This window comes from Miscanthus floridulus, unplaced genomic scaffold (assembly GCF_019320115.1).
Source record: "Miscanthus floridulus cultivar M001 unplaced genomic scaffold, ASM1932011v1 fs_228_1_2, whole genome shotgun sequence".
Taxonomy (NCBI): domain Eukaryota; kingdom Viridiplantae; phylum Streptophyta; class Magnoliopsida; order Poales; family Poaceae; genus Miscanthus; species Miscanthus floridulus.
Window position 1 is genome coordinate 27,551 of NW_027096418.1, and position 72,089 is coordinate 99,639.

Consider the following 72,089-nt stretch of genomic DNA (forward strand, 5'->3'; position numbering starts at 1 on the left):
GAGCTGTGCGAATCTTCCAGCAAGTTGATCTGTCATTATCGCCGAAATAGAAAAGTCCTGATGATGATCCGAATCTTCGAGGAGACGGCCTTGGAGCTTGCCATCGTCGCCTGCCTCGCAGATCCATGAACCGAAGATGAAGGTTGATCCCGTCGAGAAGGTCATGTTGACGAGGTCCGTCGAGCTCTCGGGTGCAAATTCGCCGAAAGCCCCTACCTGGCGCGCCAGCTATCGATGTTTGACCACAGATAGCCTGCCACGGGGGTACCCAGGGCAGTATGTTCGGGCTTCAGCGTATCCAGAACTCGACGGTCAATGCAAGAGACAGTTGATTTATCCTGGTTCGAACCCTCGATCGTTGATCAAGTAATAGCCCTACGTCCAGTCGGCGTTAGCCTTTACGTTGAATTGATTGTAAGGTGTTGTATTGTTAAAGTCGCTGTCCCTAGGAACCCTGCCCTCCTTTATATAGTCAGGAGGTCAGAATCCTAGTCGGTTTACAATGATAGTTCCTAGTAGGATTACAAAATAATACTTCTACTAAAATTATAGGGAAAGAATCCTAGTTAGACTAGATCTTCTCCTTCCCTTACGGGGTATCCCGTGGGTCCCGCACTGACAGTCCCTTTCTAGTCCCGGACGGAGCCTCCAGCCGGGAGTAGACTTTTACTCCCAGTTGGAGGGACCAACCGGGAATAAAAGTTAACCTTTAGTCCCGGTTGGTAGCTCCAACCGGGACTAAAGGTCCCCTGGAGCAAAAGCCTGCCGCAGTAGCCGTTGGGCAGGGACCTTTAGTCCCGGTTGGATCTATAAACCGGGACTAAAGGTCTCTCTAGTCCCGGGCGCGAAAAATATCGGAACTAAAGCCAAATTTCGAAGTGGATCAAAAGTCGTTTCTCTATCCAAATATAAAAGTATAATAATAGAAATCTAATAAAGAGGAAAAATAATATTTATATAGACCGGATGTGGATTATACACTGAAACACCCGTTTCCTGACTCCCTGCACACAGCAGCAAACACTTTGTTAGTTCCCATGAGGATCACTCTCGAGTATGTAAGCACCGTTAATTTAAATGGGGAAAATATAATAATATGGATAAGTAGAAATCTTAATCTAATTAGATCTCTCCAACTCCAAGCAATCGGAATATGAATCTTAATCTAAATACAAAAATATAATAATAAAAACCTAATAAAGAGGAAATAATATTATTTATATAGACCGGATGTGGATTCTACAATGAAACGCCCGTCTCCTGACTCCCTGCACGCAGCAGCAGCAAACACTTTGTTAGTTCCCATGAGGATCACTCTCGAGTATGTAAGCATCATCGTGCATATCACTCCTACATGTTTTAAGCAAAGGATTAATCTACAGTCCAACATAGCTAACATCTGGTGTACTATAAACTAACCGATCGAGAGGGAAAGCAGAGATAGATGGAGGCGTAGTACACGTGTTGGCCAGCCGGCGACGAGAGCATGCAATTTGATTAAGATAATGGTCTAATTAATATTCCAACTACTAAATTATTGATGTAATTTAATTAAGAATAAAAATTATTTTTATTATAACCTAGATCAGATAATGGTCTAATTAATTAAATCATGAATAGAAATCTTGGGCAACTTATTGTCCAATCTAACCTAGAAGCGGCAACGGGATTGCGCCTCCGGCAGATGTGGCGCCGCAGGAGACGGTGGCGGCCAGGCGACGAGGCGGCCACGATGACCTGTTGGGGTGGGGAGGCGAGCGGAGAAGGTGCAGGGGTGGGGAGGAGGTAGCGGATGCCGGTGAGGTACCTGCGACGGCGAAGCGGCCGCGGCCACTAGGGAGCGAGGCGGGTTGCGTGCAGTGATTCTACTTTTTCGCTGAACTTATCTGCTCTTTCATGGATAATTAAGTATGTTTATATATTTCTACTGATTTTGCACGACATAAGGAATTTGCTAATTTGACTGGCATTATTCTAAATTGCACTTTTATAAACGGTTAATGTTCTAATATAATTATTGCTTCATTATCGATGGATGAAATGCAAAATATACATATTAGTAACTAAGCAGAGATATACAAGTTTTGATTTCCTCCTGTTGCAACGCACGGGCATATTTACTAGTCTCTCTCTCTCTCTCTCTCTCTCTATATATATATATATATATATATATATATATATATATATATATATAATAAAGAGGTAAATTTTCCGGGGTTTTTGCATTTCATCCATCGATAATGAAGCAATATATATATATATATATATAATAAAGAGGTAAATTTTCCGGGGTTTTTTTGGTCTGGAACTTTTTTGGTCTGGGTACTTATAAGGATGGGGAGATCAGACGCAAGAGAAACAGAAAGAAAAGAATCATCTCCCAAATCGGACTTTTCCAAATCGAACTCTATCAAACCAAAGGAAAAAACATCTCACCAAATCGAAACCACTGGAAAACTAGACCGAATCGAATACAACATACCGAGACATAAATCAAGGAGTGCTACGTGCACGAGCCAACGACGGCGGCCACCGAGGCACGGATTTGGCGTGGCGCGCTTGAAAAATGCACCGTTAGGCCGCCGTGCGCGAAACGATGCTGGGACGCCCTGCTCCGAATAGCTGATAGCCGCGCCCGAGTCGCCACCAGCCACCCTACGCGAGCCGCTGCTCGGACGCCCTGCACCGGCATAGCTGGCCTCCACGTGCGAGTTGCCATCGGCCGCCCTACGCAAGCCATACCACTGCGCGCTGCCGCGCAAGAGCCGCTGCTGGGCCGCCCTCCTCCGGCACAGCTGGCCACCGCCGACCATCCTGCACGCGCCGCCGCCCACCCTGCGTGGGCCGCACCGGGAAGACGCGCACGAACCACCGCCGCCGTGGATTTTGGTCAAGAAGCAAAAAGTGACGCTGCTGGGATGACGGGCGCGGGCGCAGCTTCCGATCGCAGAGAAGGAGCCGTCGGGGGTCACGCGCCGCTGCATCCGCCGCTGCCGGTCACGCAGAAGGATCCGTCGGGGCCTCGGGGGTCGCGCGCGCAGCCGCGTCCGCCGCTGCCGGTCGCGGAGAAGGAGCCGTCGGGGTCAAGCGCGGCCGCGGCCGCCGCTGCCAGGGCATGCGCGGAGGAGCCCGGGAGGGCAAGCAAGGGCGGCTTGGAGGTGCGGCGACGGCCTGCGGCCGCGACGACGGCGCTTCCACGCCATGTGCGAGACCGGGAGGTGCGAGGGCGCGTGTGCGGTTCTGCGTGCGTTGGTGACAAGGTAGAGAGAAAAAGAATAATATAATATAATAAAGAGGAAAAAACGAGGAAAGAGGAAAAAAAGAAAGAAAAAAGGTAATTTCATTCTTTTTAACTAGGAGGATAATCTGTCTTACCAAACGTTTTAAAAATGTTGTGGTTAGATATAATGTATAACTGATATTTATGAGTTTTAAAAATTTTTTGTTACAATTTCATCTTATTTATGCCTCATCCGTTTCCAATCAAAATATTGTAATAATATACAACAATGTTTATGGGTTCAAAAAATATCGTAATAATGTATAACAATGTTTGTACGTGTTAGAGCAAAACACGATCGATTTGAAGACGAATTGAAACACGTGTCACTTTAGTCAAAAGTCGTATAAGTGACAATTCAATAAACTGAGTGCCCCGTTGCAATGCACGAGCATTTTGCTAGTAATAATAAAGAGTCAAAATTTCAACCTCTTTTTTTGTCCGTCCATGTTTTGGTCCGTCTTCCCCTAACTAACTCTGTGAATGTGAAAGTTGTCTCTCTTCATATTTGTTTATGGCTCTCACGTTTTATATAGCATCTTGAAATAACCTGAATATAACTAGGAATTCTAATCCAAATACAAGATGTTCCAATCGGACTCCTTTTGTGTTTGTTTTGGAAACTAAGACCTCCCCACACATCGTTGTATAGGAACCCAACTCCCATTGTGTCAAAACCTCCCGCTTGTGTTTCTTCTCCTTGCCGATATAAAAAAAACTATATATATATAAACCCATAAAAGATACTAGCTTATAAGTATAGAAAACGGAGAGCCAAAGTTATTACTCGTGCGACTTCGTTCCATAGGCCCTAGAGAATTTTGTGTACCATCACTAGAGGCTTCGAGGAATCGAATCTGCCCACCGTTACACACGCCATCACCAGAGGCTCATCATGGAGTCTGAGTAGAGTACTGCTAGTCTGATGATAAAGGAAAGGAAAATTAAATGGGCCAATTTGTTTATTCATTGATGGCGTGGACTATTTGTTGCAAGGTGTGTTCGATTAGGAGATGCATGCAAAAAAATAGTCAGTAGGTCAAGGATTGTTCTTTCCTTTGGAAGGATCGTTTATTTGATCAGATTCTAGGCAGACAGTGTTTGGCAAAAGATAAGAAGAGAGAAGAATAATTTTGTGTATATGAGGAGAACTATCAACGTGTGCATAGTTGTGTACAAGAACAGCAGAACGGATTACCGTAAGGAGGCGTCGCGTGTATTAGGAGTCGAAGTCACTTTGCTGGTGTTAACGATGCAACTCAGATTAGTTTATTTGCTTTTGGCACGTCAAAAAAAAAAACACGTGTGCATGAGCATGACATAAGGGCAAGCAAAAGAGGCAAAACCAGCCACACGTAGTTTAATCAAAGTAGGTGACTTTGGTTCAAACTCGGAGATCGACAGGTGCAGTGTGAAAGCAAAGAAACTCTATTTGGTGTTCTGTTTTTCTATGCACATATTTTGGGGAGTCCAACGTCTTTATCTATACCTAATATTAAAGAATTATTTTTTTCCAATTTTTTTGTATGGCCTCTCCTAACTAATTTCGCCCAGTTATATGATTTTTGGACTAAAGATGCACGTGAGGTACGACCGTATGGGCTGGCTGAATTCACTCCGGTTCCTTAGGTTGTTTTTTTATTATTTATTGTAGTTAATTTAAATTATTGGGCTGCATAGAAGAAAGATTTTTAAAACTTAGTTATGTTTTTAATTTTGTAACTTTTAGAGTATTATATTTAAAATATTTGTAAACAAGTATGTTACCTAACAATGATGCATAATTTCCTAAAAATTAAAATTTATGCAAATACACTTGAGTATGAGTATGGTCTAATTTTTTCTGTTGCAATGTACGGGCATGTTTGCTAGTGACTACTAGTTCATCGAAATATCGTTTCCATTCCAGGATTATTATTGTACTAAAAATTACTCAAACAATTGGAGGGGTATGCAATCATGTTACAATAAATGAGTTGTGATACTGTATGCATAAAAAAACCGTAGCAATAGTTTTGAACTTGTCAGCAGGCTTGCTTGATCGACGATCTGCAGGAACATGGACTGGTTGCTGTTGAAAACGGCTCTTGCTTCAAACTACCGGTGGCCTTTGGATCTGAATTGGTGGGTGGATGGAGAGAGCAAAGTCACCCAATCTGGGTCTGTTTTATCAGTTCCTCATAGCAAATTTTAAGAACAAATAGAATGTAGATATGACGGTGATGCACTAAATCTGCTAAAATAGTGCCACAAAGTGCTAAAATGGTCTAAGAGGCTTTCCCTAAACAACTTATATACGATTGCTCTAATATGTAAAGTACTGGTAGGCAGTAATACTAGGCAGTACTAGATACGAAAATCCGTATACAATAGTAAGTGAACTCTTAGGGTTTGTTTCGTAGGGCTCCTCCACAAGGGTTTCTCCGAAGAAGGTGAAGCCGTTTTGGTCTCTAAACTAGCTTCAGCTCTCTTTTTTCACCGAAACAACTTCTCCTACTAAACAGTTCGATAGGACGCCTCCATTGGAGCTGGAGAAGAGCCATACCAAACAGGGCTTATAAATGTATATATAAAATCCTCATCACCTGGTTCTCCAAGACTGCGTGATCAATTCATTGATCAGGGAAGGTAGATGGACAAGGAGGGCGCTAAATAATTGCAAAAAAAAAAAAAAACTACATGCACAAAAAAATTGGGATGTGCACGGAATCAATAAAATTGAATCGTGACCTCTAATTCTATAAGTAGGAGTATGTCAGTAACAAAAAAAAAATATGTTTAATTAGCTGCGGATTTGTATATAAACTGGTTTCTGTCACCCGAAAGAGTATATATAGCAAAATGTTATAAGCATATAGCAAAAGGGTTTTCCTTTTTTTTAGAAGACGAATAGCAAAATTGTTTGATTTGGGCTTTGTTTGGCGGTAAGAGCAGCAGCGGGCTGACAATGGGCCTCAGGCCCACAAACATTTTCACACCGCCTCAGTTATGTTACATCGCGTTCCCCTCAAAAAAAAAAAGTTATGTTACATCGCGTCGCAAAATAAGAGATCGATCAAAACGAACAGAATTAGTTTCAAAAAAAGAAGAAGAACAGAATCCCCTAAAAAAAATCAAAACGAACAGAAGCTAAGCTATGATTACATCATCGCTTGAATGCTTTTTTATTGACAAGTAGTACTATGCTTGCATCACCAGGAATACATTTCGAATCCCTTGAGATCTCGAGTGTGCAACACGCAGTAAATATCCCTTTTCCGTTCTCATCAAATGGATAGACGCAGTGCAGAGCATTCAGTCGAATTCATTCAGTCAGTCGCTTGAGAATCCCAAGAAAGAGAGCACTCGATGCAAATGAAGGGACGGATGAAAAATGCTTCTCCTTCTACTATCTATCTATCTGTTTCTTGTGTAACGGCGCGCACACACACACATAAATAGAGCTGCGTAGACGTCGTCTTTTTATGGGACCCTTACACGAACTACAACACTGTTCTGTGCCAGCCATCAGTAAAGTCTTTCCGTGATGGATCATCTGCCCAAGTTTGTGGCCGATTTGATATGTTTCTTCCGTAGGTACGCCTGCATTCATCAAATTTTTATTCTTCCTCCAAAATTCCCAACTCAGAGGCATTTCACAAAGTTGGCATGCTTTTCTTACATTATCCTGTTATTATACTGGTCGATCATAGGAAGATTTGTCATATGTATTTCTGATAAAAATAAATCACAAATCCCAAGTCCAAACTAGACTAAGCTTCCCTAGCGTAAATCCGGACCGTTCGTTTCTTCGTTCATCGACGACGGACGGCTCGATGACGCAGTTGCCCAGAGAACCCGTGGATTGGTCGCCTCTTCTCCGAAGTCAAAAGGACAAGAGGGGAAAAAACGAAGAAATTTCCTCCTGCAAAACCCTCGTCCACTATCCCCTCCCCCAATCTCTCCTCGGCGGCTAACCCGGATTGGCATCTCAGGCTCGTGATCCGGGCGCTGGCGGCGATGGACGGCGGCGGCGCGGGCGGCGCGGAGGGGGAGCTCACGGCGCAGGAAACGGCGCTCTACGACCGCCAGATCCGCGTCTGGGGCGTCGATGCCCAGAAGAGGTGCGCAGCCGCCAAAGGCCTACCTCGCCTGCCTTTGCCCTTTCTTGTTTGTTCCCCCACTCCTGCTTCTTTTGTTTCGGTTTACTAATTTTTGCTCTATTTTTCTTCATCTTTATTTGGAGCACGGCGTCGGTTATTGTCGCTAAAAAAGTTGCCATCTTTTGGGTGGTTTATTATATTTTATTTATTTCGGATGTGTAGTGTAGTGCACCATTTTTTTTATTGTTATAAATTATAGATAGATTATAGATCCAAAGCTTGCATTTTGGTGTGAAAAAAGCCCTGATTGCTGCTGCTGTTTCACAAGTTTGCTGGACCTCCCCCCAATTTATTCCCCAAGTCGTTTTCGTCATGCATCTTATCTTTCCGAGCTAACTGTTACATCTGCGTTTCCTGTAACAGACTAAGTAAGGCGCACGTGCTTGTGTGCGGCATGAACGGAACCACCATCGAGGTACCTTTCTGCTACTCTAGCGAGTAACGATTAGTGTTTAATTTTTTTTTCTGCTACTCCAGTGAGTAGCAATTACAGTTTAGTGTAGTAATAATTTTTTCGTATTATTTATAGTGCAACCCAAGTTTAGGTACTCCTTTGAACTAGATAGTTATAATTTTTTCTTGGAATTTATTACTAGTATTATGTAACAATGTTTGTGCTGTTTGTCAGAATTACATTTCTCACGTGAATTCTGATCTTATCTGGAAAAAGATACTGATAGTTATTCCATCTATTAGGCACTACCTGTTAGCTTTCGTTTGTCTCACCTGTTGATTTTATTTCTCTTTGTTTATTCTTCTAGCTTGTGTAGAATTTCAGTTACAAAATCTCTGTTCTACACATATATATATTTTTTGAGTTGAGACTTATACTTTATTGCCTCCTTTTATATTTCTTTTAGAATTAATATCTTAAGTACTTATTGAGAACTAAGTTCTGGAAGCTACTTAGGGTCTGTTTGGATCAGCTAGAGATTGTTTGCTTATGGATACTGCTTTTATCAATCTCTAGCCCAGATTTTCAGTCCCACAAGCACCCTCCCCTAGCTTTTAGCAGCTTGTGCATTGCGAAAATACAGCACTGCCCTCCCACATTGAACTCCTCTCATGTGCGGTTGCAGCTGACCGCGACGCACTGCAGCGAGCCCGGAGCTGACATCCTTTCACCTAACCTCCATCATGACGGTCCTTAGTGGCACGGCGCTCGCCGCCTTGCGCTAGCTCTGCTGCGAGCCCTCTTGCCGCCCCAATACCCATCCCTTTCCACTGGGGAAGAAGCAGCCATGTGTCCAGGTCAACCCTATCAAGAAGGTTTCCTGCTTCCGCAGTGGGGGCGATCACCACCACAACCCCAAGAAGCCCGGCACCCCAGCCCTTTCCACTGCAAGCTTAATCTTGGGTCTTCCTTGGCACCGAGGCTGGGTAGTACACTGGCAAACAGGGTGGAGCAGGAGCTGTTGGAGTTGTCATCCATGGTGTTTGCACTTGTGTGGGTGGAGAGTTGTGAGGGGTGCAGATTTGGGGAAAGGAGGAAAGGGTCAGAATGAAAGAGACAGAGGGGTGTGAGGGAGATGGTGTTAAAGACTTTTGACATCCAAAACCAGCAATCCAGCCCCTCACAGTGCAGGTATCCAAACAGCACCCCAGCTTTTGACAATCTCTATCTAATCCAAATGGGGCCTTAAACTGTCAAGTTGTGGATATATTTCAACAGTTTGTGCTGTTATTTTATTTGTGCTTTAAACATGGAGTTGCTCCCTGTTATTCTGATATTATTTATGGCTAAAAGATGACACTAAGTTTTAGCCATCGCAACAAGATCATTGTGTTCACAGAGAATGTGTTAAATATAAATGACAATATAACAGCAGCGTATGAAACAATATTGATTTAGTGTGAGTTTGGACTGTGTTGAGCACTTAAACTTTTTGTATGGTATTTAATGAAAGCATCATATCATGCACTGACAGTGGTGGTTTCTTTCCTACGGTGTAGTTCTGCAAGAATATTGTTCTAGCTGGAGTTGGAAGTTTATCCTTGATGGATGATCATGTAGTCACAGAAGATGATCTGAATGCAAATTTCCTAATTCCTCCTGATGAGAGCATATATGGTGGTAGATCTCGAGCCGATGTTTGCTGCGAGTCTTTGATAGATTTCAATCCTATGGTTCGAGTTTCTGTTGAAAAGGGTAAGGTTGAGTCTAAACTTCTTGCTAGTTTCAATCTCAGCTAAGAAGGATCTCTTCTTTCCATTCTTGAATTGTTGTGATCCTACTTTCTTATACTAAGGGGAGATGCTATTTCAATATGTATTTTGAGCTGATGGTGGTGGTTAAGAAATTCTTCTAAGAAAAAAAAAAATCTTTAGTGACTATATGATGTTTTCTTAGTACTAAGTTGCGTAGTTGTTTCAGAATTCTACAAGCTTAATTCTCCTTGAGATTTTCTGATAGGTACAATAGTACAAGCTGTTACCATATTATTATATTGCTAAGATTCTTAACAGATTTGATGCTTGGAAGTATCTTGTTTCCTTCAGGTGATCCATCACTAATTGATGGAGAATTCCTTGACAAGTTTGACATTGTTGTACTTAGCCGTGCATCTCTAAAAACAAAGGTGCATATTCTTCTCTGGAAATAGTAATTCTACTTTTTATTGTGTCGTGTGACTCTACAGGAAGTTTGTCATGCTCATGATGTTTTTGTATTTTTTTTCTTTTTCAGTTGTTTATTAATGAAAACTGCCGAAAGAGAAGCAAACACATTGCATTTTATACTATAGATTGCAAGGATTCATGTGGTGAGATATTTGTTGATTTACAGAAGCATAGCTATGTTCAGGTATGTTGCACACTGGAACATGTTTAATACTGGTTCTACAAATCTGTCAAATAGCAGTTGGAAGTGGTATTTTCAATGTTCACAACTAGGAGGTATACCTTTATGACCTAAGCATCCCTGTGCAGCCGCTTGCAATTGAGCTATGTTCTGCCCATAATATTTGTTCATTTTGTTCAAAACTATAAATGTGCATAAATGCAGTTAAACTCATCATTGTTTCCCTTCCATGTGTTTCCACAGAAAAAAAAAAGTGTCGTAAAAATGTGAGGGACACCATTACTGTTTTCCTTGATTGCCTTGTTGCATGGGAAATACTCGAAATCATGGGAAATCATGGTGATTTTGTGGTACAACTTTTAGTTATGTGCCTTCTCATGGGTTGTCATATTCCAAGTCCTACTGCTGTTTCATTTCCCTGTCCACAGGGAAGAGATACAGAAAAACCTGGCATGTTGTTCTTAAACCATGGAACAGTCTCACATCAAAAAACAAAAATAACAACAAGAACAAAGCCTTTTAGTCCCTAGCAAGTTGGGGAAGGCAACTGTCTCACATCAAACCTTTGATGCAATTCTCTTTAGATTCAGTCACATGGTGAAAGAGTTTCTTATCCTTTGTAGTCATGTTTGTTTGAGAACCTTATATGTTCTGTTACAATTTCTTATGTTTTGTGATTATAAATTTTCTTCTGAAAGTACCATCCTGAAGCTGTCTTCATTTTTTGTTTTCAGAAAAAGCCTGGAGGAGCAACTGAACAACAGGAGTTGACATATCCTAGTCTTCAGGTAGATGACTTAGGTTTACAGTGACTTTTAAAGCTTGATAGAATTATTTTGACTTAAACATACCTTCTTCATGTTTTGCATTGCTGAATATAGTGTTTTTGGCTGCAACATTTGCTGTAAAATAGATGTGATGCAACTGATACAGGTTATGCTATAGAATGAAGCAATCTGAATTACATCTCTATATTTGAATGTGAATGGTGTGCCATTATTTTCTGTAATAATACAATTAGATTTACTTTATTTAGTTGCGGTGATGAAAAATAAAAGTGAGTGCTGTTCATCGATTTTCAGTTCACTTTTAATACTCCATCCATCCCAAAATAAGTGTCATTCTCGTATCTCGAGGAGTCAACACTTTCAACTTTGACCAAATATATAAAAGAAAATATTTATATTTATAGTACATAATTAGTATCATTATATAGATCGTTGAATCTCTCATAATAAACTTATCTCGAGATACAAATGTTGCTAATATTTTCTACAAACCTTAGTTAGACTTAAGTTTGACCGGCATGAATACCACAGCGACACTTATTTTGGGACGGAGGGAGTAACTTTTTTGGGTAATAGGTGCCTTGAAGTTAGCTCTAGTCTTTGTATTATGCATTGCATCTACCTAAATGTCGGCTTGTCTATGACAAATCCATTAACTGGCAGTGCCTAATGTCATATTTGTTTAAACTTCATAGCTCAATGTATAGTGCTGTCGGAAGAGTCATGTCTGATCTGTTTCCAGAAATCTGCATCTTACCATTTTGGATGCTTTAATTGGGAAATGCATTACAATTTTGTTCAATTAAACACAATAAGTGCATTTATTTGTCCTTACAGGAAGCTATCTCTGTACCTTGGAATAATCTACCGAAGAAGACATCAAAATTATACTTTGCCATGAGAGGTGAGGTTTACAAAATTTAAGACAGCGCCGCAAAAAAGAAAATCCCTGTTTTAGTTTATACTACCCAAATTATGGAACTTGGAAAGTGCTGAGTTCAACAATTATGTCTTTGATTCATAAACCCTGGTGAAACAACACTTTATCATTCTGCAGTACTGGAGGATTATGAATTATCTGAAGGGCGCAGCCCTGGCGAAACAACACTTTCTGATATACATGCAGTTTTGGCTCGGAGGAAGGATATGTGTGATAAAATGGTATTGAAGTTTTTTTTGTCTTAATTTAGCTCAGATTCCTTCTGATTTTTACAGCTTATTGTTAACTGCAGTCTTTGAATGAGTCTCGTATTCCTACGACTCTCGTGGAACGACTGCTAGCAGCTGGAAAGAAGGAACATCCTCCAGTATGTGCTATCCTAGGTGGTATTCTTGGTCAGGTAGGTTCTATACTTCAATCTATGAACTGCTTCTTCTGAGCTAGTATTTGTTTGCATTTGCATTACATACCGCCTTTTCTTATGAACCATGGCTCTCACATATATATATCTTCTGTTTGTTGTTTGGTTGGCTTGTGAGCGACTGAACACTGGATAACAACTAAAATATGGAACTGCCTCAGTTAGAAAAGTACAGTGATCTTGAGTGACTATGCTTTCCTCAGTCAATGACATAGAGAACTTGAAGCATCTTCTGTTGATCTGTGTAGGTACTTTTCTGGCTCCTGGTATGTGTATGGGCAGAGGTCTATTTATGATCTTTAATCAGCAAATCCGACCATAGAGTTAAACGATTCTGAACAAGCTTAATTACACTGGAACATAACAAGATTAGTTCAAGTGCCACAAAATCTAACATGTTTAGCGTAACTATTGATGAAAGGCACTTGTAGGGCCGATTAAACATATTGAAAATCATCTTGAACAAGTACATGATTCATAGTCTTGGATAACTATGATTCATAGTCTTGGATAACTTTTGGTTGTTCCAAAGCCCAATTAACTAGGACAACTCATGGGACTTTGGAAACCTGTCTGAATTTTCATTCTGAGATATTGAAAGCTTTAGTGTTGAATGATTAGCTTTCCAAAACAGGACTTGATTTCTTCAATTGAATGTTTAATTGCAAACCATCCTCTTTTTGTGTTAGCATTGTGCTTACAGCTTCACCTTGTACCTAACAGGAGGTGATTAAATCAATATCCTGCAAGGGTGATCCAGTCAAGAATTTCTTCTATTTTGATGTGGCTGATGGCAAAGGTGTCATCGAGGATATCCCACCACCTTCTGCAAACTGAAGCGCTCAGCTGTCTTACTACCAACTCGACTTGGTTCACATCCTTGTACCCACTCGGCATTGAACATGTAGCAACCTTTAGATTTATAGCCATGTGAAAAAGGCAAGTTGACCTAACCCTGATGTTTAGGAATTGTATCAAGCATCAACCGTGACTGTATGCACCAACAATTTCAAGCTGAAGTCTGGATGATTTCTCCATGCTTTTGGGGGTGAAGGATTTCCTTTGTTGTCCCTTTATCCTTTTGTCAAATTTGGTAGAAGTGGTTGGGGGATAATGAAGTGAGAAGGTTATGTTCTAGCTGTGAAGCGACGATTCCATCTATACCATCATGCCTGTGTACTCATGTGGCATGTTTCATACTTGATTACAATGCCTGTTGCTTGAATGGCTCTGCATATGCGTGGCGTTGTTGCTTACTGCCAGATTGTTTGGTTGCATTTGATAACATAGTTTCACTGGGGCTAGATGACGAACAACTACCGTGCTTGGTTCTAGCAAGTGCCTATTTTAGCTGGGATCAGAATCATACAAACTTGAAGAGGTTGGATGCAATTTTGGGTGGAAGTAGTTGAATTATGAAAAGTTGTTGCACCTAGCTGGGAAGGTTGGTATTCTCGAGATGCAACCGAATTTCTTATGCTTTTATTCTAACCATGAGGCTGTGATGTTTCTTTCTTGACCGAATTTACCGAAATAGATTTGGACAGAACTTGCCCTATCTGTTCTGGTTCTGAAGTAGGCATCCCAACCACCTTTCTCGAGGTCATTTCTGACCAAAGACTGTTCCAGTCCGGTTCGGATAACAGTTTCTTGGCTGTGGATGCATCATTCCTGTCGCTCAGTTTGTGGTCTATCTGTGCCATGGGATCTGATCCATCTGTAATATGGTTCCTGGGAAAAGGATAGCAACTGGAAGATCCAGATCTTGTGTGTAGTCGTATTCAATTACTAAAGGTTAACTGAATTGGACATGAAAGACAGGTGCTTGTCATATGATCTGTCATCCCCAGCACATTGGACATGAAAGAAAGGTACTTTCCATTAGTCTATCTCAAGAGGGGCCACATTCACCTTCTTATCTTCTTTAACAGAAAATTCGCACTCAAAAGAAACAAAAAACATTTCGGCTTTACACATGTTGAAAATCATGTGTAATTTAACCCGTGTCAGGGGACTCTGAATTCAACCGGTGCTACGCCTATTTATTTATTCTAGTTCACATTCCCAAGCAAAATTGCAGTGACATGTGAAGATTCATATCCCAAAAATTAAAGGAACTTGAAAACTCCTGCTACTCTACTTTGTGGATGGAAAGAAAGATCATATCATTGTTCTATCACACAGCCTGTACTTACATGGAGTAGTTGTACAAGGTAGGAGTATATATCAACTTTATTTCATCCTCGGACATTCTTCCACTCTGTCAAGAAATCGATAGCCAGCCTTATACCTAATTAACAAAGTTATGCTAAAGAGCTAGTTTTGGGAGGGGACCAAGCACCCAAACATCCATGTCATCAAAAGTATCCCAATGATGAGAGCCCTGTACAATAATCCATGCCTAGAATACAATAGGTACATCACCAACCACCCCTCTATGAGCTCCTCAATCATAAGCTCACATTTTCTTAAATGTTCTCTCTCTCCCCTTTATTTTGTGGGTCCTACTGTATGAATGGGCCATTAAGTAGATCCCAAGCATAATGAAATGATTCTTCCTTTGGTAGCTTGGATCAGATACATGCATTTTATAAATCATAAAGGGAATGAACATTGTGTGCTACCAGTACCATCTATCTATCTATATATATTTGAATTGATCACCAATGATTTGTTCTAGGAAAGAAGTGTGGGCAGGACCTAGGCTTAGCTAGCTGATCCACCAAAATGTGCAGCCAGCAGCAAGTTAATGATTTGTTGTACCATAACCTAGCATGTCACACAAGAGTAGAACAATGATATCGATAGAAAGATTGATAGGTTGGTGCAAGGAAGGAATGGGATCAAGCTGGCATAGATCCATTCTAGCCAGCTGCCCATGGATTGTTGCTGTGACAACTGACAAGTGTGCCAAATGCAGTGCATCAAGAAGGTTGGCAGTTTGAGAGGGGAGGAAAAGTTTGTAAAGAAGAGGAAGGCGCCATAGAGGAAAAGGTGTGTGAAAAGATGTGCTATTCATCAACGAAGCGCGTGAGGACGATCAGGATCAGGCAAGGACCATCACCGGCAACAGAAAAGAACTCAGTGAAGGTCATATAATACTTGTGCAGGTAGAGTGAGAATCCCAGCGAGAAATCAGGCATGATCTTTTCCATTACAAACACAACCACTAACGGAGGCAAATTTGATGCAATATAGAGCCCCCGGACCAGGTTTTTCAGCAGTTATTAGTCCCCTAATTGAGTCACTGACAGGTGGTTCTTACCAACTCCACATCGAGTGCATTCTAGGATGAAGACATGAAGTTGAGTCTGTATGCGGCTCACGGTCTAGTTGACTGGCTGTGTGCCTGTGTATGCAGAAATAAAGTCAGTAAACACTGCACAAGTGTTGGTCGTTTCAAAGCTGAACAGCTACCTGATCTGATCATGATCTGATCTGGTCTGGTTTGCCAGTCTGAACTTTCGGCTACGAGGCAGTTTACACTGTGACGCAGCAAAGCAGTCTGAGATAGCCTTGCTAAATTTTGGTTTAAATTGACTGAAAAATACTGTTCTGGCTGAATTGTTTTAGAGAAAAACACTGTTCCGATTGAAAAAGAAGCCGAACATAAGTCGAACAGGGCCTGTACGTTTTTTCCAACATGCATGTCAGGTATAAATAGGCTGTGTTTAGTTCGTGAAATTTGGGAATTTAGCTACTGTGGCACTTTCGTTTTTATTTGGCAATTAGTGTTCAATCATGGACAAATTAGGCTCAAAACGTTCGTCTCGCGATTTTCAACCAAACTGTGCAATTAGTTTTTTTCGTCTACATTTAATGCTCCATACACGTATCGCAAGATTCGATGTGATAGCTACTGTAGCACTTTTTGGAAAACTTTTTGGAAACTGAACACAGCCATAAGAGCAAGGCTAATAATACGACCGGCTTACTGGCTGTAAGGTTCTTTGCAGCCTTCTCTCAGCCCACTCATATAGTAGTTAGCTCTTTACAGTTAATACATGGTCCACTTGTCTCTCTCACAGACTTTCTTGGTTCTTGTGCCTAAGCCGGCTGTAAGCTTACAACCCGCTTCTTCTCTCTCTCCTCCCCTTTCTCCTCCATTTCAGCATTTAGTCGGCTTACAGCCTGCTATTATACTTGCTCTAATTGAGGAAACGTGTGTTTCTGTGTGTCTTATCTTTTCTCTCTTTCTTCGTGTCAGAGGAGCACATGACATACCTTTGACAAATGCCTGAGCTACCGCAGTTCTGTTCTTGCTTGTGAGTTTGTGTTGGTCTTTAGGGCTGTGTTCGAGCCGGCTTATGGTATAGTATTTTTCTCTTTCAACAAATTAACCGTATAAATCAGCACAAGCGACTTATAAACCAAACAAAACCTTAAGTTTTCGAATCAAGGCCGTTTCATCAATTATTCATGCACAAATACGACCCACAGAAAACCACAAAGCAAGTAGTAACGTTATGGCTTTATGAGCCAGGATTATCGTTTCTTTTAGGACGACAAGAGTTTGGTCAGGATTTATATTAGACAAAGAAAGATAAGTGTCTCGTCAATCCAGTCTATAAATCTACTAAGAGTCCGTTTTAAAAAATAATCTACTTAAGAGTCTATTTGGTTTAGGTGTACGTTGTGAAAATGCTACCATGAGCTATGGAATAGTTGTTGTGGGTTAGGTTAAGACAACTATAAAATCTACCATCTCTCTTTATCTCCCTCGAAATAGATATAAACCCTCTCTTTATTTCTACCCATTTGGAAAAAGCATAAAGTTGAAAGCCAAAAATTGTACTACATGAAACAAGCAACTTCTGAAAAAGCAACTCTAGTTCTACCTATTTTATTGGTTTTCTGCAGTAGAAGCACTTTAATTTATAGAAGCTAAACCAAACATAGCTTAAAAAAAAGAAAAACAACTGCAACAGCTAAATTAGATAATAACCGCAGAATGAAGGTCCAAGAAAGGCGACCAGAGTGAGGGGAGTTGAATGGGAACCTAATTTAATTTTCTTCAAATTTGCCACTGTCCCAACACCGCCCTCAAAACTCCAAAACTCCAAGTGGAGTGCACAGGATACAACAAGTGAATAGATACCCTCTGGAAAACCAGAGAAACACAGGTGGAACACTCACTCGAACGAATCAGCGGGAAACTCAATGAAGCGCAGTAGAACACGCGAAGCAGCACAACCACTGCAGCCAAACTGGCCTGGCCGGTTCTAGCTGCTGGTCGGCTGGCAACCTGGCTTGGCCGGCTGGTGACCCGTCTTGCCGGCTGGTGCAACGGCTTAGCCGGCTGCACAGGCCCTCTAGGCGACCCGAAGGAGGAAACGGCTAGACCGGGTATAGGAACCGATTAGGCCGGTTTGCACGGCCCAACACCCCTTAATTTTTTCCCCAAAAGGCAAAAGAAGATCAAACGATCTCGGATGGATCCCAAATTTTGCAGGTAGCTTTCTTGGAGTGTTGAGAGGATATCTTCAGAATATCAACATAAAACTACCCAAAACGAAGCAGATCTGAGAATCCATCAAAGAAGTTGGGGTTCTCTCAAAAATCCTCCAAGTGATGGACCTATGTGCTCACAGGAATTCTTCCGAAACTGTTTGACACGAATGTTTCCAAAGGGTCTTAGCACGAATCCATCCACTCAAAACAACCTTAAACATGCAAGAACAAGAAATTCAACAAAACTCAAAATAGAGGGGGCACTCACGAAGGAAAACCAAACCAAGACAGGAACACGAACTTGGGATTTAGATTTCAGAGAAGTGATTGCTTTATTTCACAAGATATATTCTTACAAGGTATGGCATTTTGAATGGAACGCATATAAAGGTTTCAATCTCCCGAACTGTGGATCTCTCTCTGAGTAGATGAAAAGCACTAGCCACACTTAGACAAAAAAACTAAACTAATGCAATAACTTGGAGCAGCCCTCCTCTTATTTATAGAGCTATTACACATGTCCAAGCCCGCCCTTAGATATTTTGGCTAAACCACTTAATCTAAGGGCAAAATTGGATACTGTGACCAATTGAGATATCTTAGTGTAGCCGGTTCTGCTGCCATGATGGTTCGTAACGCTAGCTTTTCTTGATGTTTGCTTCTGGAATCTGGAAACCCGGCAAAGATTACTGCTACTGTCCCCTTAGATTTTTAGAATCCCTTGTCTTCATGATTGTCTTCTTCTTTTTTCTGATTGCCTTCTTTGATATTCTCCTTACTATCTTTTCTTGTGTATCGATCTTTGAAGGTGTAGCAATCTCCGATGGTGTGATTTCCTTTGGGGTGCAAGACGCAACTCATGTTTTCAATGTCATCATACCTCCTAGGCTTAGAAAACTTCCTTGATTTGTCAGTGACTGCTACGGTGTTGTCTGGTCTACGTTTTCTTTCCTGATGTCTGTTATTTCGAAGATTTTGCTTATCTTGGTTGTTTCTATCCAGGAATCTTTCTCGTGTCTTTTCCTCTGTGGTAATCATCTTTTCCACTGTTCGTCTGAATTCTTCATTGTTTCTTGGGTTTTCTTTACAGAAGTCTTGAAATTGCCACCTAGCCATGATTCCATGAGAGAAAGCTTCGATTACTTCTTGTTGGGTGATGTAATGTACTTGAGCTCGTAGTTCGCCAAATCGTCGATAGTAATTTCTGAGACTTTCACCTCCTTTCTGCTTGAGTCCTTTTAGCTCTGCATGGGTGATTGGGTGTGTAATGATACCCATGAAATTTTCGCAGAAAGCTCTTTATAAGTCCTCCCAATTTATGATTGATCCTGGATTTAATTTGTCAAACCACTAAAGGGGCATGGTTTCTAGGGCCATGGGAAAGAACAAGGTCTTGATGTCATTGTCTCCTCCGACCAATTCAATTGATTGCAAGTAAATCCTGAGCCACTGCCTTGGTTCGGTCTTGCCATCATACTTGGAGTGGTTGGACGGCTTGAACTTGTGAGGCAGTCGTATTGAAGCAAGTTTGTTTGCAAAACAGGGGAATCTATCGTGCGTTCTGGCTTTTGTGTATTCTGATTCAGCGCCCCCTTCTTGCCAACTGTTGTCTTGGTGAGAGTAGTTTTGCGTGGCTGTCTGAGTAGGTGATTTGCTTCTGGCCTTTCTTGGTTGTTCGACTCGGTCGTTTTGACTATGATTTCTTCTACTTTCTCTGTTGTGACTTCCACTTGGACCAAGTCTCTCAAAAGCGGACTTCCTTTGATTTTGATCTTCCTGCTCATAAGATGCTGACTTGTTAGGTAGTCTTGAGCGGGCCCTTCCGTCATGTGTCCTCAGGACTGTTGATCGGAGGAAGTCCCGGAGCTGTTCTTGTTTTTCATTGGGATGTGAAGTCGCCCTGAGTTCTTCTAGTGCTTCTCGGATCTTATCGTAGGGTGTATTCACCGCTCGTCCTTCTTCGACCTCTCGCTCTGATTTTCTTCTATTGTACTCGGCTAGGTTTGACTCATATTTGATCTAAGCTTCCTTGCGCTGCTTAGCACGGTGTTGACGTCCTTGTTTCAATTTGTTCTTTCTCTCTCTGGCTTGCCTCTGACTCTCGGTCTCACCATCGTGCCCCTAGGTAAATGGTGATATGTTGGATTCGGATTCATCTGAAGACCTGACATCGGGCGCTTCTGGGGGGACCAATGGTGACCGAGGACGGCGAATCATGAATACTTCTCAAGCGTGAGTTGTTCTGTCATCAGTGTTGGTTTCCGTACTGTCAGAGTTGTTGATAACTTCAGTAGAGGCTTCAAGGTCACAGATCGAGTCTCCTTCTTGGTAGGGTAGAGCTATTGTCGTTGTTGTGTCAACTAGGCGGGTACTGCTATCCTCAGGAACAGAACCTAGCCAGTGGATGATGCAGTCTTGAGATGTTACGGTTAGTACGAGACCTTTCTGAGCTCCTGTCAGTGGTATTCCAAGCATTGAATTAAGAGATTGAAAGCATCTAGGCCCCTAGTTGGATTTCAGTGATTAATGTCAATACAAGATTACTATGACTAACGTGTGTTTTGCAGAGGCAATTAAGTTAGGTCATGGTAATGGAGATCAATTGGGCAATCGAGGTTGTCATGCCCCTACGATGGAAATCGTTTCGGTTTTCAAAGGATGGACGACAAGGTTAAGGATAACTAGTTCTAAGTGTCGATTGGAGTTGGAGAGACACTTAGAGTAGTTTAGGACTTTGTTTTTCCTTTGGTCGTACTATGAAGGGGGGTATGAACGAGTAGCTTGACCTAGTTGAGTCTAGTGAGTTAGGTGTGGTGCACACTTGTTAAAACTAGCTCTAGGTAGCTCCTATGAATGCCTAAGATCCTTTGGAGCAAACTTCATTCACATATGTTCGAAAGTTGAAAGTGAATGGAGGGTCAAACACTGACCGGACGCTGGCTCCGGTGCGACCGGACGCTGGCCGCAGGGTCCGGTCAGTTCGTTTGACTGAGGTGGTTAAGTCTGTTGTGACCGGACGCTGGAGAGTCGTGTGACCGGACGCTGAGAGCTAGCGTCCGGTCGACTCCAGTAAGGGTCCAGACTTGGAAAAGTGTGACCGGACGCGTCCGGTCAGTGCGACCGGACCCTGAGGGTTCAGCGTCCGGTCGAGTCCAGTAAGGTTCCAGTAAGGGTTTTATGCGACCGGACGCGTCCGGTCAGTGCTGACCGGACCCTGCCAGCGTCCGGTCGACTCTTTAAATACTGGTTCACGGGTAGAACTGACCGGAGCGTCCGGTCATCACGACCGGAGCGTCCGGTCACCCCGCAGAAGCTCATAACGGATAGTTTTTCAGGCTGCCTTATAAATAGAAGCTCCACTCGTGAGTGGAGTTACTTTTGCTCATTCCAACAGCTGAGAAACACGTTTGTGAGTGCCAAGAAGAGCAAGGTCCTAGTGAGGTGTTTGTGATTTGAGAATCCAAGAGAGTAGCCTCACTAGCAAATCAAGAGTAGCAAAGTGTGCATCCATCGTCTCATTAGGCTTCGCGTGGTCAAGTGAGAGTTCGTGCTTGTTACTCTTGGTGATCGCCATCACCTAGACGGCTTGGTGGTGATTGGGAGTTTGGTGTTCACCCGGCGGAGCTTGTGGGTGACCCAACTCAAAGTTGTGAGCGGCTTTGGGTGATTCGCCGCGACGGAGTGTCGAAGAATCAACCCGTAAAGAGCACTTGATCCTTGCGCGGATCAAGGGGGAGCTACACCCTTGCGCGGGTGCTCCAACGAGGACTAGTGGAGAGTGGCGACTCTTCGATACCTCGGCAAAACATCGCCGCGTTCCTTTCTCTCCCTATTTACTTTGAGCACTTAATTTGAGTATTTACTTTGAGCAATTCAATACTTGTTTTACATCCATAGAATTGCTTGCTAGAGTAAGGTTGAAATATAGGTTGTGAGTTCGTTGTGCATTAGTTTGATAGAAACACTTTTCTAGGCACAAGGGGTTAATTGGGCTATCCGTAGGATTTGTTATTGCAAGAGAATTTCGAATTAGCCCAATTCACCCCCCCTCTTGGGCATCTTGATCCTTTCAATTGGTATCAGGAGCCTCGTGCTCACGTTTTTAAGCTTAATCGCTTAGAGCAAGATGTCTCACGGGGATGGTCCTCCTCCTATCTTTGAGGGAGATGATTTTCCATATTGGAAAATCCGCATGGAGGCATACTTAGAAGCTCTAGATGTTGGAATTCTTAGAGCCGCCTCCCAAGGGTTCCCCGCACCTAGGAATGCCGCCCAACTTCAAGGCGATGAAGTAAATTATGAAAAATGGAATGCAAAGGCTCGCAACACCATTTTTAGAGGCCTTTGCAAAGAGGTGTTCAATCGTGTAAGGAACCACAAAGACGCCCATGCACTATGGTCGGACGTTTGTGCGCTCCATGAGGGAACCAAGAGTGAGCGTGAGGAACGCTATCATCTTGTGATCAAAAAGCTAAATTCTTTTGAGATGTTTCCCAAAGAAAGTGCTAATGAGATGTATTCTCGACTAAATGTTCTTGTAGAGGAAGTCAATGGGCTTGGACTTACTCAAATGTCACCATCCGACGTTGTGAGAAGAATCTTGAGTGTCCTCCCCATTGACAAATATGGGCACATTATGACCGTGCTACATCAAGGTGATCTTTCCGCCGCTACACCGACACAAATCTTGGGAAAGATCAATGCTCATGAGATGTACATGCACATCACACCACAAGACGGCTCATCCTCTACAAAGAAGAAAGAGAAGGACTTAGCATTCAAAGCTAGCCAAGACAAGGGCAAAGCAAAACTTGAGTATGAGAGCTCAAGTGATGAAGATGATGAAGAAAGTCTTGCCCTCATGGTGAAGAAGACCACCAAGATGCTAAAAAGGCTAAATAAGAGTGGCATCAAGTTTGATGGCAAGAAGAAGAAGTTCTTCACAAGCTCAAGAAGAAAGCCAATCTCCGAGATGGATTGCTACAATTGTGGCGAACTTGGCCATCTAGCTCATCAATGCACAAAGCCCAAGAAAGACAAGTTCAAGAACAAGGGCAAGAAAGATGATTCAAGTGATGAAGATGAAAAGAAGAAGAACAAGCCATACAAGAAGAGAGATGGCAAAAAGAGGGACTTCTACAAGAAGAAGAAGAGTGGCAAGGCTTACATTGTCGGTGATTGGCTCACGGACATTGATTCATCAAGTGGATCATCCGATGATGAGAGTGACGATGAAAAGGTGGCCGCCATTGCTATTGATCTTGCATCTTCACCACCACCATCGCCATCATCCTCTACACACCTATGCCTTATGGCCAAAGGTGAACGCAAGGTAACTAAGAGTGATGATAGTAGTGATGATGAACATGCTAGTGATGATGATAGTGATAGCGATGATGATGACTCACCTACATATGATGATCTTGTCAAAATATTAAGAAAATATACAAAGATCATTAGAAAGAGTAGAGCTACAAATGAAAAACTTGATGCTAAAAATGATTCACTCTTAGCTAAGTGTGATACATTAGAAAAGACTAATGATGAGCTCAAAGAAACAAATGATTCCATATCATCCAAACTTAAGGAGCTCAAATCTTCTAAGAAAGAGCTTAAAGATAAAAATGATAAACTTGAGTGGGTGCACAATGAGCTTATCACTAGTCACAATAAGCTAAAAGATGAATATACAACTCTAAAGATCAATTATGATACTCTTATTATTGCACAAGAATTCTTACCAAATGAGCCACATGATGCTACTAACCATGTTGTTAAGATTGATATAGCTACCTCATGTGATGATTTAATTGATGAAAGCATTGAGCATGGATCTAGTAGCAAGGGCAAGCAAGTGGCTGAGTGCAATGACTATGATGAGTTTGTCAAGCTCAAGAGTGAAAATGAGAAGCTCATGAAAGATCTTGAAGAGATGAAAAGTCACAACACCATTGTGCTAGAAACTCTTGATCATGACAAAGAGGTGATCCTTGAGAATGAGAAGCTAAAAGAAGAAATCAAGAAACTCAAGGAGGAGAAGAACAATGATATTCTCAAGGAAGAGAATAAGAAGCTCAAGATGGAGAAAGAGCATCTCAAGGTGGGATTGAGCAAGTTTGCTAGAGGCAAGCATCTCCAAAGTGAGCTACTCATGAATACCGTCATGAAGATGGATAGAAGTGGCATTGGATATATGGCAAGTGTAGAGAAGAAGAAGGCTCAAGCTCAACACCAACAATCAAAGCCAAAGCCAAAGCCAAAGAAATGTTTTGAGTGTGGACAAGAAGGCCACTTTGCTCATGAGTGTCAAACTCCACCACCACAACCCTTGCCCAAGCATGCTAGACCCTTTGCCTTCAATGCTCACTACATGCTTAGAAAAGATTCGAGTGGAAAGATGAAAGTCATGTTCTTAGGTCCCCCCAACAAGAGTAGGCCTAAGAAAATTTGGGTGGCTAAGTCACTTGTTGAGAAGGTGAAGGGCCCTCAACAAGCTTGGATCCCTAAAGCTTGAATCTCTTGTGTGTAGGTGAACTACAAGACCGGTGGAAGTCATTGGGTTATTGATAGTGGTTGCACTCAACATATGACCGGTGATCCTCGTATGTTCACCTCACTAGATGAAAAGGTAGATGGACAAGAGAAAATAACATTTGGAGATAATTCAAAGGGCAAGGTTAAAGGATTGGGCAAAGTGGCAATATCAAATGATCATTCCATTTCCAATGTACTCTATGTTGCTTCATTGAGCTTCAACTTGCTATCCGTTGGGCAATTGTGTGATCTTGGATTTCAATGCTTATTCACCGAAAAGGAGGTTGTTGTATCCAAAGTAGATGACAATCAAGTGATATTCAATGGATTTAGATACAACAACTTATATCTAGTTGACTTCACCTCCGAAGATGCAAACTTGAAAACTTGCCTATTCACCAAAACAACACTTGGGTGGCTATGGCATAGAAGACTTGCTCATGTTGGGATGAGCTCACTCAAGAAGCTTATGAAGAATGATTTGGTAAGAGGATTGAAGGATGTGAAGTTTGAGAAGGACAAGCTTTGTAGTGCATGTCAAGCCGGCAAGCAAGTTGCAAACACTCATCCAACCAAAGCTTTCATGTCAACCACAAGAGTGCTAGAACTCCTACACATGGATTTATTTGGACCAACAACATACAAGAGTTTGGGAGGAAATCTCTATTGTCTTGTGATTGTGGATGACTATTCAAGATATACATGGGTGTTCTTCCTTCATGACAAATCCGAAGTTGCATCTTGTTTCAAGAAGTTTGCCAAGAGAGCTCAAAATGAATTTGAAGTGAAGCTCAAGAAGATAAGAAGTGACAATGGCAAAGAGTTTGACAACACAAACATAGAAGCTTATTGTGATGAAGTTGGAATCAAACATGAAGTCTCCGCAACCTATACTCCTCAACAAAATGGTGTAGTTGAGAGGAAGAACCGGACTTTGATCACTCTTGCAAGAACAATGCTAGATGAGTACAACACTCCCGAAGCTCTATGGGCGGAAGCAATCAACACCGCATGTTATGCATCCAACCGCCTATTTCTTCAAAAGTTCCTTGTCAAGACACCATATGAGTTGCTCAATGGGAAGAAGCCGGACGTCTCCTTCTTTAGGGTGTTTGGTTGCAAGTGCTACATCTACAAGAAGCGGCAACACCTAGGGAAGTTTCAAAGGCGTTGTGATATAGGTTTTCTTGTTGGTTACTCATTGAAGTCCAAAGCATATAGAGTATTTAATCATGCCACCGGCTTGGTTGAAGAAACATATGATGTGGAATTTGATGAATCTAACGGCTCCCAAGGAGCACATGAGAATCTTGATGATGTAGGTGATGAACCATTGAGGGAGGCTATGAAGAATATTCCGGTGGGAGACATCAAGCCAAAAGATGATGAAGATGATGTACAAGTCATTAATCAACCCTCTTCATCAAATGTACCACAAGATGGTGAAAAAGTTGGGAGAGTAGAAAATGAAGATACTCATATCTCCCATGAGCAAATGGTGGTACAAGCACAAGATGTTGATGCTCCACAACCTCCTCCTCAAGTGGTCAATAGAAGAAATACACCTCTCCTACAAGATCATCCACAAGATCTCATCATAGGGAGTCCAACAAAGGGGGTGATGACTCGATCTCAAAAACTTACTTCATTTATTGCTCATCACTCTTTTGTCTCTTGCTATGAGCCTACCAAGGTAGAAGATGCTCTTAAAGATCCGGATTGGATAAATGCCATGCATGAAGAGTTGAACAACTTCACTCGCAATGAAGTTTGGAATCTTGAAGAGCGACCAAAAGATGCAAGAGTCATTGGAACGAAGTGGGTGTTCCGCAACAAGCAAGATGATCAAGGTGTTGTTGTGAGGAACAAGGCAAGACTAGTAGCAAAGGGGTTCTCTCAAGTTGAAGGTTTAGATTTTGGAGAAACCTTTGCACCGGTTGCAAGATTAGAAGCCATCCGTATCCTTCTTGCATATGCATCACATCATGAAATGAAACTATATCAAATGGATGTGAAAAGTGCATTCTTAAATGGCTTTATTAATGAACTAGTCTATGTTGATCAACCTCCCGGGTTTGAAGACCCTAGATATCCTAATCATGTTTATAGGTTGTCCAAGGCACTATATGGGCTTAAGCAAGCCCCAAGAGCTTGGTATGAGCGCCTTCGGGACTTCCTCATTGAGAAGGGCTTCACCATTGGGAAGGTCGACACCACACTATTCACCAAGAAGCTTGATGGGCATATCTTCATTTGTCAAGTATATGTTGATGATATCATCTTTGGATCATCAAATGAAGACTCATGCAAAGAATTTGGTGAATTGATGTCTAAGGAGTTCGAGATGTCAATGATTGGTGAGCTTACATTCTTTCTTGGTTTTCAAGTCAAGCAAATGAAAGAAGGCATCTTCATCTCTCAAGAAAAATACACAAAAGATCTTCTCAAGAGATTCAAGATGGATGAATGTAAGCCAATCAAGACCCCAATGCCTACAAATGGACATCTCGACCTAGATGAGGGAGGTAACTCGGTTGATCAAACTCTCTACCGTTCTATGATTGGTAGCTTGTTATATTTAACCGCATCTAGGCCCGACATCATGTTTAGTGTGTGTATGTGTGCTAGATTTCAAGCTAGTCCTAAGGAAACACATTTAATTGCCGTAAAAAGAATCCTTAGGTATCTTAAGCACACACCAAGCATTGGCCTTTGGTATCCCAAAGGGGCTTTATTTGAATTAATTGGCTATTCCGATTCGGATTACGCCGGATGCAAAGTTGATAGAAAGAGCACATCCGGAGGGTGCCATTTGCTTGGTAGATCACTTGTGTCTTGGTCCTCCAAGAAACAAAATAGTGTGGCTTTGTCCACCGCCGAAGCGGAATACATTGCCGCGGGTGCTTGTTGTGCACAAATTTTATACATGAAACAAACTTTACTAGACTATGGAGTAGTTCTAGAGAAAGTACCCCTTCTGTGCGACAATGAAAGTGCGGTAAAACTTGCAAATAATCCGGTTCAACACTCTCGCACCAAGCATATAGATATCCGCCATCACTTTCTAAGAGATCATGTAGCCAAAAATGATATATCACTAGAAGGTGTAAGATCCGAAGATCAATTAGCGGATATCTTCACTAAACCGCTAGATGAAGCTACATTTTGTAGATTGCGGAACGAGCTCAATGTACTTGATTTTAGTAACTTCACAAAAAATTGAGCTTGTGTTGTCCCTTGCATTCATTGTAAAATACAACATGTTTAATTTGTGGCAATGCATATAGGGCTTGTCTAACATGGTTAAGATAACCGCCGAAAAGCGTGTGAAGAAGCTTAACCTTGGATCAAACTTGACAAGCAACTAGATTTACTTACAAGCATTACATATGCATGAATGCTTGTTTTGTCGTTTTGTTCCATTTGCCCTCTTGTTGCCTACTTTCTTAAAAAGAATTATAGCCTAAGGCAAAATATTTTGAAAAATATGAGGGTTTGAGAGAGGTCACTCACATCAGTCCCAATTGGTGTTTATTTGGATCTTATTCAAGTTGGGACTTGATTGGGAACAGGTAGCGCGAAGGTATGTTGAAGGATTGCTGAAAAAGGTGCACCGGACGCTGCACCGGACGCTACTGTCCAGCGTCCGGTCAGTTCACAGGAGGTGAACTGCTGTTGAAGGAGTGACCGGACGCTGCGTCTGTGCGTCCGGTCAGAAAGGGCTCAGCGTCCGGTCGATCGGAGGATGACAAAGTTGTACTGACCGGACCCTGCCTGCGTCCGGTCAAGGACCACCGGACGCGTCCGGTCGCGATTCCAGAGGATTTGGACCTCTCTGGAATCGACCGGACGCTGGGTGGTAGCGTCCGGTCGCTACCACCGGAGCGTCCGGTCAGTGGATCTCGCGCGTCTTAAGGACTCTTTTCCCGTTTCCTTCTCTGTCACGTGTTGGGGGTTATAAATCCGGATCTCCTTTTTCTTCTTTGACCTCAGCCCGAGCCGCCAGCCGTACCCTAGCCCACGCGCCACCAAGCCGCGCCGCCGCTGCCTTGCCGGAGCCGCCGCCGTAGCCACCTGCGCCGGTCACTTCGCGTCCGCGCCGTCGTGCTCCTGCCTAGCCGCGCCGCCACAGCCTCCCCGAGCTCGCAGCCGAGCCTCTCGCCCCGGCCTAGCGTGCCACCGAGCCCCGCGCCGCTGTCCCGCGCCACCATCTGCCCGTCGCAGCCAAGCGCCGCCGAGCTCCGGCCCTGCCTTGCCTCTGCTCAGCACCTCGCCGGTCACCTCGCACCCAAGCTCGCTGCCCCATCGGTGCCGAGGCTGCCAATCTTCGCCGCTCTTGCGCGATCCTCTCACTGGTTGGTAAGGCAAAATCTTGTGCTTCAATATTGATCTCAAATTGTGACCTAGATCAAACTCTAATCGCACTGATTCCCCATTGCATTCAGGGCATTTGACATAACCCTAGCCCGGTTCCGAGAATCCCCCGCGTGATATCTTACCTCTTCTCGGTTCGAGTTTCGTCAGGTAGAAAGCCATACGATTCAATTTCGCATCTACATTGCTTTCTCTATTAGGATTTCGCATCTATTAGATATATTGTATTTATTTGTATATCCATCTATTCCATCGTGCAGCGAGTCGGTTCCGTTGTGTTTCGTCTGGCAGTTGGCAGCAAACTCGGAGCCAAGCTCGCGAGTAAGGATCGAGGCCAAGCCTCGAAAGCAGCAGTATTGACAGTTGATCTTCATCAGCGGCAGTTCACCATCTTGTCAGCTCAGATGGCTCGCACCAAGAATGTTGGTGGTGGCCCAGGCGATGATGATCGGAGGCCCCCGCCTCGTCAGCCAGCCGGATCCAAGGGCAAGTCAACCAAGCAAGTAACATCCAAGAAGCGCAAGTACCCCGACGCCGAGACAGCGAGAGCAGCAGCTGTTGCAGAGGCCGCAGAGCGTGCAGAGAGAGGTGGTACCCGCAGCGGAGTTGTTATTGCAGATCAGCCAGTTTCACCCGCACTCAGAGCTGCGATTGAGGAGGCTGAGCGTCGTCATGGTAGTCCAGCTGGGACTGCCACGTTGGCAGGACGACGGGTTGCCATTGAGGAGGGTCCGTCAGCACAGCAGCAGCCCCCACCAGCAGAGCCTCAGCCAGCCCAGGAGACTCAGGAGAGTCAGGAGACCGAGCCGGCACCTCAGCTACGCCGCTCGAGTCGTACCAGTGCTACAGTTCCACCGAGGCCAGTTACACGGCGCAGGGGTTCACGTCCCCCGCCCAGACTAGAGGGTCCGCCTCCAGTGGTACACCTCGACTTGAGGGCCGCTACAGCCAGGCAGGTTCAGCAGCTGCGGTTTGTTGAGTTTCGAGATCTGGTTTCCTCCGAGGAGGGATGAGAGAGCAGCTGAGGGGTTCTACACGCCACTGCATGAGGATTTCTACAATGCATATCTTAACAGTGGGGCAGTGTTCAGATCACAGAGGGTCTGTCAGATAGAGTCCATTGTGGCAGCAGCCGGAGAGGGCATTCGGCAATACTTGTCATATTTGCCAGGACTGTCAGATCTGATTGGACGGACAGGGATATATGTACCATCTTGGGTCCGTCAGTTTTATGCCTCGCTCTATGTTGATCCTCATCACAGATTTATTCACTTTGCTTTCAACGGCAAAGACCACAGAGTGACTAGTGGCAGAGCCAGGGAGATACTGAGACTACAGGAGCAGCCTGTAAAGATGCATGAGGTTTGCTATGGACAGCAGGGACCTCCCAGGCGCCCCCATGGAGGGTTGGTGCCCCCTACAGACTTAGTGCGGCATTGCTTCAAGGAGCCGTTTGGTGAGGGGTCGAGCAGGAACCCCAGTGACTTGACTCCTACAGCGAGGATACTAGAGGCCATCATCAGGAGGACACTGCTTCCCAGGTTGGGATACAGGGAGGGCCTGACTCGCTTACAGCTCTGGCTTCTCAATGCCATCATGCAGATGACAGTGTTTGACATCTGGGACCTCCTTCTTTCTGAGATGGAGGATACTATCGCTGAGGGATTCAAGGGTCGCAGGCAGCTTCCCTATGCTCACTGGATCACCTTCCTTATTCGCAGAGTTGTGATGGATAAGCCCCCTGGCATGATGGATGAGTATACAGGTGCCACCACAGAGTTCCCAGCTTACAACCTGTCACAGCGGATCAGACACGCCACTCCTCAGGCACCCAGTCAGCCTAGCCGTCGCCCCGACGTGCTAGAGTCTGCAGCTCAGCAGGATGAGATCATCAGAGGGATTGCAGCTACTGAGGAGGCGGAGCTAGAGGCACAGCAGGAGGTGAGCGAGTACAGTGATAGCTCCAACGACGACTACCAGCCTATACCTCAGATGCCTCCACGCAGACACGATGCAGAGGCCGGTAGCTCCAGTTCTGCTCCACCTGCTCCACAGACAGACCCCGCTCTCATTGCTATTCTTGAGCGGATGCAGCAGGATCAGACACGACAGGCACAGGAGACAGCTGCCAACTTCGCACAGTTTCAGGCTCGTCAGGACGAGTTCCAGCGGCAGCAGCAGCTCCTTCAGCACCAGCAGCTACTAATGCAGCAGCAGCTCATGGGATTCATGCAGCATGTAGTGACAGCTATTGGGGTCCCAATGCCACAGCCTTCGCCCCAGCTTGCACAGCCTCCTACCACTTCGACGACTCCAGCAGTACAGCCCATCAGGCTTCAGAGTCAGGGACAGCCTCCAGTTCAGTTCACGTCACCTCCAGTACAGGTGTCCCAGTGGTTAGCCTCACCGGGTGTTGCCCCGCAGTTCACGCCCTTTCAGACGGGCTTTACACCAGAGCAGTCTTCCTCGCTGTTCGTGCCTGAGTCGTCAGTCTCCAGGAGTCTTGGAGCATCATTCAGCGAGTTGACCGGCATGCCTACTCCGCCTCACATGCATACTGCCGGTCCGTCTACAGCAGCTCCAACTATCATGACCACTCAGAGGCTCCCCTCGTCTGTCGCCTCGTCAGATCCTACGACAGACTTACTTGCAGCGTCACAGGCAGCACCAGCCCCAGCTCAGACCCAGACCGCTTCAGCGACACTTCCTGCTTCAGAGGGTCAGTCAGTTCAGAGCTCAGGATCTGATGATGATGGCGCCCAGTTCCATCTTGCTCCACGTACTTCAGCGCCCGACTCGTCCGCTGCAGCCCCGCCGTCCGACCCTTAGGTTTTGGTGTTTGACGCCAAAGGGGGAGAGGGTTTGAGTATGTAGACTTAGGGGGAGCGAGTTTTAGGGGGAGCTAGTTATCTAGTATTAGCTTATTATATACATTTGGAGTTTTATTTGTGTGATACACTATTACTTATGCATTCGTGTGTTTACTTTCATGCATACTATTATATATATGTGATAGTGCTATCTACGTGGTTGTGATATTTGACATGTGTGATTTCTACTTCGCTTTTCTATATGTCATATCACTTGTGATTATGCTCATTTGCGTTTGCTTCCGCGTTTATACTTCGAAGCAAATGAGCTTTGTTATTTGTACTCATACTTAATTCATATCCTTTGAGTACATTGTGTTGGCTTGGGTCATATAAGCTTGACTAACTCTTTGTTCTTATTGACAAAAGCTTATATGAACCAAGCCCGTCAAAAACCTCACTCCATAACATACTCGAGGTAGTATTGTCATCAATCACCAAAAAGGGGGAGATTGAAAGCATCTAGGCCCCTAGTTGGATTTCGGTGATTAATGTCAATACAAGATTACTATGACTAACGTGTGTTTTGCAGAGGCAATTAAGTTAGGTCATGGTAATGGAGATCAATTGGGCAATCGAGGTTGTCATGCCCCTACGATGGAAATCGTTTCGGTTTTCAAAGGATGGACGACAAGGTTAAGGATAACTAGTTCTAAGTGTCGATTGGAGTTGGAGAGACACTTAGAGTAGTTTAGGACTTTGTTTTTCCTTTGGCCGTACTATGAAGGGGGGTATGAACGAGTAGCTTGACCTAGTTGAGTCTAGTGAGTTAGGTGTGGTGCACACTTGTTAAAACTAGCTCTAGGTAGCTCCTATGAATGCCTAAGATCCTTTGGAGCAAACTTCATTCACATATGTTCGAAAGTTGAAAGTGAATGGAGGGTCAAACACTGACCGGACGCTGGCTCCGGTGCGACCGGACGCTGGCCGCAGGGTCCGGTCAGTTCGTTTGACTGAGGTGGTTAAGTCTGTTGTGACCGGACGCTGGAGAGTCGTGTGACCGGACGCTGAGAGCTAGCGTCCGGTCGACTCCAGTAAGGGTCCAGACTTGGAAAAGTGTGACCGGACGCGTCCGGTCAGTGCGACCGGACCCTGAGGGTTCAGCGTCCGGTCGAGTCCAGTAAGGTTCCAGTAAGGGTTTTATGCGACCGGACGCGTCCGGTCAGTGCTGACCGGACCCTGCCAGCGTCCGGTCGACTCTTTAAATACTGGTTCGCGGGTAGAACTGACCGGAGCGTCCGGTCATCACGACCGGAGCGTCCGGTCACCCCGCAGAAGCTCATAACGGATAGTTTTTCAGGCTGCCTTATAAATAGAAGCTCCACTCGTGAGTGGAGTTACTTTTGCTCATTCCAACAGCTGAGAAACACGTTTGTGAGTGCCAAGAAGAGCAAGGTCCTAGTGAGGTGTTTGTGATTTGAGAATCCAAGAGAGTAGCCTCACTAGCAAATCAAGAGTAGCAAAGTGTGCATCCATCGTCTCATTAGGCTTCGCGTGGTCAAGTGAGAGTTCGTGCTTGTTACTCTTGGTGATCGCCATCACCTAGACGGCTTGGTGGTGATTGGGAGTTTGGTGTTCACCCGGCGGAGCTTGTGGGTGACCCAACTCAAAGTTGTGAGCGGCTTTGGGTGATTCGCCGCGACGGAGTGTCGAAGAATCAACCCGTAAAGAGCACTTGATCCTTGCGCGGATCAAGGGGGAGCTACACCCTTGCGCGGGTGCTCCAACGAGGACTAGTGGAGAGTGGCGACTCTTCGATACCTCGGCAAAACATCGCCGCGTTCCTTTCTCTCCCTATTTACTTTGAGCACTTAATTTGAGTATTTACTTTGAGCAATTCAATACTTGTTTTACATCCATAGAATTGCTTGCTAGAGTAAGGTTGAAATATAGGTTGTGAGTTCGTTGTGCATTAGTTTGATAGAAACACTTTTCTAGGCACAAGGGGTTAATTGGGCTATCCGTAGGATTTGTTATTGCAAGAGAATTTCGAATTAGCCCAATTCACCCCCCCTCTTGGGCATCTTGATCCTTTCAGAGATCTTTCGAGCTGTGCCCGATAAGACGTTGCCATGTTGCCGAGACCGAACGGAAAAGGACCCGTCTTCTTTAGAGTGCTCTGAGTGTACTCCGAGTTGTATTCTTGATAGGTTGATGTCGTGTTCCAGAGCCTTATTGGAAAAGAACTCGGTTTTCCGAAAGAACTCGGATAGGACTCCATCTCGGAAGCGGAGCCTGAGTTTGAATCGGATGCGTGAAGCCGCGAAATCTGAGTTGGATCGGACATCGCGAGCTGTGCGAATCTTCCAGCAAGTTGATCTGTCATTATCGCCGAAATAGAAAAGTCCTGATGATGATCCGAATCTTCGAGGAGACGGCCTTGGAGCTTGCCATCGTCGCCTGCCTCGCAGATCCATGAACCGAAGATGAAGGTTGATCCCGTCGAGAAGGTCATGTTGACGAGGTCCGTCGAGCTCTCGGGTGCAAATTCGCCGAAAGCCCCTACCTGGCGCGCCAGCTATCGATGTTTGACCACAGATAGCCTGCCACGGGGGTACCCAGGGCAGTATGTTCGGGCTTCAGCGTATCCAGAACTCGACGGTCAATGCAAGAGACAGTTGATTTATCCTGGTTCGAACCCTCGATCGTTGATCAAGTAATAGCCCTACGTCCAGTCGGCGTTAGCCTTTACGTTGAATTGATTGTAAGGTGTTGTATTGTTAAAGTCGCTGTCCCTAGGAACCCTGCCCTCCTTTATATAGTCAGGAGGTCAGAATCCTAGTCGGTTTACAATGATAGTTCCTAGTAGGATTACAAAATAATACTTCTACTAAAATTATAGGGAAAGAATCCTAGTTAGACTAGATCTTCTCCTTCCCTTACGGGGTATCCCGTGGGTCCCGCACTGACAGTCCCTTTCTAGTCCCGGACGGAGCCTCCAGCCGGGAGTAGACTTTTACTCCCAGTTGGAGGGACCAACCGGGAATAAAAGTTAACCTTTAGTCCCGGTTGGTAGCTCCAACCGGGACTAAAGGTCCCCTGGAGCAAAAGCCTGCCGCAGTAGCCGTTGGGCAGGGACCTTTAGTCCCGGTTGGATCTATAAACCGGGACTAAAGGTCTCTCTAGTCCCGGGCGCGAAAAATATCGGAACTAAAGCCAAATTTCGAAGTGGATCAAAAGTCGTTTCTCTATCCAAATATAAAAGTATAATAATAGAAATCTAATAAAGAGGAAAAATAATATTTATATAGACCGGATGTGGATTATACACTGAAACACCCGTTTCCTGACTCCCTGCACACAGCAGCAAACACTTTGTTAGTTCCCATGAGGATCACTCTCGAGTATGTAAGCACCGTTAATTTAAATGGGGAAAATATAATAATATGGATAAGTAGAAATCTTAATCTAATTAGATCTCTCCAACTCCAAGCAATCGGAATATGAATCTTAATCTAAATACAAAAATATAATAATAAAAACCTAATAAAGAGGAAATAATATTATTTATATAGACCGGATGTGGATTCTACAATGAAACGCCCGTCTCCTGACTCCCTGCACGCAGCAGCAGCAAACACTTTGTTAGTTCCCATGAGGATCACTCTCGAGTATGTAAGCATCATCGTGCATATCACTCCTACATGTTTTAAGCAAAGGATTAATCTACAGTCCAACATAGCTAACATCTGGTGTACTATAAACTAACCGATCGAGAGGGAAAGCAGAGATAGATGGAGGCGTAGTACACGTGTTGGCCAGCCGGCGACGAGAGCATGCAATTTGATTAAGATAATGGTCTAATTAATATTCCAACTACTAAATTATTGATGTAATTTAATTAAGAATAAAAATTATTTTTATTATAACCTAGATCAGATAATGGTCTAATTAATTAAATCATGAATAGAAATCTTGGGCAACTTATTGTCCAATCTAACCTAGAAGCGGCAACGGGATTGCGCCTCCGGCAGATGTGGCGCCGCAGGAGACGGTGGCGGCCAGGCGACGAGGCGGCCACGATGACCTGTTGGGGTGGGGAGGCGAGCGGAGAAGGTGCAGGGGTGGGGAGGAGGTAGCGGATGCCGGTGAGGTACCTGCGACGGCGAAGCGGCCGCGGCCACTAGGGAGCGAGGCGGGTTGCGTGCAGTGATTCTACTTTTTCGCTGAACTTATCTGCTCTTTCATGGATAATTAAGTATGTTTATATATTTCTACTGATTTTGCACGACATAAGGAATTTGCTAATTTGACTGGCATTATTCTAAATTGCACTTTTATAAACGGTTAATGTTCTAATATAATTATTGCTTCATTATCGATGGATGAAATGCAAAATATACATATTAGTAACTAAGCAGAGATATACAAGTTTTGATTTCCTCCTGTTGCAACGCACGGGCATATTTACTAGTCTCTCTCTCTCTCTCTCTCTCTCTATATATATATATATATATATATATATATATATATATATATATATAATAAAGAGGTAAATTTTCCGGGGTTTTTGCATTTCATCCATCGATAATGAAGCAATATATATATATATATATATAATAAAGAGGTAAATTTTCCGGGGTTTTTTTGGTCTGGAACTTTTTTGGTCTGGGTACTTATAAGGATGGGGAGATCAGACGCAAGAGAAACAGAAAGAAAAGAATCATCTCCCAAATCGGACTTTTCCAAATCGAACTCTATCAAACCAAAGGAAAAAACATCTCACCAAATCGAAACCACTGGAAAACTAGACCGAATCGAATACAACATACCGAGACATAAATCAAGGAGTGCTACGTGCACGAGCCAACGACGGCGGCCACCGAGGCACGGATTTGGCGTGGCGCGCTTGAAAAATGCACCGTTAGGCCGCCGTGCGCGAAACGATGCTGGGACGCCCTGCTCCGAATAGCTGATAGCCGCGCCCGAGTCGCCACCAGCCACCCTACGCGAGCCGCTGCTCGGACGCCCTGCACCGGCATAGCTGGCCTCCACGTGCGAGTTGCCATCGGCCGCCCTACGCAAGCCATACCACTGCGCGCTGCCGCGCAAGAGCCGCTGCTGGGCCGCCCTCCTCCGGCACAGCTGGCCACCGCCGACCATCCTGCACGCGCCGCCGCCCACCCTGCGTGGGCCGCACCGGGAAGACGCGCACGAACCACCGCCGCCGTGGATTTTGGTCAAGAAGCAAAAAGTGACGCTGCTGGGATGACGGGCGCGGGCGCAGCTTCCGATCGCAGAGAAGGAGCCGTCGGGGGTCACGCGCCGCTGCATCCGCCGCTGCCGGTCACGCAGAAGGATCCGTCGGGGCCTCGGGGGTCGCGCGCGCAGCCGCGTCCGCCGCTGCCGGTCGCGGAGAAGGAGCCGTCGGGGTCAAGCGCGGCCGCGGCCGCCGCTGCCAGGGCATGCGCGGAGGAGCCCGGGAGGGCAAGCAAGGGCGGCTTGGAGGTGCGGCGACGGCCTGCGGCCGCGACGACGGCGCTTCCACGCCATGTGCGAGACCGGGAGGTGCGAGGGCGCGTGTGCGGTTCTGCGTGCGTTGGTGACAAGGTAGAGAGAAAAAGAATAATATAATATAATAAAGAGGAAAAAACGAGGAAAGAGGAAAAAAAGAAAGAAAAAAGGTAATTTCATTCTTTTTAACTAGGAGGATAATCTGTCTTACCAAACGTTTTAAAAATGTTGTGGTTAGATATAATGTATAACTGATATTTATGAGTTTTAAAAATTTTTTGTTACAATTTCATCTTATTTATGCCTCATCCGTTTCCAATCAAAATATTGTAATAATATACAACAATGTTTATGGGTTCAAAAAATATCGTAATAATGTATAACAATGTTTGTACGTGTTAGAGCAAAACACGATCGATTTGAAGACGAATTGAAACACGTGTCACTTTAGTCAAAAGTCGTATAAGTGACAATTCAATAAACTGAGTGCCCCGTTGCAATGCACGAGCATTTTGCTAGTAATAATAAAGAGTCAAAATTTCAACCTCTTTTTTTGTCCGTCCATGTTTTGGTCCGTCTTCCCCTAACTAACTCTGTGAATGTGAAAGTTGTCTCTCTTCATATTTGTTTATGGCTCTCACGTTTTATATAGCATCTTGAAATAACCTGAATATAACTAGGAATTCTAATCCAAATACAAGATGTTCCAATCGGACTCCTTTTGTGTTTGTTTTGGAAACTAAGACCTCCCCACACATCGTTGTATAGGAACCCAACTCCCATTGTGTCAAAACCTCCCGCTTGTGTTTCTTCTCCTTGCCGATATAAAAAAAACTATATATATATAAACCCATAAAAGATACTAGCTTATAAGTATAGAAAACGGAGAGCCAAAGTTATTACTCGTGCGACTTCGTTCCATAGGCCCTAGAGAATTTTGTGTACCATCACTAGAGGCTTCGAGGAATCGAATCTGCCCACCGTTACACACGCCATCACCAGAGGCTCATCATGGAGTCTGAGTAGAGTACTGCTAGTCTGATGATAAAGGAAAGGAAAATTAAATGGGCCAATTTGTTTATTCATTGATGGCGTGGACTATTTGTTGCAAGGTGTGTTCGATTAGGAGATGCATGCAAAAAAATAGTCAGTAGGTCAAGGATTGTTCTTTCCTTTGGAAGGATCGTTTATTTGATCAGATTCTAGGCAGACAGTGTTTGGCAAAAGATAAGAAGAGAGAAGAATAATTTTGTGTATATGAGGAGAACTATCAACGTGTGCATAGTTGTGTACAAGAACAGCAGAACGGATTACCGTAAGGAGGCGTCGCGTGTATTAGGAGTCGAAGTCACTTTGCTGGTGTTAACGATGCAACTCAGATTAGTTTATTTGCTTTTGGCACGTCAAAAAAAAAAACACGTGTGCATGAGCATGACATAAGGGCAAGCAAAAGAGGCAAAACCAGCCACACGTAGTTTAATCAAAGTAGGTGACTTTGGTTCAAACTCGGAGATCGACAGGTGCAGTGTGAAAGCAAAGAAACTCTATTTGGTGTTCTGTTTTTCTATGCACATATTTTGGGGAGTCCAACGTCTTTATCTATACCTAATATTAAAGAATTATTTTTTTCCAATTTTTTTGTATGGCCTCTCCTAACTAATTTCGCCCAGTTATATGATTTTTGGACTAAAGATGCACGTGAGGTACGACCGTATGGGCTGGCTGAATTCACTCCGGTTCCTTAGGTTGTTTTTTTATTATTTATTGTAGTTAATTTAAATTATTGGGCTGCATAGAAGAAAGATTTTTAAAACTTAGTTATGTTTTTAATTTTGTAACTTTTAGAGTATTATATTTAAAATATTTGTAAACAAGTATGTTACCTAACAATGATGCATAATTTCCTAAAAATTAAAATTTATGCAAATACACTTGAGTATGAGTATGGTCTAATTTTTTCTGTTGCAATGTACGGGCATGTTTGCTAGTGACTACTAGTTCATCGAAATATCGTTTCCATTCCAGGATTATTATTGTACTAAAAATTACTCAAACAATTGGAGGGGTATGCAATCATGTTACAATAAATGAGTTGTGATACTGTATGCATAAAAAAACCGTAGCAATAGTTTTGAACTTGTCAGCAGGCTTGCTTGATCGACGATCTGCAGGAACATGGACTGGTTGCTGTTGAAAACGGCTCTTGCTTCAAACTACCGGTGGCCTTTGGATCTGAATTGGTGGGTGGATGGAGAGAGCAAAGTCACCCAATCTGGGTCTGTTTTATCAGTTCCTCATAGCAAATTTTAAGAACAAATAGAATGTAGATATGACGGTGATGCACTAAATCTGCTAAAATAGTGCCACAAAGTGCTAAAATGGTCTAAGAGGCTTTCCCTAAACAACTTATATACGATTGCTCTAATATGTAAAGTACTGGTAGGCAGTAATACTAGGCAGTACTAGATACGAAAATCCGTATACAATAGTAAGTGAACTCTTAGGGTTTGTTTCGTAGGGCTCCTCCACAAGGGTTTCTCCGAAGAAGGTGAAGCCGTTTTGGTCTCTAAACTAGCTTCAGCTCTCTTTTTTCACCGAAACAACTTCTCCTACTAAACAGTTCGATAGGACGCCTCCATTGGAGCTGGAGAAGAGCCATACCAAACAGGGCTTATAAATGTATATATAAAATCCTCATCACCTGGTTCTCCAAGACTGCGTGATCAATTCATTGATCAGGGAAGGTAGATGGACAAGGAGGGCGCTAAATAATTGCAAAAAAAAAAAAAAACTACATGCACAAAAAAATTGGGATGTGCACGGAATCAATAAAATTGAATCGTGACCTCTAATTCTATAAGTAGGAGTATGTCAGTAACAAAAAAAAAATATGTTTAATTAGCTGCGGATTTGTATATAAACTGGTTTCTGTCACCCGAAAGAGTATATATAGCAAAATGTTATAAGCATATAGCAAAAGGGTTTTCCTTTTTTTTAGAAGACGAATAGCAAAATTGTTTGATTTGGGCTTTGTTTGGCGGTAAGAGCAGCAGCGGGCTGACAATGGGCCTCAGGCCCACAAACATTTTCACACCGCCTCAGTTATGTTACATCGCGTTCCCCTCAAAAAAAAAAAGTTATGTTACATCGCGTCGCAAAATAAGAGATCGATCAAAACGAACAGAATTAGTTTCAAAAAAAGAAGAAGAACAGAATCCCCTAAAAAAAATCAAAACGAACAGAAGCTAAGCTATGATTACATCATCGCTTGAATGCTTTTTTATTGACAAGTAGTACTATGCTTGCATCACCAGGAATACATTTCGAATCCCTTGAGATCTCGAGTGTGCAACACGCAGTAAATATCCCTTTTCCGTTCTCATCAAATGGATAGACGCAGTGCAGAGCATTCAGTCGAATTCATTCAGTCAGTCGCTTGAGAATCCCAAGAAAGAGAGCACTCGATGCAAATGAAGGGACGGATGAAAAATGCTTCTCCTTCTACTATCTATCTATCTGTTTCTTGTGTAACGGCGCGCACACACACACATAAATAGAGCTGCGTAGACGTCGTCTTTTTATGGGACCCTTACACGAACTACAACACTGTTCTGTGCCAGCCATCAGTAAAGTCTTTCCGTGATGGATCATCTGCCCAAGTTTGTGGCCGATTTGATATGTTTCTTCCGTAGGTACGCCTGCATTCATCAAATTTTTATTCTTCCTCCAAAATTCCCAACTCAGAGGCATTTCACAAAGTTGGCATGCTTTTCTTACATTATCCTGTTATTATACTGGTCGATCATAGGAAGATTTGTCATATGTATTTCTGATAAAAATAAATCACAAATCCCAAGTCCAAACTAGACTAAGCTTCCCTAGCGTAAATCCGGACCGTTCGTTTCTTCGTTCATCGACGACGGACGGCTCGATGACGCAGTTGCCCAGAGAACCCGTGGATTGGTCGCCTCTTCTCCGAAGTCAAAAGGACAAGAGGGGAAAAAACGAAGAAATTTCCTCCTGCAAAACCCTCGTCCACTATCCCCTCCCCCAATCTCTCCTCGGCGGCTAACCCGGATTGGCATCTCAGGCTCGTGATCCGGGCGCTGGCGGCGATGGACGGCGGCGGCGCGGGCGGCGCGGAGGGGGAGCTCACGGCGCAGGAAACGGCGCTCTACGACCGCCAGATCCGCGTCTGGGGCGTCGATGCCCAGAAGAGGTGCGCAGCCGCCAAAGGCCTACCTCGCCTGCCTTTGCCCTTTCTTGTTTGTTCCCCCACTCCTGCTTCTTTTGTTTCGGTTTACTAATTTTTGCTCTATTTTTCTTCATCTTTATTTGGAGCACGGCGTCGGTTATTGTCGCTAAAAAAGTTGCCATCTTTTGGGTGGTTTATTATATTTTATTTATTTCGGATGTGTAGTGTAGTGCACCATTTTTTTTATTGTTATAAATTATAGATAGATTATAGATCCAAAGCTTGCATTTTGGTGTGAAAAAAGCCCTGATTGCTGCTGCTGTTTCACAAGTTTGCTGGACCTCCCCCCAATTTATTCCCCAAGTCGTTTTCGTCATGCATCTTATCTTTCCGAGCTAACTGTTACATCTGCGTTTCCTGTAACAGACTAAGTAAGGCGCACGTGCTTGTGTGCGGCATGAACGGAACCACCATCGAGGTACCTTTCTGCTACTCTAGCGAGTAACGATTAGTGTTTAATTTTTTTTTCTGCTACTCCAGTGAGTAGCAATTACAGTTTAGTGTAGTAATAATTTTTTCGTATTATTTATAGTGCAACCCAAGTTTAGGTACTCCTTTGAACTAGATAGTTATAATTTTTTCTTGGAATTTATTACTAGTATTATGTAACAATGTTTGTGCTGTTTGTCAGAATTACATTTCTCACGTGAATTCTGATCTTATCTGGAAAAAGATACTGATAGTTATTCCATCTATTAGGCACTACCTGTTAGCTTTCGTTTGTCTCACCTGTTGATTTTATTTCTCTTTGTTTATTCTTCTAGCTTGTGTAGAATTTCAGTTACAAAATCTCTGTTCTACACATATATATATTTTTTGAGTTGAGACTTATACTTTATTGCCTCCTTTTATATTTCTTTTAGAATTAATATCTTAAGTACTTATTGAGAACTAAGTTCTGGAAGCTACTTAGGGTCTGTTTGGATCAGCTAGAGATTGTTTGCTTATGGATACTGCTTTTATCAATCTCTAGCCCAGATTTTCAGTCCCACAAGCACCCTCCCCTAGCTTTTAGCAGCTTGTGCATTGCGAAAATACAGCACTGCCCTCCCACATTGAACTCCTCTCATGTGCGGTTGCAGCTGACCGCGACGCACTGCAGCGAGCCCGGAGCTGACATCCTTTCACCTAACCTCCATCATGACGGTCCTTAGTGGCACGGCGCTCGCCGCCTTGCGCTAGCTCTGCTGCGAGCCCTCTTGCCGCCCCAATACCCATCCCTTTCCACTGGGGAAGAAGCAGCCATGTGTCCAGGTCAACCCTATCAAGAAGGTTTCCTGCTTCCGCAGTGGGGGCGATCACCACCACAACCCCAAGAAGCCCGGCACCCCAGCCCTTTCCACTGCAAGCTTAATCTTGGGTCTTCCTTGGCACCGAGGCTGGGTAGTACACTGGCAAACAGGGTGGAGCAGGAGCTGTTGGAGTTGTCATCCATGGTGTTTGCACTTGTGTGGGTGGAGAGTTGTGAGGGGTGCAGATTTGGGGAAAGGAGGAAAGGGTCAGAATGAAAGAGACAGAGGGGTGTGAGGGAGATGGTGTTAAAGACTTTTGACATCCAAAACCAGCAATCCAGCCCCTCACAGTGCAGGTATCCAAACAGCACCCCAGCTTTTGACAATCTCTATCTAATCCAAATGGGGCCTTAAACTGTCAAGTTGTGGATATATTTCAACAGTTTGTGCTGTTATTTTATTTGTGCTTTAAACATGGAGTTGCTCCCTGTTATTCTGATATTATTTATGGCTAAAAGATGACACTAAGTTTTAGCCATCGCAACAAGATCATTGTGTTCACAGAGAATGTGTTAAATATAAATGACAATATAACAGCAGCGTATGAAACAATATTGATTTAGTGTGAGTTTGGACTGTGTTGAGCACTTAAACTTTTTGTATGGTATTTAATGAAAGCATCATATCATGCACTGACAGTGGTGGTTTCTTTCCTACGGTGTAGTTCTGCAAGAATATTGTTCTAGCTGGAGTTGGAAGTTTATCCTTGATGGATGATCATGTAGTCACAGAAGATGATCTGAATGCAAATTTCCTAATTCCTCCTGATGAGAGCATATATGGTGGTAGATCTCGAGCCGATGTTTGCTGCGAGTCTTTGATAGATTTCAATCCTATGGTTCGAGTTTCTGTTGAAAAGGGTAAGGTTGAGTCTAAACTTCTTGCTAGTTTCAATCTCAGCTAAGAAGGATCTCTTCTTTCCATTCTTGAATTGTTGTGATCCTACTTTCTTATACTAAGGGGAGATGCTATTTCAATATGTATTTTGAGCTGATGGTGGTGGTTAAGAAATTCTTCTAAGAAAAAAAAAAATCTTTAGTGACTATATGATGTTTTCTTAGTACTAAGTTGCGTAGTTGTTTCAGAATTCTACAAGCTTAATTCTCCTTGAGATTTTCTGATAGGTACAATAGTACAAGCTGTTACCATATTATTATATTGCTAAGATTCTTAACAGATTTGATGCTTGGAAGTATCTTGTTTCCTTCAGGTGATCCATCACTAATTGATGGAGAATTCCTTGACAAGTTTGACATTGTTGTACTTAGCCGTGCATCTCTAAAAACAAAGGTGCATATTCTTCTCTGGAAATAGTAATTCTACTTTTTATTGTGTCGTGTGACTCTACAGGAAGTTTGTCATGCTCATGATGTTTTTGTATTTTTTTTCTTTTTCAGTTGTTTATTAATGAAAACTGCCGAAAGAGAAGCAAACACATTGCATTTTATACTATAGATTGCAAGGATTCATGTGGTGAGATATTTGTTGATTTACAGAAGCATAGCTATGTTCAGGTATGTTGCACACTGGAACATGTTTAATACTGGTTCTACAAATCTGTCAAATAGCAGTTGGAAGTGGTATTTTCAATGTTCACAACTAGGAGGTATACCTTTATGACCTAAGCATCCCTGTGCAGCCGCTTGCAATTGAGCTATGTTCTGCCCATAATATTTGTTCATTTTGTTCAAAACTATAAATGTGCATAAATGCAGTTAAACTCATCATTGTTTCCCTTCCATGTGTTTCCACAGAAAAAAAAAAGTGTCGTAAAAATGTGAGGGACACCATTACTGTTTTCCTTGATTGCCTTGTTGCATGGGAAATACTCGAAATCATGGGAAATCATGGTGATTTTGTGGTACAACTTTTAGTTATGTGCCTTCTCATGGGTTGTCATATTCCAAGTCCTACTGCTGTTTCATTTCCCTGTCCACAGGGAAGAGATACAGAAAAACCTGGCATGTTGTTCTTAAACCATGGAACAGTCTCACATCAAAAAACAAAAATAACAACAAGAACAAAGCCTTTTAGTCCCTAGCAAGTTGGGGAAGGCAACTGTCTCACATCAAACCTTTGATGCAATTCTCTTTAGATTCAGTCACATGGTGAAAGAGTTTCTTATCCTTTGTAGTCATGTTTGTTTGAGAACCTTATATGTTCTGTTACAATTTCTTATGTTTTGTGATTATAAATTTTCTTCTGAAAGTACCATCCTGAAGCTGTCTTCATTTTTTGTTTTCAGAAAAAGCCTGGAGGAGCAACTGAACAACAGGAGTTGACATATCCTAGTCTTCAGGTAGATGACTTAGGTTTACAGTGACTTTTAAAGCTTGATAGAATTATTTTGACTTAAACATACCTTCTTCATGTTTTGCATTGCTGAATATAGTGTTTTTGGCTGCAACATTTGCTGTAAAATAGATGTGATGCAACTGATACAGGTTATGCTATAGAATGAAGCAATCTGAATTACATCTCTATATTTGAATGTGAATGGTGTGCCATTATTTTCTGTAATAATACAATTAGATTTACTTTATTTAGTTGCGGTGATGAAAAATAAAAGTGAGTGCTGTTCATCGATTTTCAGTTCACTTTTAATACTCCATCCATCCCAAAATAAGTGTCATTCTCGTATCTCGAGGAGTCAACACTTTCAACTTTGACCAAATATATAAAAGAAAATATTTATATTTATAGTACATAATTAGTATCATTATATAGATCGTTGAATCTCTCATAATAAACTTATCTCGAGATACAAATGTTGCTAATATTTTCTACAAACCTTAGTTAGACTTAAGTTTGACCGGCATGAATACCACAGCGACACTTATTTTGGGACGGAGGGAGTAACTTTTTTGGGTAATAGGTGCCTTGAAGTTAGCTCTAGTCTTTGTATTATGCATTGCATCTACCTAAATGTCGGCTTGTCTATGACAAATCCATTAACTGGCAGTGCCTAATGTCATATTTGTTTAAACTTCATAGCTCAATGTATAGTGCTGTCGGAAGAGTCATGTCTGATCTGTTTCCAGAAATCTGCATCTTACCATTTTGGATGCTTTAATTGGGAAATGCATTACAATTTTGTTCAATTAAACACAATAAGTGCATTTATTTGTCCTTACAGGAAGCTATCTCTGTACCTTGGAATAATCTACCGAAGAAGACATCAAAATTATACTTTGCCATGAGAGGTGAGGTTTACAAAATTTAAGACAGCGCCGCAAAAAAGAAAATCCCTGTTTTAGTTTATACTACCCAAATTATGGAACTTGGAAAGTGCTGAGTTCAACAATTATGTCTTTGATTCATAAACCCTGGTGAAACAACACTTTATCATTCTGCAGTACTGGAGGATTATGAATTATCTGAAGGGCGCAGCCCTGGCGAAACAACACTTTCTGATATACATGCAGTTTTGGCTCGGAGGAAGGATATGTGTGATAAAATGGTATTGAAGTTTTTTTTGTCTTAATTTAGCTCAGATTCCTTCTGATTTTTACAGCTTATTGTTAACTGCAGTCTTTGAATGAGTCTCGTATTCCTACGACTCTCGTGGAACGACTGCTAGCAGCTGGAAAGAAGGAACATCCTCCAGTATGTGCTATCCTAGGTGGTATTCTTGGTCAGGTAGGTTCTATACTTCAATCTATGAACTGCTTCTTCTGAGCTAGTATTTGTTTGCATTTGCATTACATACCGCCTTTTCTTATGAACCATGGCTCTCACATATATATATCTTCTGTTTGTTGTTTGGTTGGCTTGTGAGCGACTGAACACTGGATAACAACTAAAATATGGAACTGCCTCAGTTAGAAAAGTACAGTGATCTTGAGTGACTATGCTTTCCTCAGTCAATGACATAGAGAACTTGAAGCATCTTCTGTTGATCTGTGTAGGTACTTTTCTGGCTCCTGGTATGTGTATGGGCAGAGGTCTATTTATGATCTTTAATCAGCAAATCCGACCATAGAGTTAAACGATTCTGAACAAGCTTAATTACACTGGAACATAACAAGATTAGTTCAAGTGCCACAAAATCTAACATGTTTAGCGTAACTATTGATGAAAGGCACTTGTAGGGCCGATTAAACATATTGAAAATCATCTTGAACAAGTACATGATTCATAGTCTTGGATAACTATGATTCATAGTCTTGGATAACTTTTGGTTGTTCCAAAGCCCAATTAACTAGGACAACTCATGGGACTTTGGAAACCTGTCTGAATTTTCATTCTGAGATATTGAAAGCTTTAGTGTTGAATGATTAGCTTTCCAAAACAGGACTTGATTTCTTCAATTGAATGTTTAATTGCAAACCATCCTCTTTTTGTGTTAGCATTGTGCTTACAGCTTCACCTTGTACCTAACAGGAGGTGATTAAATCAATATCCTGCAAGGGTGATCCAGTCAAGAATTTCTTCTATTTTGATGTGGCTGATGGCAAAGGTGTCATCGAGGATATCCCACCACCTTCTGCAAACTGAAGCGCTCAGCTGTCTTACTACCAACTCGACTTGGTTCACATCCTTGTACCCACTCGGCATTGAACATGTAGCAACCTTTAGATTTATAGCCATGTGAAAAAGGCAAGTTGACCTAACCCTGATGTTTAGGAATTGTATCAAGCATCAACCGTGACTGTATGCACCAACAATTTCAAGCTGAAGTCTGGATGATTTCTCCATGCTTTTGGGGGTGAAGGATTTCCTTTGTTGTCCCTTTATCCTTTTGTCAAATTTGGTAGAAGTGGTTGGGGGATAATGAAGTGAGAAGGTTATGTTCTAGCTGTGAAGCGACGATTCCATCTATACCATCATGCCTGTGTACTCATGTGGCATGTTTCATACTTGATTACAATGCCTGTTGCTTGAATGGCTCTGCATATGCGTGGCGTTGTTGCTTACTGCCAGATTGTTTGGTTGCATTTGATAACATAGTTTCACTGGGGCTAGATGACGAACAACTACCGTGCTTGGTTCTAGCAAGTGCCTATTTTAGCTGGGATCAGAATCATACAAACTTGAAGAGGTTGGATGCAATTTTGGGTGGAAGTAGTTGAATTATGAAAAGTTGTTGCACCTAGCTGGGAAGGTTGGTATTCTCGAGATGCAACCGAATTTCTTATGCTTTTATTCTAACCATGAGGCTGTGATGTTTCTTTCTTGACCGAATTTACCGAAATAGATTTGGACAGAACTTGCCCTATCTGTTCTGGTTCTGAAGTAGGCATCCCAACCACCTTTCTCGAGGTCATTTCTGACCAAAGACTGTTCCAGTCCGGTTCGGATAACAGTTTCTTGGCTGTGGATGCATCATTCCTGTCGCTCAGTTTGTGGTCTATCTGTGCCATGGGATCTGATCCATCTGTAATATGGTTCCTGGGAAAAGGATAGCAACTGGAAGATCCAGATCTTGTGTGTAGTCGTATTCAATTACTAAAGGTTAACTGAATTGGACATGAAAGACAGGTGCTTGTCATATGATCTGTCATCCCCAGCACATTGGACATGAAAGAAAGGTACTTTCCATTAGTCTATCTCAAGAGGGGCCACATTCACCTTCTTATCTTCTTTAACAGAAAATTCGCACTCAAAAGAAACAAAAAACATTTCGGCTTTACACATGTTGAAAATCATGTGTAATTTAACCCGTGTCAGGGGACTCTGAATTCAACCGGTGCTACGCCTATTTATTTATTCTAGTTCACATTCCCAAGCAAAATTGCAGTGACATGTGAAGATTCATATCCCAAAAATTAAAGGAACTTGAAAACTCCTGCTACTCTACTTTGTGGATGGAAAGAAAGATCATATCATTGTTCTATCACACAGCCTGTACTTACATGGAGTAGTTGTACAAGGTAGGAGTATATATCAACTTTATTTCATCCTCGGACATTCTTCCACTCTGTCAAGAAATCGATAGCCAGCCTTATACCTAATTAACAAAGTTATGCTAAAGAGCTAGTTTTGGGAGGGGACCAAGCACCCAAACATCCATGTCATCAAAAGTATCCCAATGATGAGAGCCCTGTACAATAATCCATGCCTAGAATACAATAGGTACATCACCAACCACCCCTCTATGAGCTCCTCAATCATAAGCTCACATTTTCTTAAATGTTCTCTCTCTCCCCTTTATTTTGTGGGTCCTACTGTATGAATGGGCCATTAAGTAGATCCCAAGCATAATGAAATGATTCTTCCTTTGGTAGCTTGGATCAGATACATGCATTTTATAAATCATAAAGGGAATGAACATTGTGTGCTACCAGTACCATCTATCTATCTATATATATTTGAATTGATCACCAATGATTTGTTCTAGGAAAGAAGTGTGGGCAGGACCTAGGCTTAGCTAGCTGATCCACCAAAATGTGCAGCCAGCAGCAAGTTAATGATTTGTTGTACCATAACCTAGCATGTCACACAAGAGTAGAACAATGATATCGATAGAAAGATTGATAGGTTGGTGCAAGGAAGGAATGGGATCAAGCTGGCATAGATCCATTCTAGCCAGCTGCCCATGGATTGTTGCTGTGACAACTGACAAGTGTGCCAAATGCAGTGCATCAAGAAGGTTGGCAGTTTGAGAGGGGAGGAAAAGTTTGTAAAGAAGAGGAAGGCGCCATAGAGGAAAAGGTGTGTGAAAAGATGTGCTATTCATCAACGAAGCGCGTGAGGACGATCAGGATCAGGCAAGGACCATCACCGGCAACAGAAAAGAACTCAGTGAAGGTCATATAATACTTGTGCAGGTAGAGTGAGAATCCCAGCGAGAAATCAGGCATGATCTTTTCCATTACAAACACAACCACTAACGGAGGCAAATTTGATGCAATATAGAGCCCCCGGACCAGGTTTTTCAGCAGTTATTAGTCCCCTAATTGAGTCACTGACAGGTGGTTCTTACCAACTCCACATCGAGTGCATTCTAGGATGAAGACATGAAGTTGAGTCTGTATGCGGCTCACGGTCTAGTTGACTGGCTGTGTGCCTGTGTATGCAGAAATAAAGTCAGTAAACACTGCACAAGTGTTGGTCGTTTCAAAGCTGAACAGCTACCTGATCTGATCATGATCTGATCTGGTCTGGTTTGCCAGTCTGAACTTTCGGCTACGAGGCAGTTTACACTGTGACGCAGCAAAGCAGTCTGAGATAGCCTTGCTAAATTTTGGTTTAAATTGACTGAAAAATACTGTTCTGGCTGAATTGTTTTAGAGAAAAACACTGTTCCGATTGAAAAAGAAGCCGAACATAAGTCGAACAGGGCCTGTACGTTTTTTCCAACATGCATGTCAGGTATAAATAGGCTGTGTTTAGTTCGTGAAATTTGGGAATTTAGCTACTGTGGCACTTTCGTTTTTATTTGGCAATTAGTGTTCAATCATGGACAAATTAGGCTCAAAACGTTCGTCTCGCGATTTTCAACCAAACTGTGCAATTAGTTTTTTTCGTCTACATTTAATGCTCCATACACGTATCGCAAGATTCGATGTGATAGCTACTGTAGCACTTTTTGGAAAACTTTTTGGAAACTGAACACAGCCATAAGAGCAAGGCTAATAATACGACCGGCTTACTGGCTGTAAGGTTCTTTGCAGCCTTCTCTCAGCCCACTCATATAGTAGTTAGCTCTTTACAGTTAATACATGGTCCACTTGTCTCTCTCACAGACTTTCTTGGTTCTTGTGCCTAAGCCGGCTGTAAGCTTACAACCCGCTTCTTCTCTCTCTCCTCCCCTTTCTCCTCCATTTCAGCATTTAGTCGGCTTACAGCCTGCTATTATACTTGCTCTAATTGAGGAAACGTGTGTTTCTGTGTGTCTTATCTTTTCTCTCTTTCTTCGTGTCAGAGGAGCACATGACATACCTTTGACAAATGCCTGAGCTACCGCAGTTCTGTTCTTGCTTGTGAGTTTGTGTTGGTCTTTAGGGCTGTGTTCGAGCCGGCTTATGGTATAGTATTTTTCTCTTTCAACAAATTAACCGTATAAATCAGCACAAGCGACTTATAAACCAAACAAAACCTTAAGTTTTCGAATCAAGGCCGTTTCATCAATTATTCATGCACAAATACGACCCACAGAAAACCACAAAGCAAGTAGTAACGTTATGGCTTTATGAGCCAGGATTATCGTTTCTTTTAGGACGACAAGAGTTTGGTCAGGATTTATATTAGACAAAGAAAGATAAGTGTCTCGTCAATCCAGTCTATAAATCTACTAAGAGTCCGTTTTAAAAAATAATCTACTTAAGAGTCTATTTGGTTTAGGTGTACGTTGTGAAAATGCTACCATGAGCTATGGAATAGTTGTTGTGGGTTAGGTTAAGACAACTATAAAATCTACCATCTCTCTTTATCTCCCTCGAAATAGATATAAACCCTCTCTTTATTTCTACCCATTTGGAAAAAGCATAAAGTTGAAAGCCAAAAATTGTACTACATGAAACAAGCAACTTCTGAAAAAGCAACTCTAGTTCTACCTATTTTATTGGTTTTCTGCAGTAGAAGCACTTTAATTTATAGAAGCTAAACCAAACATAGCTTAAAAAAAAGAAAAACAACTGCAACAGCTAAATTAGATAATAACCGCAGAATGAAGGTCCAAGAAAGGCGACCAGAGTGAGGGGAGTTGAATGGGAACCTAATTTAATTTTCTTCAAATTTGCCACTGTCCCAACACCGCCCTCAAAACTCCAAAACTCCAAGTGGAGTGCACAGGATACAACAAGTGAATAGATACCCTCTGGAAAACCAGAGAAACACAGGTGGAACACTCACTCGAACGAATCAGCGGGAAACTCAATGAAGCGCAGTAGAACACGCGAAGCAGCACAACCACTGCAGCCAAACTGGCCTGGCCGGTTCTAGCTGCTGGTCGGCTGGCAACCTGGCTTGGCCGGCTGGTGACCCGTCTTGCCGGCTGGTGCAACGGCTTAGCCGGCTGCACAGGCCCTCTAGGCGACCCGAAGGAGGAAACGGCTAGACCGGGTATAGGAACCGATTAGGCCGGTTTGCACGGCCCAACACCCCTTAATTTTTTCCCCAAAAGGCAAAAGAAGATCAAACGATCTCGGATGGATCCCAAATTTTGCAGGTAGCTTTCTTGGAGTGTTGAGAGGATATCTTCAGAATATCAACATAAAACTACCCAAAACGAAGCAGATCTGAGAATCCATCAAAGAAGTTGGGGTTCTCTCAAAAATCCTCCAAGTGATGGACCTATGTGCTCACAGGAATTCTTCCGAAACTGTTTGACACGAATGTTTCCAAAGGGTCTTAGCACGAATCCATCCACTCAAAACAACCTTAAACATGCAAGAACAAGAAATTCAACAAAACTCAAAATAGAGGGGGCACTCACGAAGGAAAACCAAACCAAGACAGGAACACGAACTTGGGATTTAGATTTCAGAGAAGTGATTGCTTTATTTCACAAGATATATTCTTACAAGGTATGGCATTTTGAATGGAACGCATATAAAGGTTTCAATCTCCCGAACTGTGGATCTCTCTCTGAGTAGATGAAAAGCACTAGCCACACTTAGACAAAAAAACTAAACTAATGCAATAACTTGGAGCAGCCCTCCTCTTATTTATAGAGCTATTACACATGTCCAAGCCCGCCCTTAGATATTTTGGCTAAACCACTTAATCTAAGGGCAAAATGGTTCAAGTAAAGATATGTGCATCTGACAGCCATGAGCCCTTCACGAAGTAGCTTCGCCTTGTCGCGAACTCTTGGATGACGACACGTTGGAGTGTCAGACTAATTAATTAAGTGACTAACCCCCAAAGTTGGAGGCTGGTTTTTATTTGTAAATCTTTTCCTTTTCTGTTAACGCGTGCGTGTATATTTGGGTACAACTTTTAAATAGTAATGCTTGTACGCGTTATATTAGATGACCTCAAGTATGATTTGATTTGTGAAACTAATCACTAAGCACTAGAATAAATGAAACCTGGGTGTCGGTGCGAAATGTGGTCAACAAGTAAATATTTGTAGTTTTGTCATGCGTTGTGATCGGATGTGGCCTAGCACTCAATGGCACAGGATTTATACTGGTTCAGGCAACAGGCCCTACGTCCAGTTGAGGTCGGTTGGTGACTTTATTCCTGAGCCTAGGTGTTTGAGGTTTGTTGTGGGGTTACAAACGAGTGAGAAATGAAGCGGAGGGTGTAAATGGCCTGGTCGGACTCTAGTCTGAGTGGAAGAGAGTGACGGGGGCTCAAGCGTATGCTAAGTATTGGAGCGTATGCTCTGTGCGTCTGAGTTTATCGGCTGTTGAGAGCGTGTAGATTGTGTAGCTGTCGAGTCATCAAGTCGTCGAGTCCTCGAGTCCTCGGGTCGTCGTCTTTTAGGAGAGAGTGCATCCCCTTTTATTGTTGAAGGAGATGGCCTTACAAGTCAGAGAGAAAGAGAGAGAGTGTATACGGGCGCTGCCTAGTCTTGTTACCCACACCATCAGGTACAGGATGGCCGTCGTCGCCCGCCATACTGTTTACGCCGCCATTGCCCACCTTACTGTTCATGCTCTGTTGTATATGGCAGGTTACACAGTGTTTGCCTGGTACGGCAAACGACAGCGCCCACAATACTATTTATGCTCTAACGCGTCTGGTAGGCTATACAGTGTCCGTCTGACATGGCCCGACGGCACCATCCTACAGGTGCGCAGGGCATGGCAGGGTACGGTTCTCGGTATTGCTGTTGACTTGAGCGCCTTACCTTATCTGCTTTTCCTACTCCCCGGGCCCACACCGAGCGGGCGTCCCCGGTCGGTCATTCCCAGTCGGCCCCGACCGTGTCGGTCGGGAAAGAGCAGCGAGTAAAGGTCCAGCGTATCCTCGGTCGGAGAAAGGGATCGGAGTCGGACTACGGTCCCACCACGGCTAGGCCTTCCGGTCGGAGCTTTGACCAGATCTCCTGGCCGGAGGTGCTGTTCGGGGACCGGATCGTGGTCTTGGCCTGTCATTGTGTATCTGGGCCGGTCCAGGCGCGTGCTGTCACTGCACCGCCTGCTGGGCCAAGTTTTGTAGAGAAGCGGGTCCATTGGGGACACCGGGTTTATGAACCCAACACTGGGTTTCCCTCTCTGCAGAGAGAAACACAAATAATCGTAGTGTAGTAGGAGAAAACTCGTATTGGAAATCCATACTGACCACTGAATCGATCGACATAATAACATGTGACCACTCTATTTAGATGCCTCATGCATGAAGACACACACCACCATATATCACCAATACTACTAGAAGCACGTATGCATGATAACAAAAGTAGGCAATCATCCACCTTCAAATTGACAGCCTGCCCATGCATGCATGCATAATATTCATGCATACATCACAATGGTCGGATTGGACGGTTCATCGACATAATACAGGCTATACAGCGCCCATCCGTTTGCATATATGGATGGGCATGCATGCATGCACGAGCTGAGGGCTGAGGCTCAGCGGCGGATCTAGCGGTGGGGCGGGCGAGGCTCAAGCCCCCCTACCGCTAGCGGACCAGTGGAACCCTTTGTGGAGCCTCCATTAATTTTTAGGCAAAGTTTTATAGTGTAGGTGGGGATGAGGTTTAAAATCGAGCAACAGTCGAAGGCATGTATTGTTCAGTCCCCCTAAAATATTTCCTAAATCCACCACTGCTGAGGTTGATGGTGGTAGACACTGCGGCTTTGCTCCCGGCGCTGCCGCCGCCGGCCGGTAGGTTCGTTGTTGCCATCACACCCAGTCACTACTACAAAAAGATTTTTAGCAACGATTTTTTGTAGGGGCGGCTCCACTACCAACCGCCCCTACAGTGGGTGAGCTTGGATCCCATGATTTCAGCCGCCCCTACAAATCGAACAGTAGAGGCGGCTGGTGATACGAGCCACCCCTACAAATGGGGTAGATTTGTAGGGGCGGCTCACTCACCAGCCGCCCTACTATTCGATTTGTAGGGGTGGCTCAATCACCAGCCACCTCTACAAATATCCGCTGTATAAATGGCTACAACCCCGTTCTTTCTCCTTGGGTCACTCACTCTAACCCATGAAAAAAAGGTAGGGAGGCCTTGAGCACCTCCCAAAAATTACTCTACTAAGAGGGAAAGGTTTTGGTCTCAAATCCTTTGGTGGAAAGGTTGTAGAAGGTAAGAAAAATGTTATTTCACACCTTTTTTTTTGAAGTTTTAATGGTTGGTCAGTGAGTAATTAGAGTTTTGCTTTTCTCTCTCTTCTATGGTGCTTGAGCTACTTATGAAGCAAATTAGACCCAAGTTTTGAATGTACTAGGGTAAATTAGGTGGGGGAACAAGATTATACCCTTATTTGGTCCATGTTTCTTGATTTTAGTGAACAATTAGTTAGTTTTATGGATGTTTCATGTGCATGTAGATCTAGATCTAGTGTTTGATTTTTTTATTAATTTTGTTTTTGTAAATTTATGTTTGATGAAATTGGAATAGGGTTTGCATGAAAGATATTGGGTAAAATATAATTGTTGCTAATTGTTGTCTTTGAAATTGTTTATTGTAATCAACAAATATGTATTTTAATTATTTATGGATAAATGGGCATTAAATAATTTTCCTCTACCATGGTGTGTTTGTATGCTTCATGTAATTATATTTGATTTATATTCATATATATCTGAAGTATATACAATTATTCTCAAGTAATTATTAATTTGATTCATTTATATATATATCTAAATAAGTAGTCCTTTAATGTTTGTTTTGTTGTTGTTGTAAAAGATGGAGTACATGAACTCTTGGATGTATGGTTCGTTAAGGTTCAAGGCAGGTTTCTGTGAAGATGTGGATAAATTTATTGAAGCCGCAGAGAAGCATGCAATGACATTGACAGAGAATAAGGATACAATTATTTGCCCCTGTAAAGATTATAAGAACCGTATGGCATGGACAGATGTGACTATCATCATATCACATTTGATTATGCGAGGATTTGTTGAGGACTACACAGTGTGGAATCATCATGGTGAAACGGTTATTGTTAACGACGAGGATGAGGAGGAATATGACGATGAAACCCTAGAATCCCTGTCCCAATATTTAGCAGAGCTTGATGCACGAATGGATTCTGAGTTTGACAATGAACAAGGTGGTGATGCTGGTCGTTGGGATGGTAACAACGAAGGTGGTGCCAATAATGATAGTGGGCACGTGTCGGGGATGAAGATGATTTGGAGGACATGATTCGAGCCCTTGGACCAGATATTTTACTAAAGAGCCCGAAAGGTCTAGAAAATTTGGAAAGGGTGGCTAAAGCATCGAAGGAGACTGTGTATGGTGTTTGAAAAGGGTTGTCCGACATATTGGACATTGCTACGTTTTGTGCTTGAGCTACTCATCCTAAAGGCTAAGTACGGCTGGTCAGACTATAGTTTCAATGATCTATTGCGTCTCCTGTCATGGGTGCTGCCACAATCAAACTCAGTTCCCGCCAACACATACCAAGCGAAGAAGGTCATAAGTCCATTGACAATGGGGGTTGAAAAAATCCATGCATGCCCCAACCACTGTATCCTTTTTCATGGTGAAACGTTCAAATCACTGGATAAATGTCCCCGATGTGGGGCCAGCCGGTACAAGAACAATGACCTTTATGGTGGGGACGAAGCCTCTATAGGGAAATAGAGGAATAATAAGGGTACAAAAAAGGTGGTACAAGAATCTTAGCCCCTAGAGGACACTCCATTAGGCAACGATGCAAAGCAGAGAAGAATTCCTGCCTTGGTAATGTGGTACCTGCCAGTGACCGACCGTTTGAGACGTATCTTCCTAAATCCTAAAGAAGCCACACTCATGACATGATGGGATGATGAGCACAAGGTGGATGATGATAAGATTGCACACCCGGCTGATTGAAGTCAGTGGCAAAGGATCGATGAGAAACACAAAGAATTCAGCAATGACCCAAGGAATGTACGGTTTGGCTTGAGCACTGATGGAATGAATCCCTTCAATGAGAGGATGAGCGACCACAACACTTGACCAGTGATCTTGACCATGTATAATATCCCAACAAGGTTATGTCAGAAGAGAAAGTACCTTCTCTTCACTATTCTTATTTCTGGTCCTAAACAACCAAGCATTGATATAGACGTGTTCCTCAAGCCTTTGATGCAAGAAATGGAGAGGCTATGGAGGCATGGGGAGCCAATGTACGATGCATTCCGAAAGGAGGACTTCATATGTAGAGCAATAATATTTGTTACTACCAATGATTACCCCATGCTGTTTGCTTTGTCTAGACAGATCAAAGGCAAGACGTGATGCTTGGTTTGCTTGGATGGTACTACATGGGTGTTCCTGGATGCATCCAATAAGATAGTTTACCTAAGGAACCAGTGCTTCTTAAAGACAAGTCATAAGTACCGCATTAAATTGTTCTTTAGATTTTATGACAACACCCTAGAGATTGAACCCCCTCTAAAGAGACGTCATAATGGAGAACACGTGTATAGAATGGTGAAAAACATTTGCTTCGGAGATAGAAGCACACCTCCTGTCGAAGGCGTACCTTTCAAGAAACAATTGATCATCTTTTAGTATCTACCTTATTGGCTAGACTTGGAGGTCCTACCTTATTGGCCAGACTTGGAGGTCCTCCATGCCATTGATGCTATGCACATATAGAAGAATGTCTTTGAGAGTCTCATTGCTACCTTGATGGACACAGGCAAGTCAAAGGATGGTATGAAATCATGGAAAGACATGGTGCAGCTAAACATGATGCCACAGCTTCACCCGGTACCTGAGGCTAATGGAAAATATACTCTGCCCGTGGCATGCTTCAACCTAACATCAGAAGAGAAGAGAGCTATATGCACTTTCCTGAGGGGGGTCAAAGTCCCGACTGGGTTTTCAGCGAATGTGAAGAAGCTAGTGTCGATGAAGGACTTATCAATAACACATTGCAAGGCTCACGATTATCATGTGATGCTGACAGTGTTTCTACCTATTGCAATCAGGGCTATAAAGCCAGATTTCTTGAAAATAGCCATCACCCGCATGTGCTACTTCTTTTCAAAGATCTCATAGAAGACGATTGGCAAGCAAGAGCTGAGTGACCTACATGAATTTATGGTGGAGACACAAAACCAACTAGAGATGTGTTTACCTCCTGCTTTTTTTGATATAATGCCACATCTCATGATTCACATGGTTCATCAGATATAGGCGTTGGGCCCTTGCTACTTGCATGAAATGTTGTCCTACGAGTGGTTCATGTCGGTTCTAAGTCGATACATGCATAATCGAGCATACCTGAGGGTTACAATACTAAAGAAGTCATTGAGTGCTGTCAAGAGTACCTAAAAGTACAGAAAGAGATTGGTAAACCTGATTCTCATCACAAGGGTAGGCTAGATGGGAAGGGCACCAGTGGTAGAAAAGTATTCATCGGCCATGATTATAAAGAGGTGAGTCGGGCGCATTACAGTGTCCTATAGAGTACACAACTAATGCAATCGTACATTGATGAACACTTGGCTATCATTATGGCAGAGAAAAATGGTCGTGCAGATGATTGGGTCATGAAACAACACAAGCAATGACTAACTACATAGTTGAAGGACCAAAACATACCGCCTAGAGAAACCATAGACTCTATTACCATCAGTAGGTTGGCGGAGGGGCCATCGAGACAAGTGATATCTTAGAAAGCTTATGGCATCAATGGGTATACATACTATACCCACACAAAGGATAGTAAATATGTGAACCAAAACAACGGCATTCGAATAGAAGCTCTCGATGGAGTGGGGCAAAAGATCCAATACTTTGGCATCATTGAAGAGATATGGGAACTTGACTATGGAAGGGATATAACGGTGGCCCTATTTCGATATCGCTGGATCAAACAACATCAACTGAATGAGATCGAATTGAGAGTCCTGGACCTCGAGAATCTAGGCTACCAAGATAACCCTTGGGTGCTCGCTTCACGTGTCGCACAAGTTTTCTATATGCCTGACCCACAAAGTAACCTCCCCCCAAAGAAGAAGACAAAGCACGTGGTTGCCTCCAAGAAACAATACATTATCAGAGTTGATGGCATGGATGATGTTGAAGCTTACAATAACTACGATGAGATGCCATTATTCATAGACTTTCCTAAGAAGATCAGTGTTGTGGAAAAGAACCTGCCCAAAGATATATTGCCATGGGAACGAGAAGGTGTCAAGGGAAAAGTCGTTACAGCGGGCTAACTAGGTTTTGAATGTGGAGTGTTTGTGTAAGTGTGTGTGTGTGTGTTTGTAAGACTTCATTTATGCATGTGTGTGAGACTATATATTTATGTATGTGTGTGAGACTATAGATTTATGTATGTGTGTGAGACTACATTTATGCATGTGTGTGAAACTACCCTTTGCAACATCTAGATGAACCTATTGCAACATCCACTCTATTACTACTAAAATAACTGTAACACGCAGACACTTGAAACCTAATTTTCAACCATTAAATGATTTCAGCTGAAAAGGTGATAAATACCAAAGTTGTAAAACTCATCAAGATCTATAACTTTTATTTTGGTCATTTCTTCATCTAACAAAGTGATAGTAAACATTATTCACAAATCAACATGTCTCTTGTATAGTTCATGAAACTATGAGTCATATGTGAATTTGTAAACATTGTTTACTAATACTTTGTCACATGAAGAAGTGACTAAAATAAAAGTTGTAGATGGTGATGAGTTCAACAACTTTTATGTTCACGAGTTTTATAGTTGAAATCATTTAGGTTTTAAAATCTTGTTTGAAGTTGCCATTTATTGAAATTCAAAATTTCAACTATCCAAATTTGGTCAAATCAAAAGATGACCAAAATAAAAGTTGTAGATAGTGATGTGTTCAACAACTTTTATGTTCATGACTTTCTTATTTGAAACCATTTAAGGTTTCAAAATCTTATTTGAAGTTGACATTTATTGAAATTCAAAATTTGAACTGTTCAAATTTAGTCAAATCAAAAGATGACCAAAATATAAGTTGTACATCTTGATGAGTTCTACAACTTTGATGTTTACAAAATTTTCATTTGAAGTCATTTATTGTCCTAAAATTCTATTAGTTGTTTTGAAATTCAAATTTTAAATTTTTAAAATATTATTTTTGTAAAGAAGAAAATATAAAATTATATCTATAAATATAATAAAATTGTTTATATGTACATATATTTATATATATAGAATAATAAACAAACTAATATATAAATTTACATTATTCTTTATATATGAATGAATTACAGAATTAGTAATTAAAATAAATTGAATTTTTTTTGTAGGGGCGGCTAACTCAGGAACTGCCCCTAAAAATCGATATGTAGGGGCGGCTAACTCAGGAGCCACCCCTACAAATGCCCTCCAATATATAAGCCAGAGCCCCAAAAATATTCTAAGTCAGGGCACATTCTTCCTTTCAGACGGCCGTCAGGCTACCAAACCCGTCGCCGCCCACCACCGTGCGCGCTTCCTTTTACCGTGCCCACCACCGTGCACTTTGGCAGTCCTCCCCCGAGCTTCCTTGTCTCCGTCTTCCTTGGCTCCATTCACCGCTGGGACCCGCTGTGAAACCCTAGCCATGGGCGACGCCGTTCCCCCGGCGGCTAGGGTTTCCACCGCCATGCGCTCCGGTGTTCGCCCACAACATCGCCCTCACCGTTGCGCAGCCGACACGACGTCTCCGCCATCGCCGCGCTTGTCGTCTCGTTGTGCCTCGCCAACCCTCCGCACCCTCCCCACCGGCGGCCCTCACCACCGCGTCTCCCTAGGGTCTCCACTCGCCTCGCCCTAGGGTCGCGGCCGCCCTCACTACCACCACGCGCTTCCCTAGGCTTGCGACCGGTGGCTATAGTAGAGAGGTAGGGACAGGATTGGTGGCAGGAGGCCTGCCCTTCTGCGCTTGGCCTTGTCACGGAGGAGGGAGGGGTGCGCCTGCAGGTGCTCATCGTCCTACAGGTATGATATCTCTGCCTTTGCCTGCTCCTCATCTGCATCAGTGTGAATCACTAGATTCATCTTCCATCATTTTGGCAATAGGTAGAAGCGTGAAAATTTATCAATTCCATCCATGGTTTTTAAATCCCTTGATTGATTAAATTATCTATTTAGGGTGTAAGTGAAGCGTTACTAGATGTAATGAGTTGATGAAAATTCAATAGAGGAGGGCATTGGCATGTACCTTGCTGTTGACTTGTGACCATGAATAATATTTTTATTGAAGTGAATGCCTTGGCCCTGGCTCATGGTACCTGCTTCAGATTCTTGTATCATTGAAATCTCTCTTGAGCTGAGGCTATCTGGTTTTTGCAACAATATAATTTAATCACCCATTAGGATCATCTATTCACAGTCATGTTGATTTGTCCTGTTAAATAATATTACACTGCAATTTATAGTTCAGTACGCTAGTATTATTACATAGATTCAGTATACATTTGTATATTCCATAGAATTAGCATATCTATTAGCCTGTAGATGTACTGAATGTGTGACATGTTGCTGTGGCGGAAGCAGCACATGTAGCAAATTTATTGAATAATTGAATAGTATATTTAATCCCCCCGGTGGTTTTCTTGCTTATCACATACTTGATTCAGAGTGACACATTATAGATCTGTCAAGTAATCTTTTCTGCTGCTTGCTTTAGATTCATCATTTTGTGTATATGTTATTTCTTAGGTGAGACTGTTTGCGTTAAACTAATAAGTTAGGAGAATGTTCATGTTATTTTTTAAACCCTGCCGAGTTATGACTTGAACTGTGAGGAACATGCTACAAATATTAAGATAGCTTATTACTTTAATTAGTTATGCTAGTGCTACTACTATTGTTATTTTTACTGGACATGCCTTTTTAAGTAGTTATGGCAAGTTGCAGTCCAAACAAATCAAAGTCATGTTACCTATCTAGCATTTTTTATCATGTTACCTGACTACCACCTGATGCTATATGAATATGCTGTTGTGTTGAACTAGTTGCTGGAATGTGTTGCTCGTGATGAGGCAAGGCTTTGGTTAAATTTTTATTTCAATTGGATTTCATTGGCCATGTTTGGTGATACTTTCCGTAAGAAGTCGAGCTGCAGTACTCTGTCTAAATTTTCTTGCTTGCCTGTGTTATCTACTGTTAGTACTACTGCTAGTACTACTGATATTCCTATGTATTACTATGCATCCCTATGGTCTCCTACTGCTAGTACTACTGCTAGTACCATTGTTACAGAACATACAATCTTAATCTTGGTCGCAAGACAGCTGTCTAGCTGGTCAAGTGCTTGTGCTTGTCATCTTTATTTCTGAACAAGTGACATAGCCTGCCTCTGTATTTGTCATTGCCATCTAACCGGAACCACTGATCTAAAATGGTACTTCAAATTTGTATTTACCATTGCTAGAAGTTATGCTTCCATAATCTAAAAAAATATCAGCCGGCTTTTATTCTAACATCTTCATCGGCATCACCTTATATCATTACCATTAACCTGGAATTCTGAAATGCATCCTTTTCTAGCATTCCCAGTCCAAACTAGCAGCTTCATCCTTGTGCTCAGTTGCAATGAAGTAGTATGTCATAGTCTATTTTGGTTCAACTAATTAAGATTAAAACCATTTGAGGAAAATAGTTTTGTCTCTTTTTAAAATTTTAGTATCCTGTTAAACCCTGTTCAACACTTGTCTTCTTCACCTAGAACCACATCATCAGAATTACTAGAGCAAATATGATTAGAGTCCCAAATATGTAATTTTCTCCATTCTAAAATTGCTATTTGTACTGATCACACAGCCAAACATCAATTTCTGAAATTGCTACATAAACTCTCCATTGGCATCACTTCTGAATGCAATTATTCCCAAACAAGAGGACATGTATAATTCAGCCATCCACTACAGTATGGAATAAGCCTTCTTTTTTTAAAGATTAGAATGAGCCTTGCTTCTCGGCATGGGTTTTTGTACTCCAGTGAATTGCTACCCACATATATTTGCAGCTTTGATACAAATGAAATAGGACAAATAAAAAAGCATATCCTGGCTACCTAATCACTGTAGTAGTGTAGTGCATGCTGACCTGGCTTGTCTTGCTGGTTGTTGCTGCTCTCTACCGACTTGTGGCATGTTCAACACTTGTGCTGACGAAGTTATTGGCTTACTGCTAGTACTACTGCTAGTACTACTGCTAGTACTACTAATACTACTACTACTATTGTTGTCTTACTACTACTACTATTGTTGTCTTACTTCTACTACTACTCCACTACTTCTACTACTTACTATTGTTGTCCTACTATTAATACTACTGCTGTCCTACTACTAGTACTATTGGTTGCTGTTTTTTTCCTATGTATTAAATCTCTGGTACTATACATTACTATGCATCCCTATGTATTAACTTGCTGTTTTTGTCCTCTCTTTTGCTCTCAGATCCAGTCTTTTGCTATCAGCTGTTGCTCTATGTTTGCTAAGTAGCTGTTGCTTTTTTTTTGCCAAATCTCCCCTCTCCTCACCTCACCTTTGTTTTGTCAATGATGAAATTGTCCAAGTTCATACATTATATGGAATATGAGCTGATGATCAAGAACTTGTGAGGAACTTGGCATCATTAGCAGCCACCCCTACATTACCTTCTCCTCTCTTCTCTGTTATGATGCCTTGATGCTTCAAGTTCATGATCAAGAACTTGTGAGGAACTTGGCATCATTAGCAGCCACTCCTACATTACCTTCTCCTCTCTTATCTGTTATGATGCCTTGATGCTCCAAGTTCATGAGCAAATGATGATTGGCTTGTTTCTGAGGCCTCTACTACTGCTACTACTCATTTTTTGATATATTGTTGTTTTATAGGACTACTTTGGTTTATAGACCTTTTTGATTTCTTATACCTTTTCGCGTACCTAAAGCACACTTTCTTGCATCTACTTCTACTCTTCTCCATTAGCTGCCAATGCTGATGCTGCTTTGTAGACCCGCCTCTCCTAGTCCTACTACTTCTACTCTTCTCCTCTACTGTCCTATGCTTCTACTTCTTCTACTCCTATCCTCTCCTATTCCTCTACTATAACTATTTTCCTTGACATAAATTTAGGAGAAGATATGACCAAACTCCCATCGCCGGATCTGCCAAATAATTATGTGTATGATCTGGGCTTCCAACTAGCATTGGGGAGGGCAAACCACCCATATCCAAGCATAGTAAGTAACATGTTTAAAGACACCTCTATAAATATTTTGTTATGATATATATAATTCTTAAATGCAGATAATTTATTCTATACTATGGTTCAGAGAGACACTCTCAAATTTGGGGGTTGATTTCCTCAATGTTGATACATTCCCTATAGATGGTCGAATCAAGTAATGTTGAATTGGCTTTTCTATTCTCGCTAGGGCGGATAACCAACAAGGTATGATTTTATACATCCATAGGACGAGCAGCGGTCAACCTCATGACATTACTGTGCAAAAATATGCTGTGCAAGCATGTTTAAGGGTGCTTCAAAATATTGGGTACAATATTCCTACATACTTCTCTATGAGGATTGCTGCTTTGAATGTGGGCCTCCACCACGATATTGGACTATTTTATGCAAAGCTTGCTGAGGATAATATGAATGATGTGGTTAGTCTCATAACTTATATCCAGATTAATTGTTATGTCTATATATATGTATGGTTCTGATAACCATATTTTTTCCAACACTTATAGATTCAGGAGAACAACGTAACATACACAAGTTGTAGCTTTGAAGCCATTTTAAACTAGGCCATGTATCACTTAGGTCGTTATAAATGGAAATATGGTGGCCCTGTTCTCACTTAAGAGGGAATTCAGGTAAAAATTCTTGTGACTAGGAGTGAAGGTTCTCGACCAATGCTGATCATCGTTAGTAGACCTTGTCAATGATCTTGTGAAGTAAGGGAGAGTGCACTAGTAAATACATTGCGCTACATCAGTGACATTTTGGCATATAAAATGAATGATCTACACTTCTCCGAGTACGTGGTACAACGTTAGAAAATTCTAGAAAGTTAAATTACTGTTAGTGGTAATAATGAACTGATCTAAATTATTATGGTTTGTAATGAATAAATTTAAATTATTATGTGTTTGTAATGAATGGGCTTGTAATGAAGTAATTTAAATTATTATGGGTTTGTAATGCATATATCTTCTTGTCAATTAGTTGTTGATATAATGTCCTTATGAATTATATATTATATATATGTATATATGTTCTGGTTATATTTAAAATTTAAAATTTCAAAATTTTTTGATGTGAAAATATACTGTAGGGACGGTTTTAGAGTGAATCGCCTCTATAAATAGTATTTATAGGGACGGCTGGTGTTACAATCGCCCCTACAAGTTATTTTTATAGAGGCGGCTGGTGTTACCAACAGTTCCCCACAAATACAGTTGTAGGGGCGGCTGGTGACACCAGCCGCCCTTACAAATCTATTTGTAGGAGTGATCTCGAAACCGTCTCTATAAATGCATGATTTGTAACCACGTTTTGGTAGGAACGGCTGACCAAACCGCCCCTAAAAATCACGTGAAACCGTCCCTATAAAAGATTTACGTAATTGATAGCGAAAATTGATCTATAGCTAGCTACAGGGATAGATGGACCACATCACGCAGCTGTACAGTCACGGAGTCACGGTCCCCTAGGCTCAGCGGCAGGCTGCTAGCATGCACGGTGTACGTACGCTAGCTATGCATGTTTGGTAGCCAGATCGAGAGCAGAGACGACGTTCGAGGCGGCCGGCCGGCCGGTCCCGATCGCCAATCTCGGTTGCAATCATGCATGCATGCACCAGCAAACAGACAGATCAAGCTATCCTAGCTAGCAGCTAGGCCGCCGTTCCCGTCGTCGGCGCGCACGATGCATACGTACTGCTCTACAGTGACACGGTCATCGGCCGATCGGTTCAACCAACGTAGTAAGGCACTGCAGGATGGCCGCTTTAATGCCTGCCCTGCAGGACGATCGATGACCAGTGACGGCCATATGCCATGCATTGCATGCATGGTAAATAAATAATGTGAAGACTATACACTATAGGCTAGTTTCTCTTTAATTTATCGATCAATATAATATTGTCATGGAGGCTCGACGATACAAGATGTTGTTTAAATCTATAGGCTAAAGTTTACAAGTATCGTATGAGAGTGTTTAAATAGTAATAATAAAATAAATTATAGAAGTTCTCAGAAATCCGCGAGACGAATTTATTAAGCTAACTAACTTGTTATTAGCACATAGCACTACATTGTCAAATCATAGACTAATTAGGCTTAAAAAATTCATCTTATAAATTAGTCGTAATCTGTGCAATTAATTATTTTTTAGTCTATATTTAATACTCCATATATGTGTTAAATATCCGATGTGATAAAAACTTAAAGTAAACGCTCTCCGCTCTCATGCATGGTAAATAAATAATGTTAAGACTTAGCTAGCCTCGATATATGGATGTGGCGATGTGCATGGTCCTAGCTAGCGCGCGTACGTGTGTGCATGCATGCTTGGCTGACGGCTAATGGCAGTGAGCCGTCGTACGTCGATGGATGGATGGATCCATCGAGGAGTGACGCGTCAACCTTTATATGCGTGTTTTGGCGTCTCTCGCCCGTCGTGCATGTAGCGCTCGTGCTTTCGCCAATGGACGTACTCTAGCACGTACTCTAGCACGCAACTTACAAATAAAATCAGCATGCTCGCTGGCATCACTATGTATTCTCTTAGTGGTAGGTAAAGACAAAAGATTAATAGGAGCACAGGGGTTAAAACCATACACTACCTGAAAAGGACTTATCTTGGTGGTGGAATGTTCCGCCCTGTTATATGCAAACTCCACATGCGGCAAACACTCTTCCCACATCTTCAAATTGCGCTTCAAAATGGCTCTCAACATGGTGGACAATGTTCGATTTACAGCCTCAGTTTGCCCATCAGTTTGGGGATGACATGTTGTAGAAAACAACAGCTTGGTCCCCAATTTATTCCACAACGTGCGCCAAAAATGACTCAAGAATTTTGTATCACGATCTGAAACAATAGTAGAAGGCATACCATGCAAGCGAACAATTTCTTGAAAGAAAAGGTCAGCAATATGAACAGCATCGTCGCTCTTATGATAAGAAATAAAATGTGCCATCTTAGAAAAACGATCAACCACCACAAAAATACTATCCCTCCCCCTCTTAGTCCTTGGCAATCCCAACACAAAATCCATAGATATATCTGCCCAAGGAGTAGAAGGAACAGGAAGAGGCATATACAAACCATGTGGGTTCAATCGCGACTTAGCTTTTTGACATGTGGCACACCGAGCCACGTACCGCTCCACATCATGGCTCATCCTAGGCCAAAAGAAGTGTGTGGACAACACCTTCTCCGTCTTCTTAGCACCAAAATGTCCCATCAATCCGCCTCCATGTGCCTCCTGCAACAACAAAAGATGAACGGAACCGACTGGAATGCATAGGCGGTTAGCTCTAAACAAAAACCCATCACTGATCATAAACTTATTCCATGTACGTCCCTCTCTACAATTAAGCAACACATCCTTAAAATCAAGATCAAGCGCATATTGTTCTTTAATGGATTGAAGACCAAAAATCCGGCAATCAAGTTGAGACAGCAATGTATATCTTCTAGACAAAGCATCAGCAATCACATTATCCTTCCCTTTCTTGTGTTTGATAATATAAGAAAAAAGACTCAATAAATTCAACCCATTTAACATGCCTACGATTCAGATTATTTTGAGAGCGAAGATACTTAAGCGATTCATGATCAGAATAAATAACAAATTCTTTAGGCCACAAATAATGACGCCACGTCTCTAAAGAACGGACAAGTGCATACAATTCTTTATCATATGTGGAATAATTAAGAACAGGACCATGTAATTTTTCACTAAAGTAAGCAACTGGTTTACCATCTTGCATCAAAACACCACCAATGCCAACTCTACTAGCATCACATTCTAGCTCAAAAGTCTTACTAAAATTTGGAAGTTGCAGCAATGGTGCATGTGTAAGCTTGTCCTTCAAAGTGCTAAAGGACTCCTCATGTGCCTCTCCCCAATGAAACACCACTCCATTCTTCGTCAACTCATGCAATGGGACAGCAATGGTGCTGAAATCTTTGACGAAGCAGCGGTAGAATCCTGCAAGACCAAGAAAACTCCTCACCTGTGTGATGGTTTGGGGAACTGGCCAGCTCTTTATGGCTTCAATTTTCATCTCGTCCACCTCAATTCCCTGTGGAGTTACAACATAGCCAAGAAAAGAAACTCGATCCGTGCAAAAGATGTACTTCTCAAGGTTACCAAATAAACGTGCATCACGTAAGGCATTAAAAACAGCACGTAAGTGATCCATATGTTCATCAAAAGACTTACCGTAAATCAATATATCATCAAAGTAAACTACCACAAAATAACCAATAAAAACTCTTAAAACCTCATTCATTAAGCGCATGAAAGTGCTAGGTGCATTTGTCAAACCAAAAGGCATAACTAACCACTCATACAACCCGAATTTGGTTTTAAATGTAGTTTTCCATTCATCTCCAAGTTTCATTCTAATTTGGTGGTAGCCACTTCACAAGTCAATCTTAGTGAAAATTATAGAACCACACAACTCATCAAGCATGTCGTCTAGCCTAGGAATAGGATGACGATACCAAATAGTAATATTATTGATGGCTCTACAATCAACACACATACGCCAACTTCCATCTTTCTTAGGAACCAAAAGTACAGGAACGGCACAAGGACTAAGGCTTTCACGTACATACCCGTGGTCCAAAAGGTCTTGGACTTGCCACTGAATTTCCTTAGTCTCCTTAGGATTGGTTCGATATGCAGCTCGGTTGGGCAAGGTCGCTCCCGGAATCAAATCGATCTGATGCTCTATCCCTCTCATAGGTGGCAGCCCCGGGGGTATCTCAGCTGGAAAAATGTCCTCATACTCCTGCAAAAGGTTAGTGATAGCAGGGGGTACCAAGCTAACAATATCATCAAGTGAAAACATAGCTCGTTTGCATACCAAAGCATAGCAAATATCATCATCAGAAATTTCAGCAAAGTCACATTTTGTTGCAAGCATAACACCACCCTTCAATTTAATCCCCTTAGCCTTAGAAATAGATGTAGACTTATCCTTTTTAGGTGGGAAAATAGAATTAGCAACTTGCTGATTTTCAGATTGAACATCATTCAAACTAGCAGCGCGTTCTCTATCAGCTTGTACAATTTGAGCAGGGGTCAAAGGTACCAAAGTAATTTTCTTTCCTTTATGCACAAAAGTGTATTTATTACTTCTACCATGGTGTGTAGCATCATTATCATGTTCCCAAGGACGACCCAATAAGAGTGAACAAGCTTGCATAGGTACCACATCACAATCAACAGAATCAGCATAAGAACCAATGGAAAATGAAACTCTGCAAGTTTGTGTTACCTTTGCTTTACCAGAATCATTTAGCCACTGAATATGATATGGACGTGGGTGTGGGCGTGTGGTCAAGCTAAGCTTCTTGACCAAATCAGAACTCACTAAATTATTATAGCTACCTCCATCAATAATGACACGTGCTCGACGGTCGCTGATGACGAAGAAAATCTAGAACAAGTTATGGCGTTGTAGCTTCTCAGGTTGCTGGACTTGTGAGCTGAGCACCCGCTGTACAATAATGCTCCTATAGGATGTCGTGGCCTCGTCGCCAAGGACTTCGCCGTCCTCCTCATCTGCATCTTGGTCTTCTTCATCCTCAATGTTAGAGGTGCTGATGTAACCATCTTCTGTAGCAATATATGCTCGCTGACTTGGGCAGTCCTTCTACACATGGCCAATACCATGGCAGCGGTGGCACTGAATACCCGAAGTGCGTCCCATCGATGCAACGGATGAGGAACTCTTGGTAGGCACCTGCAAAGAATTTTTACCTGAATCTGAAGGTCGTGCGGGAGGTGTCTTAGGTGTAGCGGAAACTCCAGAGGCTATTGGTCGCTTGCTCGCTGGTGGAGGCGTCCGAAAAGTGGTTGGCTTGGTCAGCCCCGAAGATGGTGCCGAGCGTGGCGTGTATGTGCTGGTGCTGACCTTGCTCTTACCCTGCTATTCACGCCCCTGCAATTCCTTTTCTGCAAGCATAGCAAACTGAAACAACTGGTTGACAGTGTTAAATTCTTTATAATCAACAATATCCTAAATGTCATGCCTCAAACCAGAATAAAAATGACAAATGACATCTTCGTTTCCCTCTACAACACTACAGCGCATCAATCCCTTTTGGAGCTCACCATAGTAATCCTGTACAGATTTATCTCCTTGTTCTAAACGCATCAATTTCTTACTCAAGTCTCTATGATAAGAAGGAGGAACAAAACGATCATGCATAGCTACCTTAAGTTCTTCCCATGTACCAGGTAAAGCATCATGTGCAGCTAGCCCAGTCCACCAAATAATGGAAAAATCCTTAAACTCACTAGTAGCTTGTCTAACTCTATGCTGCTCAAGTACAAGGTGGGCACTAAACTTTTGTTCTACCGTCATCTCCTAATCAAGATATCCCTCAGCATCATAATGACCCGAAAAAGATGGTATTGTGAACTTAATCTTAGCATAAGGATCATCGAGCACACGGTGATTATTACCTTGACGGTGGTGGTGGTGGACACCACCCATACCTATCGTGTTGCGGCGAAGACGTTGCCGTAATCTCTCTTGTCGAATAGCTGCTCGACCTATGTCTCCAGTGGCATCATGCACCGTGTCTTGACCATCGGTGTTGCTGCCAGAAACGTCGTTGTTGCCCGCCACAAAGGTTTCCAACTCAGTAACCTTGTCGGTTAGCGTGGAAATTTGCTTGTCCAATCTCTCTATGCTATTGCCAATGTTGAGTTCAATGAGTGCGTCAGTGACGGCCTTCCTGACGGCCTCATTCATCCTTTTTTGGGCATCCTCTACAACAGATTGTAGTTGCTCTTGGCTGACACACTCGTTGAAACCCTTAGGATTGTTATCTGCAGTCTGTTCGCCTCCTGCCATTGGAAACACAAAAACAGGAACAAACAGGTGAAAGTTATCCCTACCAAAATGACTACGTGGTTGTAGTGGTGTCACTTTTCACAGCAAGTGGAAGCGTCTTACCAAGCTCTTACCAAGTTCTTACCAACGCAAGCAGTGGGCGGTACAACCGGCGGCTGGTTCGTGATACCTGTGAGGTAGTGGTACCGAGATTGCAAGGCCCTTTGTCTGTACTGATCTGAAGAATTTGTGGAGCTTGGAAGGCAAACAAAGAGTAATATGTATATCTGGCATACAAGTCAGTAACAGAAAGTAATGCTAAATTATAGTCCAAAGTACTTATTCTCGTTGCTGGTCTAAAGTGTTGCAAGTACCAGGTTGTGACAAAAGTATGGTGGATAGCAAGGTGATAGATATGAGAAAAACAAGTATGGTGGATGGAAACAGTAACACAAACAAGGAACCAGACAGCACACGCAAACACAGCTCACTTTGGGCTTCTCTATGTGCTCCTCTAGATATTGTTCCTCTTTTGCCCCTCTTTTTTTCTATTTTTTGGGCTGTCGTTGTTTTTTTGGGAAATTTCAACTTTTTTATTTTATTTTTTTGATATTTTTCCTTTACTTAGGAGCACAAAAGCAGTAGCCACAGAAAATATGAGCTCAAACAAGTGTAAGACGTGGCCTGTGGAATTTTTAGAAAACTGAATGAAAATCGACAAAAACCTTGTGACCACGAAACAAGGATCTTGTGACCACTTTTTGGCCAATCTAAAAATTCCGAACCCTGATAAGCGGGGGATGGACAGATCCAAAATTTTTTTCTGATCGATTTGCATATATGGAACGTCAAAAACGGAGTTCGTATGCGAAAACTGGACCAGTTTTAAGAATTGGCTCCGAATTAGAGGATAAAACGGGAACAATGTGTGCAAAATTGGTTACAACAGCCAAGATTTGATGGAAACAATGGGGGAAAACACACGAACTGGACTCTAACACGACCTAACCAGCAACAAGACCTCGACCAGGACACAAACTCAACACGACGGACTCTGAAACTGAAATATGCAAAGGCTATGGCGCGGAAGGTTCTAGGATAGGAAAAACGAGTATGGCACTGGACTATGGGACGAATACGAAACCCTCAAACTAGGGAATAAAAGTGAACCTGACGGTATACCTTAGCTTTGATTATCACTTAATGGAGACGGGGATCCCGATCTTCCGTCAGGTGATGGTAACTATCGTTGTGGTAGAGAATGACACACCGATCCGGCTTCAGATCGAAAGATCGAACCCTGCAATCTTAGCACCACAGCTCCTCTGGTTATCAACCGAGTCATGGACCAAGTTGACCTCGCCAAGAAGGCTAATCCCTGCCTGCGCAACGAAGAACACAAGCAAGAAC

At 42.6% G+C, this 72,089-nt stretch overlaps 2 protein-coding genes across 2 annotated transcripts; both read left to right on the forward strand.

The window, feature by feature from the left end:
• Positions 1-7,158: 7,158 nt before the first annotated feature.
• LOC136530893 (SUMO-activating enzyme subunit 1A-like) lies at positions 7,159-13,606 on the forward strand. The gene is made up of 10 exons (XM_066523604.1): positions 7,159-7,383; positions 7,786-7,837; positions 9,376-9,571; positions 9,922-10,001; positions 10,109-10,225; positions 10,957-11,010; positions 11,848-11,914; positions 12,068-12,171; positions 12,243-12,350; positions 13,095-13,606. The coding sequence occupies exons 1-10, from the start codon at positions 7,280-7,282 to the stop codon at positions 13,206-13,208; spliced, it is 996 nt and encodes a 331-aa protein (XP_066379701.1). The 5' UTR covers positions 7,159-7,279; the 3' UTR covers positions 13,209-13,606.
• Positions 13,607-41,049: 27,443 nt separating this feature from the next.
• LOC136530894 (SUMO-activating enzyme subunit 1A-like) lies at positions 41,050-47,496 on the forward strand. Its single transcript, XM_066523605.1, has 10 exons — positions 41,050-41,273; positions 41,676-41,727; positions 43,266-43,461; positions 43,812-43,891; positions 43,999-44,115; positions 44,847-44,900; positions 45,738-45,804; positions 45,958-46,061; positions 46,133-46,240; positions 46,985-47,496. The coding sequence occupies exons 1-10, from the start codon at positions 41,170-41,172 to the stop codon at positions 47,096-47,098; spliced, it is 996 nt and encodes a 331-aa protein (XP_066379702.1). The 5' UTR covers positions 41,050-41,169; the 3' UTR covers positions 47,099-47,496.
• Positions 47,497-72,089: the final 24,593 nt, after the last annotated feature.

Excerpts from the sequence above, each read along its gene's own strand:
- LOC136530893 (XM_066523604.1), top strand. The coding sequence starts at position 7,280 with ATGGACGGCGGCGGCGCGGGCGGCGCGGAGGGGGAGCTCACGGCGCAG. Across the intron at positions 7,384-7,785 it reads GGCGTCGATGCCCAGAAGAG|ACTAAGTAAGGCGCACGTGC; the intron begins GTGCGCAGCCGC and ends TTCCTGTAACAG. Across the intron at positions 12,351-13,094 it reads TAGGTGGTATTCTTGGTCAG|GAGGTGATTAAATCAATATC; the intron begins GTAGGTTCTATA and ends TGTACCTAACAG.
- LOC136530894 (XM_066523605.1), top strand. The coding sequence starts at position 41,170 with ATGGACGGCGGCGGCGCGGGCGGCGCGGAGGGGGAGCTCACGGCGCAG. Across the intron at positions 44,116-44,846 it reads AGAAGCATAGCTATGTTCAG|AAAAAGCCTGGAGGAGCAAC; the intron begins GTATGTTGCACA and ends TTTTGTTTTCAG. Across the intron at positions 46,062-46,132 it reads AGGATATGTGTGATAAAATG|TCTTTGAATGAGTCTCGTAT; the intron begins GTATTGAAGTTT and ends TGTTAACTGCAG.